Below are 71,941 nucleotides of genomic sequence, written 5' to 3'. Positions count from 1 at the left end.
TCTAGCTGCCCATTGAGAGCTGGAAGGGACTTTAAAGCACATCTCCAATCCCCTTATTTTTCCACTGGGGGTACTGAGACCCAGAGGGTAGTAAGTGGCCTTGGTTTCCTCCTCTGTAAAACTAGGGGGTTGGACTGTGTTTGATCCTGTAAAGCACCTTTAGTCCAAGCAGCAAACCCTGACAGGAGAGGCAGCCTGGGCTATGCATGCCCCAGGTGAGGAAGGTGCCTGGTCTCCCCAGGACCCTTGTCTTCCTCCACTGAGCCACCCTCAGTCATCAGATCCCACAATAGAGCACAAGCTCTCAGCCAGGCAGAGTTCATTAGGTATATTTTTAAAGGCTTTGAGGACACTTAGAAAAGAAAAAACTGAACATCAATATTGTCTGCACTTGGCTGGCCTTCATCTCAAGTGTCTCTCTGCACCGGGGCCCTGGGCCTCCCCCTGATGTGTTCCAGGGAAAGGCGACACAAGACAAAAAGGGAGCAGCCGAGCAGAGGAGGAAAGAGAGGAGGCTTCAGGCCTAAGAGCTGCTGTGGCCAACCCTGCCGCCCCTCCACTCTCATCTGACAATACAGGCTCCATCCACCAACTATAGCTTTTCTAGGTCCCCAGCAGCCACTGGCCTCTCTCTGGGGCTTTCCAGAGTGCAGCAGAAGAGGCTGGGCCATCAAGAGATTTCCAGGCCCCCTGTCACTCCACCCTTTCCAAATGAATATGGCCTACGATGACTAAATGGAGAGAGGCATGGCTGGCGGCCTGTGCCCCGGGCAGGCCTCATCTGGGATGCTGTGTTCAGTTCTGGGCTCTGAAGTTCTCAGAAGACATTGGCAAATAGATGAGCTTCCTGTGGACTAGTCAAGAGGCATTTATTAAGGGCCAATTTTATGCCAGATTGAAGATTCAAAGAAAGGCTGAAGTCAGTCTGTGCCCTCAGGGAGCTCCCAGTCTAATGGGGAGCAAGTAACTATGCTCAAAAAGGATACAGACAGAAGGGAGGGCAGCTGAGCTGGGAAAGGGCCCATTTCCTCTGAGGGATGCTGGGAAGAGAACTAGCCGTGATTGGCTGGGAGAAGAGAAGACCTGAGTGAGACAGGATAGGATGGCTGGCTTCAAGTGTCTGAAGATCCATCCTATGGAATAGATCAGCCTTGTTCTGCTTGGCCTGAGGGCAGAATGAGGAGCTGGGTTTCCCAATAAACTTCCCAATGATTGCTGCTCTCCCCAACTGGAATCAGCTTACCCAGGAGCCAGTGGGTTCTCTAGGGGTTTTCAGGCAGAGGTTGGATGCCTTCTGGGGACTCTTCCATATCTAGGATGCTAGAGTTCCAGGTCATGTCCTTAGACATCCTGTTACCATTTCTACTCCTGATATGTTGTGCCATAAGAATCGATGGGAGGCATCTCTTCCCTCAAAAGAGCAGCAGAAATTCTGTGGGAGCCATCAGTCACGCTCACAGTGTAGAGTTAACGTGGAGGGCCAAGCTGCCCTTGAAGGTTACTCTCTTGGAGCAACTGGACTCAGAGTCCATTGAAGCTGAAAGGCCTGAGATGATCGCTCAGAACTCTGTTTCCTAGTCAGCCTCCTGCTGGAGGTCAGAGGCTGAAGTCTGATTAGACCTAGTTCACAGAGGCAGCAGTGGCCCTCAAAGAAAGTTTCATGGCTAAGGTCATGTAGGTGGCGTGTTTTTATTAAATTGTATCGGTCCTTTTTTTTACATTACACATTTCTCCAGTATAGCCCTCCGTCTTCTCCCAAACAGTCATCCTTTATAACAACAACAACAAAAAAGGAGGAAAACATTCAGCAAAACTAACATATAAGGATCCTGCTATAACATGCAGTGTATAACACCCATAGTCTCCCATCTCTGCAAAGAAGATGCCTCCTCAAGTCTCTTCTTAAGGGCTAAGCTTGGTCATTATAATTTCCCAACATTCAGTGCCAACTGTTTTGGTTTTGTTCTTGCTATTTACATTGTATAGATTGTTTTTTGAGCTCTGTTTACATCATTTTGTGACATAGCAGTCTTTCCATGTTAACATCTAGTTATTAATAAAGATCTTGGATACTTCTTTGGGTCCACAACCTCAGTGACAAAGTTGTTCCCTGCAGGAACATCAGGTGCAGTTCTGGTCCCAGGCTTTCCTTAAATATTCCATAAAGAATCTATCCAAAAGACCAGAGGCTTTCCTCTGTTTCTTTAATGCTTCGTGATAACACCATCTATCCCACGTGTTTCCCCTCACTCTTTTTACAGCTTGGAGGCACAGTAGTTAAGCACTAGACTTGGAATCAGGAAAAAATTAGACCAAATCTAACCTCAAGACATCAGTTGTGTGGTCCAGGGTAGGTAATTTAACTTCCTGCAACCTCAGTTTTCTCATCTATAAAATGGAAGATAATAATAGCACTTATTTCCTAGGGCTGTTGTATCAAATTCTAACTGATTATTAACTATGATTTTATAGATGAGAAAGCTAAGGCAGAAAGAAGGGAACTGACTTGCTTATGGTCATATGGTTTCTTACCACACTATTGCTGGGCAACTGAGGACCCATAAAGAAAGTGAATGTTATGTTATATATTGTGTTATGTTATGTTATGTTATGATATGTATTACAAAGTCTCTGCCAGCTCTTAACCCAATGCTCCTTGCCCTCTGGTAGGCTGTTGCAGTAGGACTTCAGTAATTTATAATATCTTGTCTACTAAGTGTTTCTCATGTTGTCTACAAGAATTAAGAAAGTTGACTGTGAATTTCTCAAAAGGTATCAGTCAAGCCACTTGCAGAATGGAATCTTCCAGTTTGTTGATAGCTCGAAGACAGAGTCCAAGTGTTCATCCATATCACTAGGTCACATCTTGGACAAGATTTTATTCTCTGCATCTTGGAGGGTCTAAGAAATGTCAGGAAGAGAGTTCTTTACCTGCCCAGAGGGAGTATCACACTAGACATCAGGACACTGAGGCCACATAGGAGATTTAAAGTTTTAGGATAAAGTCAAGGACCCTTGAAGGGCATGAGCCCCTAAGACCATGAGATGTACCGAAGGGAATGTAATTGGGACAAAAAGATCCAGGCTGATTCCAGGATAAGGGAATGGGGAGAGAGACCCAGTCTCTACAGAGAAGGGGGATTTCTCACTTTAGTGTGGCAGAAAGCACTCAAGGCTCCCATCTAAATCCTTCAGCAATTTATCTATAATCTTCACAAGTCACTTCCCCTATGAGACATCCATTTGCTTATATGTAAAACAGAAAGGGTTAGAAGAGAGAGTCAGTGTCTCTAAGGTTCCTTTTAGCCCTGAAATTCTATATTCCAACTTTCCAGCTCTGATATTCTTTGTATACATCATCTGTCCTGATACAATGTATGTAGAACATAAATACACTCCTCGAGGGCATGGGCCATTTCACTTGCTGACACATAGGATGCACTAAAGCAATGGTTGCTTAGTTTACATTATTTTATGTCTAAGATCCCTCCCAGTCCTGACTTTCCCTGTGTTAAGGCTCCTCCCAACTCACAACATTCCACATTCTGAGGTTCCTCCTAGCTCTGATATTCCCTTTCTAAGGTTCTTCCCAGCTAGGATCTTCTCTATTTTGAAGGCCCTTCCCATCTCTGACATCCCATGTTCTCAGTTCCCTCCAAGCTCTGACATTCCGTTCTAAGACCCCTCCTAGCTCTGGCAAGTCATGTTCTTGCATTTGTCATCCCTGCTTAGACCCCTGCTGAGGTAGATTTGTAGTGGAGAGCTGGCTGAAAGGGAATCCCTCCTGCCCCTGAGAGGCTTTGGAGTCACACAGGGGAGAAGAATGAGTGATTTGCTATTGTCTCAATGGATGAGTGAATGTTGACAAGAGCCTTCATTTTTCCCAGTGATATGGGGACAAGGTTATAATGAGTAGTTGACTAATTTGTAGCAGTGGCAACAATGATGCCAATGACCACAATGATTTTAATATTCAGGTCCAGCTGTGATCTCATCTGACCTCGTCTCCCCATCTCATTCCTTCCTTCCAAAGCTCTGGCTCAGACTCAGACTTTTCTCCTCCTCCTCCTCACTTCTTGCTCTGAAGTTCCCTCCTGCTGATGCCTTTCCCTCCAAGGTTATCTTCCATCTTGTGTGACCTGGTTATTTACATGTTGTCTCTTCCAATGGACTGGGAACTCCTTGAGGGCAAGGATGGCTTTTGTCTTTCTTTGTCTTCCCAGGGCTCAGCACAGTGCCTGTCACCGAGTAGATGCTCGCTTACTCCATAGGGCCTGTTGACTGACAAGGTCAGTGAAGCTCAGAGAGAGGTGAGATATGAGTCACTCCTTTGACTTTGGCCCCTTACTGGCAGGACTGCTGTAAAGAATTCACATGGATTTCATTGGGCCTAATTTCTCTTCTCCATAAAATAAGGAGGTTGGAATAGCTGATGGCTGAGGTCCTTCCAGCTCTCCAACATCTGACTCGCCCTAAGTCACACAGCGAGTGTGGCTGACGCTGGATGGGAGCCTATTGTTTTCTGGCTTTTTGTCCAGTTTTCTTTTCACTGCTCTACATTGCCTCCCTGGTCATCCTGTCTGAGCCATCCCACAGGGAAAAACCCTCCCATCCATCCTCCCATCCAAGGAGAGAGGGCTTTCTATCCTTGCTGTGAGTTTCCCATCAGCCTCTGCTCTCATCCTCTCAGGCATTGGCCAGCTGGTAATTCCCGGAATGAGAAAGTGCAGAAGGGATCAAAGGCAGGCAGTGCTTGGGAAGGGCATGTCTTAAACCTCTCCAACTCTATGTAAGGGGATGCCAATAAATATTTAAAATTTTAAAAGATATTTTATCAATAAGTATTGAGCAGAAAGCTAGCCGATTAAAGCAGTAACAGAAAGATGGCCCTGAGAGTACTGGGCTGGGGCTGAAAAGGTGTCCTGGCACTGTGGGAAGCAGGGAGGGGTTCCAGAGAACCAAGCCGCCCGCTGAGGGGAAGAGAGCCTGTGGATACACTCCACTCCTAGCTGAAACAAAACAGATTGTTTACAATCGACTTCCAACTGAAGAAACAAAACTTTAGCTTGTTCTAACTCACTTCATTCCCTGGAGCTGGGCACAAGCCTTCCAAGGACAAAGGATTCTGTTCCACCCAGGCAACAGCAGGCAGTAGCTGCAAATGCCCTTGGGCCCCTGGGGAATAAGGGCTGGGCACTAGCTTCTTTCCCAGCGACCTCGTGGATATGCTGACTGCCCAGGCTCCCAGGAGCCTAGAGGGTGAGGGTGGAGAGGAGACATAATGTAGATAGCCAAGAAGGGACCGTGAGGCAGGGAGTTCAACAAGCATTCAACAGACAGGATAAAGGAAAGCTTAGAAGGGAAGGGGGGGGGGGGACTCCTGCAGAAGGTCGGATTCTGCTTGAGTATTTTTCTTTAAACCCTTTACTCTTCTTCCTTTAAACCCTTACCTTCCACCTGAGCACGGAAGGAAGGAAGGAAGGAAGGAAGGAAGGAAGGAAGGAAGGAAGGAAGGAAGGAAGGAAGGAAGGAAGGAAGAAGGGGTAATTCAGAGGGCGAGGTGGAGAAAGAGAGAAGAGGATTCTCTTATATTTAGGGCCCAAACACTTGACCCATTTCCCTTGGATGTTCCAGGTCTCCAGCCTGACTTGATCATTATCATGGTGATTGGGGGCTGGTGTAGACTTTAGGGAGACACTAGTCCAAACTTCTTATTTAAGATATGAGAAAACTGTGGTGGCCTAGAGAAGTTAAGTAATTTGCTCAAGGCCACACAGTAGCCCAAGTGGAATTCAAATCCAGGATTCATGGAAAGCCCTTTGGCTTTTCTTCACCACACCAAAACTCTGGGTTTCTTTCCTTCCTTTTCTGGATACAAAGAGGACATCTAGAGACTTGGAATTAAAAATGACTACTTTGAAGTATGTGGCAAGAATTTCACAAGCAGGAAACTCACCCCTATGTTGGCTCAGGACAAGATGTAGAAGCACCTGATCTTGGCACAGCCCTGGACAATCAGGAGATGGCAGAAGAAGGCCTGGGAGCCCTTCAGACTTCTTTTCCCCCAAGAGGCCCCAGCTCAAGGCTGGCTCTGGGCAAGTCTGCTCTGTGCATGCCTGGGCTTGATTTTAATAGATCTTGAACAGCCAGGCTACAAGGAAAGCTCTTAATGAGAAGCAGGCCTGTGAGTGGGGGGCAGCAAAGCCCCAGGAATGCCAGGGGTCTGCTCCCACCTCCTCCTGCCATTGAGCTTGGCTCTGATCCTGACACGGAACCATTGGAGGCCCCGCAGGGCAGGCTCCAGCCGCCCAGCCTCTCCCTCACGTTGGCAGGTGCAGAGGCATCCTTCTTCCCCTCCTTTTTGCACATTCTTGCACATAGGCTGGCCACAAGTTGGTCTAAAACATCTATGATGGGAATCTTGATTCATTACTGGAAGAAACTTTGGAAACCAGTGAGTCATCAAAGCCTAGAACATCTGAAAAATGGAAAAGACTTTAGGGAAAGAGTTTAGAACACAGAACCTAGTCTATTAGAGCTCAGAGGGCCCCGAGAAGAGGGAAAGATGGAGCTGGGAGGGACCTTTGAACAGAGCATCCTTAGTCAGATCAATAAACGTCCCTGAGGGCCTACCGTAACAAGGAAAGGTAGCAGCAGCAAATGATTGGCAGGACTTAGGATCTCATGAGCCTACTGGGCCAAGGCTCCGAGCGGCTGAGGAGGCTTTTTTAAAGGATGAAGGGTTTGGGAATAGAAGGAAGGCAAGGGTAACTGCTAACACGTATCCCAGATATTAAACCCTCTACTACGTATCCTAAATCTAAATAACTAAGTTTCTTCAAGGTAAGTCCAACAGGATAACGGAGTCTCACCCAAGAGTCTTTGAGGAGCCAGGAGGCCCAATTGATGTTCACAGATGCTCCCAGCAGTGGGAGGTCTTTCTCCAGCCAGGCTGTCTCTCACCGCAGCTGAAATCCTCAAAGGCGGTGTTGATGGATGATCAGGATCTTTGCAGCCACACACCAACTCCTTCTCCTGCTCCTCCAGAGTACGGCAGTTGGAAAACCCCTCCTCAGCTGCTTGGAGCCTGGACCAGGAGGCCATGAGATTCTAAGTCCTGCCAATCATGTGCAGCTGCTGCCTTTCCTTGTTACACTACTTAAGGCAAAGCCGTGAGATATAAAGGCAAGAGCCAGCCCTGCTCTCGCAGAGTTCACAGGCGAATGCAGGACCCATTATGCAATCATCTAGGCATGAACAGAATAGACAGGATTAAGTGGTCCGAGCTGAGTGAGCCTTGGGCTCCAGAATGTCAGGATCGGGACTCCCTGGTCACACAGGATACCCCAACCTCTGGGGCTTGCCATCCACTCAGGGACTTGGAATGCTGGAGTGGGGAAGCTCAGAGACTCAGGGAGGAAGTGACCGGATGGTCATCTACAAATCCACAAGGAGATTCCTCTCAAAGTGGAACTTGAAAAAAGTAAGCAAAGGTGTGGAGGTGGGAAGGTCAACAAAGCACTTTTGTTTGTACTTCTCGTCTCACATCAGAGTCTATTTCTGGCCAACGCCTTTGTCTTGTTCCCAGGTGAGAATGCCCTGTCACAAGTGCTGTGGACAAACCTTTTCTATCGTCTGCCTCTCTGCCTGCCTATCCAATACCATCTTGTGACTTCTTCTTTGTAAAGGGTAGCATATGTCTTGCCTTCTCGAGGGTAGGGGAAGGGGTGGGGGTGGGGGAGAATTCAGAACTGGAAATAAAAATAAAAAGGAATCCTATGAATTTTATTTTATGCATTTTCATGTTTTTAACATGAATCTTAGAAGGATTCTGTGGCTTGGCCAGCCTGCCTGCCCAAAGGGCCAGGACACAGACAAGGGAAAGAGCTCTTGGGCTGGAAGATGGCCCAGGGTCTGTCTACCTGTGAGGCTGATATCTCCCAAAGTCCCACTAGCAGGCAGAGGGTAGCCTAGCGTTGGACTCTAAAACTTGGGAGCTGTGACTTCTGTGGGTGACGTCAGCCCTACTCTGAGTCCCCGGATCTCCAACTGGAAAATGGTGAGTGTGACGTTCACATTCCACCACGCAGGAGGATCGTGGGAATCAGATGAGCCAGAGCTGGCCTGTCACACATGGCATTTGACCTCCCGGCGCTGAGCTTTCGTCCAGGCTGTCCCCTCCCTTGTCACCTCCCACCTTTCTGAATTCCTAGTTTTTCAAAGTTCAGACCCAGGACTCCCTTCAACATGGAGCCTTCCCTTCTTGATGCTCCACCAGCTGTCGATGTGTCCCATTCCCTAAAATCACCTTGAATTGTTTTATATCTGTGTATTGACATGTACATTTTCCCCACAAGCTCCCTGAAAAAAAGAATTATTATTTTGTTTTTTCTTTATGTCCTCAGCACCCAGTAGATGCTTAATCAATACTTCCTGATTAACTGAGGAGAGGCCTTTGTGACCGGGAAGCTCCCAAGGAACATGCTCTTAGTGTTTTCCATGGATAACTTTGATGGGTTGGGGGTAATCCCTCATAGAGATGCATGTGGGGTGCATGTCGTGTTTGGATGTCAACACAATACGCAGTGAGTTTTACCCATCATACAATGCAAAGGGAATAGAAGCTGCCATCTACTACATCCAGGCAAGTCAAGGAAGCCATCAAAGAAATGGCTGAACATGAAGAAGATGGGCTGCTCATAGCAGGAGGAAAAGGTAAAAATGGCTGCATGTTCCATTGGAATCATCATGATGTCAGGAGTCAGAGAAAGTCCCCTTAGGATGGACTTAGGGTGGGGCATGGACCATGGTGGCCCAGCATGGTGGGTGTGGCTGGATCCCAGGGCCTGAGATCTGTACTGTTGGAAAGAATGTCCACATCAAGGAGACTGTTGTTCTAGGCAGATGGCTCATAGGGTCATCTAGTCCAAGTCCCTTGGTTTATAGATAATGAAACAGAAGTGCAATGCTTTACCATCCTAGCCAAAGCAGGGTTTGAACCCAAGTCCTTTGACTCCAAATCCTAAGGAATTGGCTGGACTATTTTCTCCTTCTCTGAGAAGCTTTCTTACCTTCTTCCTTCCTGTTTCTCCCTTGAGAGCAGGCCTTGCAGTGGATTGAAAGGTCCTGATAGGAGGGACTGGCCCTCTGGTCCCCAGTATGCCCTGCTTGACCCGGGCCCCCTAACCCTACCTCTTCCCCTGCCTGGGTCCCCTCCCTAGGGCTCTGCAGTCTCAGCCACAGCTATCTAGTGGGTGAGGTGTTCAAGAAAAAATGAAGAAATACTTAAAAAAAAAACCCTTACCTTCTGTCTTAGAATCAATACTGTTCCAAGGCAGAAGAGTGGTAACGGCTAAGCAATGGGGGTCAAGTGATTTGCCCAGGGTCACACAGCTGGGAAGTGTTTGAGGCCAGATTTTGAACCCAGGACCTCCCATTTCTAGGCCTGGCTCTCAATCCACTGAGCCACCCAGCTGTCCCCCAGAATGAGGAAATTCTTTAAAAAAAAATTTTTTTTTAATTTGGTCAATTTCAAACATTATTCCTTGGTTACAAAAATAATTTTCTATTCCTTCCTCCCCTCCCCCTGCCCTTCTAATAGCCAACACACAATTTCATTGGATATTACATGTGTCCTTGATCAGAACCTAATTCCATGCTGTTGATGTTCCTTTAGAGTCTACATCCCCAGTCATTTCCCCTCGACCCATGTAATCAAGCAGTTGTTTTTCTTCTGTGTTTCTGCTCCCACAGTGTTTCCTCTGAATGTGGAGAGTGTTCTTTCTCATAGATCCCTCCAAGTTGTTCGGATCACTGCATTGCCACTAATGGAGAAGTCCATCACCTTCGATTGTACCACAATGTATCAGTCTCTGTGTACAATGATTTCCTGGTTCTGCTCCTCTCGCTCTGCATCACTTCCTGGAGGTTGTTCCAGTTCACATGGAATCCCTCCAGTTCATTATTCCTTTGAGAACAATAGTAACCAACATATACCTCAATGTGTTCAGCCATTCCCCAATTGAAGGGCATCCCCTCATTTTCCAGTTTTTGGCCACCACAAAGAGCGCAGCTATGAATATTCTTGTACAAGTCTTTTTCCTTATTATCTCTTTGGGGTACAAACCCAGCAGTGCTATGGCTGGATCAAATGCAGACAGTCTTTTATCACCCTTTGGGCATAGTTCCAAATTGCCCTCCAGATGAGTTCTGGGCAGGCCTCAGCGTTCAGGCAACAGAGGCCTGGGCCACCATGTTGGATGGCAGGCTGCTTCAGAAATAGCCTGGCTGTACCACAGGACTACCCCATCCCTCCTAGGAAATCCCAGAGAGAATAATGTCATATGTTTTAGAGATAAAGGAAAAAAGGAAGAACAGGGAGCCCTGGAAGATGGGAGGGGAAATCATCATCAAGACACTATTTGGTGTAAAATTCAGGGGAATTGCTCATTGGCTATGGGAGGGATGTGGGAGGGGGGGAGGAAAGAACACAAATCATGTAACCATGGAAAAATTCTCTTAATTAACCAATTAAATAAAATTTTAAAATAAATAAATAAAGACACTAAAAAAATTGCCCTCCAGAATGGTTGGATCAATAAAATGAGGAAATTCTTGAAAGATGCTACACATTGAAAATCCCTTTACTGTAGGTCCATTCCAATCCAGAATGATCTCTCTTCCTCTAGCCTTTCTGGAGTCCATTCAGGCCATCTAACACTTCCTAAGCCTGTGATGGTGAACCTATGACACATGTGTCAGCACTGACACGAGTAGCCATTTTCAGTGACATGCGCCTATGTGGCCGCATACAGAGAAGTATGGGGCCACATGCTGAGAAGGACATTTTTTTCTCGAAGTGACACCCCCCCCCCAAGTAGTGCTTGGTTTTATGGCAAATTTTGACACACCAAGCTCAAAAGGTTGGCCATCATTGCCCTAAGCTTCACTATAGTCTGCTGGAAGAGCATGAGTCTGAGAGTCAGGACGCTGATGTCTGCCTTTCATTTTTCCCATAAAAACACGCTCTTCAGCAGTAAAATGAGAGAATCAGACTAAGGGCCTCAAGGCCCTTTCCAGCTCCTCTGTATGACCCCAGGATTTGGATTCAATCCTGTTCCATTTTACTTACTACTAGTGTGACCTTAGGCAAGTCAATGGACTTCTGTGAACCTCAGTTTTCTAATCTGCAAAATGAAGGGGCCAGGCTAGATGGCTTCCAAGACCCTTCTGGCTCTGCCATTCTGCAGTCTTGATCTGGGATTTCCTTCCTCCCTTCCCTAGAACAAAGGAATCTTGAGGGAGATCAGAGAATCCCTTGAGGAAGGGAGCACCCTCCTTCCCCTCTCCTCTTATCTCCTCTTTCAAGTCGTCCTCCTGTGATCATTCCTCACACTCTTCTGTCTCTTGGCACTTTCTGAAGCATTTCTGTCTCCTTCCTTTCTGTCCAGCATGAAGCCCTCCCCTGGAACAGTGCAGACTTCCTCCCCCCCCCCCCCCCCATCCCTTAACAAGAGAGATGGAGACGGGTGGGGTGGGGATGGGGAGAGGGTGTCTGATCCTGGGAAATGCCTTGAGTGTCCTTAATGAAAGACAAAAGGCTCCATTTCAACCCTATGAAGCATTATTACAGCTCCTGCAGGGGGGACAGCTTTGAGTTCAGCATTGAAAACAGAAATACAGCTGGTTCATTTCAAACCAACATTTATTAAGGATCTACTGAGTACAGGGCCCTATGAAACTGGAGACACAAAGACAAAAATGCAATGCTCTCTATCCTCAAGGAACTTATAATCTAATGGGACACACAAAGGTAAGGAGGTGAGGCTGGAGAGGAGAGAGTTGCTTTTTTTTTTAAACCCTCACCTTCCATCTTAGAATCAATTCTGTGTATTGGTTCCAAGGCAGAAGAGTGGGAAGGGCTAGGCATGGGGGTCAAGGGACTTGCCCAGGGTCACACAGCTGGGAAGTCTCTGAGGCCAGATTTGAACCTATGACCTCTAATCCCTAGGTTTGGCTCTCTATCCACTGAGCTATCCAGATGCCCCACCTACTGCTTTTTCATGGGCTTCTCTCTCTACCCCAAGTCTCTCTCTTCTCCAGTCCTTTCTCTGTTCAGCTACCAGAGGGTTCATCTTAAAGCACATCTTCGTCATGCTCTCTACACTTCAAAGGCTCCCTATTACCTTCAGGATCAAAAAATAAACTTCTCTGTGGATGTATGACCTGGAATCTGCCTTTAGGGGCTCTGTAGCCTCCACCTCTTCAGAAGCCACAGAGATTAAAGACCCAGGAAAGAAAGCCTACCTTCACAGTCCTCAGTCCTGTCCAATGGGTCAACAGCAGACCTAGATAGGACTTCATCAGCAGAAATGGCATTAAAGATGAGACCTGACCATCTGCTTATCTGTTGCCTAAGGAGTAGGGCACCTTTCCCTTGACCACAGCTGGAACCTTCTCTATGCAGTGTCTCCCTGAGTAGCATGGGAGCTCCTGGAGAGCAGATACCGCCTGTTTGTATCCCTAGCCCTTAGCACTCACTAAACACTTAATGCTTTTTTCATTCATTCCTCTGACTACTTCTGCTTGGCCTCCAAGAACAGAATTATAACTAATGAGGGGAAGTTGTAGAAGGGCAATTTCAATTCAACAAGCGGAGGAAAAAAGACAATAAAGAAGGATGAGCAATGAATGCTGTCCCCAAGCGGACTGCTTTCTAAGGTCTGCCCTTCACTAGACAGGTGGGCTGATGTGATTGAGGGCATTCTCACTTGGGCAGAAGTGTGTCTTGGACCTCTTTGGGGTCCCTCCAACTGTCGGGGTCTTGAAACTGTGAAATGAGGCAGGAAATCCTGTCCGATTCATGCCTGTCTGTGGGAAACTTTTGCTTTAGAAGATGGAAAACCTTGAATGTTTTGAAGATGAAACATTCCTCCTTAGCCATCAATTCAGCTGGAGGGGATTGGGGCAGGGATGTGACCTGTGACTTTACCACTAGTCTTCAAAGCTAAAATTGCTGGAATGCTGGCATCTTAGAAATAGAAGGCATCTTCAATATCACACCCAACCTCTTACAGATTAGGAAGTCAAGGCTCAGAGAGGGAAGTACCACCCTTCCCCTCTCCTCCCCCCAAAGTGCCCTAGTATTTTTTTGGTATTCACTCTGTTTTTATCCAGGTTCTCTCATGTTAGAAAGGAAGCTCTGACAGGAAGGTATGCTTCATTTTTGTCCCTGTCCTTGGTGACTGAGCACAGAGCCCAATACACAGTAGGTACTTAATATGTGCTTGCTAAATGGCTGATTGATTATTGATAGATCTGCTGCCATTTCACATGTCAGTGGTATACCTGAACCCAAGTCTCACAACTCTGATCATACCCCTCAACTTCAGGGCTTCCCTCGTTTCCTGTTCATTTTACAGTTTGCTTTCAATGTATTTGTTTGTATGTTGTCTCCCCCATTAGGTTGTAAGCTCCTTGAGGGCAGGGACAGTCTCTCTTGCCTCTTTTTGTAGCCTGGTCTTTAGCACACTACCTGGCACACAGTAAGTGCTTAATGCTGACTGGCTGATTGGATCATCTAGTCCAACCCTTTGTTTGGTGCATTCTACAGTGCATCAGCCTGCCAGCCACACTCTTGCCAAATGTCCTCAGTCTGATGGGCACTCCCTACCCGGTAAGGTTGCACATTCCGTGATAGATAACAAGTTCTTCCTGATTTCCAGTTGAACTCAACGTCTCTTCACTCTCCCTATCTCAGTTTTGCCCTAAGGGGCCCAGCAAAACAAATGGAATTCTTTTTTCTCATAACTTTGGGACTTACTCTGAGAGTCCTTTCTGTATCTCAGATGCACATATATATAGATAGAGAGAGATGTATATTTGCATATGTGAGTCTTTGGCCCACCAGGATTTGAGTTCCTTGAGGGGAGGCGCTCTCAGGTACTTAGCACAGTTCCTAGAACATAGTAAGTGCTAAAAGTTTCTTTAATTGATCCCTTGAAGCCAACTAGCATGTTTTCCTCCAAGTTTCTTCTTCTCCTGGTTAAATATCTACATTTCCTAGAGAGAAAACTAATAAACTCTAAGTACAGATTGAAGCATATTTTTATAATTTTTAAATTTTTGCTTGTTTCTTTGTGTGTCTTCTTTTGCAACGTGGCTAATATGGAAATATGTTTTGCATGAATTAATATGTATAACTGATGCATTACTTGCCTCCTCAAGCAATGGGAAAGGGACAAGAGAAGGGGAAGAAGATGGAACTCAAAAAAAATTTTAATGAAGCATTAAAAATTTTTTTAATGTAAGTGGGGAGGAGTGGCTAGGCAGCTCAATGGATGGAGAGCCCAGGTTCAAATCTGGCCTCAGACTCTTCCTAACTGTGTGATCCTAGGTAAGTCACCTACGCTTCTTGACTTACTCCTTTTCTGCCTTGAAACCAATATACAGTATTGATTCTCAAATGGAAAGTGAAGGTTTAAAAAAATAAATGTAAGTAGGAAATATTTAACAGAATAAAAAAAATATATTTAAATCTCTATTTCCTTCTGCACTACCGTCTCCAGTTCCTTCCTCCCACTTACTGAGGCAGGTACACAGCTACAAAGATTTTCTTATTAGGCTAAAACAAAAAGGAAAAGTTGGCATGTAAAAATCAAAGATGGAGCTGGATTGGAAACTCATCCTTTTTGTCTTCAAATATTTTGCAAGAAAAAATGAATAAATCATTTCCTTCCCAGCAGCCTCTTTTCTGACACACGGCTTCTAAAATGGTCATCAGAAGCAGAGATCTTCAAATCGTTCACAAATGACGAGTCCAAAGGTTCCGAGGGAGTCCTTAAGAGGCTCTTCTTGGAGGGTCTTCTCTGAAAAACATCCCCAGTGCCCTCTCATCATCGTGCTCATCTGCCCCTTTCACCGGGAGGAGCCCCTGAGAGCTGAGAGCCCTCTGGGAGCTCTGGCATGCTAATCCTGAGGCACAGATGTGGGGGCTTTGCTTCCTTTCTCCGGAACAATACGATAGTGTTTCAGCGTTTCCCAAATTAGCTCAGTGTGCTCCTTGCCCAAGCCGTCCCAGATACAGTAACAAAGTGGCTTCTCATCTCGGGTGTTTGGAGAGTAAACATATACTCCTCCTGACAGATGGCAGCTAGTCATACAACACAGAGACAGCAACTGGTGCCCGCACATTCCCCAAAGAGCCCTGTGCGACAGCTAAGTCGGGGCAGCCTCTGCGGATGCTGATTCCAGCACAGCACGGGCAGTTTGGGCCGTTCCCTGACGGGCGCCGTCTAGTTCTGCTCTAGCAGAATGGCAGGCAGCTGGACCAACTGAAAGGTCAGCCAGAGTAAACAGTGAGGGAATTGTCACCAGAACCAGGGACTTCCCATTTTCGGCAATTGGCTGAATGCTACTCCTCAGAGGACGATGTCGGTAGAGCACTGACCTGGTCGTGGCTCTATCAGCTAACTGGCGCTTAGACAGTAAGGCCAGAATCATTGGAAACCCCGGGCTGAAATCTTGTATCTCTGTCTTCTGTTTTGGTTTTTAGCCACTAAGGCAGAAGAGCGGTAAGGGCTGGATAATGGGCGTTAAGTGACTCGTCTAGGGTCTCACAGCTAGCAAGTGTCTGTAATGCTGTTTTTGTTTGTGTGGTTAAAAACTGTATTCCACATCTCTTCTTTGGTGCCTATGTGTGTGTGTGAAATGCTACAATTCCAGAAGAGTGTGTTATCTGCCCTATTCTGTGTGGCTTCCTATTACTTCTAGGATCAAATGGAAACACCTTTGTTTGCCACTTCACGCCTTTTCAACCTGGCCTCTTCCAGCTTTGCCCACCTTCTTCTGCCCTTCCTGCTCAGCCACACTGAGGAACAGAATCTCTGGTCATCAGCCTCATTCTTTCTCCCAGAATCATCCAAGTCCATTGGCAAGACAATTAGCAATGGCCCAGGGATGCAGTGGCGACTTTGGGGTCCTCAATGTCTGACCAAGCTCTAAGCACTCCACAGTATCTACTGTAATTGCCATCATGGTCACTGGAACAAATTGTTCTTATCGCTCATTCCACAATGAGAAATCTTCATATGCTTAGGGTAGACATCCTCCAACCCACCAATGGGTTTGGTGTCTGTTGGTTGAGGTGGCGTGAGGCCACTGAGCATGCTACAGCTTCTTGGAACCACAGGCGAAAAGTGGACACTAAAGGTGGGTTATGAGTGACTTTAAATACCAAAGAATTTTAGAGCTGACTCTGAAATTATTAGGGAACAACAATTAGATTTTATTGAGTGTGTGTGTGTGTATGTGTGTATGTGAGAGACAGAGGTGGGGGGAAGAGAGAGAGAAAGGGGGAGAGAGAAAGGGGGGGAGAGAGAGATAAAGGGGGAGAGAGAAAGGGGGGGAGAGAGAGATAAAGAGGGAGAGAGAAAGGGGGGGGAGAGAGAGATAAAGGGGGAGAGAGAGAGAGAGAGGGAGAGAGGGAGAGACAGAGAGAGACAGAGAGACAGAGAGACCTTTGCTTTAGAAAAAAAAAATTACTTTGATCTAATCATTCTGGAACCATGCCTAAAGGGCTATACAGTTGAGCATATTCTTTGATCCTGTAGTATCACTATTGGGTCTCTAGCCCAAACAGATAATAAAAAGGGAAAGGTACAAAATACTACTGGTACAAAAATAGTTATAGAAACTCTTTTTACGGTGGCAAAGAATTGGAAATGAGGGGATGTCCCCCAATTGGTAAGTGGCTTGAGGAATTGTGGTATATGTTGGTGATGGAATACTATTGTGCTATAAGAAATGATCGGCAGGATTATTTCAGAAAACGCTGCAAAGTTCTGCATGAACTGATGTAGAACGAAATAAGCAGAACCAAGAGAATGTGGTACATAGTAACAACAATATTGTGGGTTGATCAACTGTGAAAACTTTGTTACTCTCAGTAATACAATGATCTGGGACCCTTCTGAAGGAGTTGTGCAATACAAGGAACATTGTCCACCACCAGAGAAAGCACTGTTGGAGTTGGGTGTGTGTGGATCAGAGCAGCTTGGTTGCGGCTTTATTTGGGGCCTTTGGTTTCGTTTGAGTGTTCCCTTACAACAATGACCATCGTGGAATTGGGTTTTGCATGGTAATACCTGTATGGCCAGGGAAAAAGAAAAAGAAAAAAGTCATTTTGGCAGCTGAGTTGAAGACAGACTGAAGAGGGAAAAGGCTCGAGGTAAAAGTCAGTCACAGTGCTGCCAACCACAGGTGATGGGAATATGAATGGAGAAAGAAGAATCTATAGAAGAGATGTTATGAAGGTAGAAATGACAAGATTTTGCAACAGTTTGGATATGTGGGACGAATGCAAGAGACAAGCCAAGGATGAGATGAAGAACGTGAACCTGAGTGACCAGAGTATGGTCATGCCCTGACCGTAAGAGTAGGAAAGTTTGAAGAGAAGATGGACACGTTGAGTTTGAGATGCCTACATGCCATCTAGGTTCAGATGTGCAAAAGGCAGTCCATGATAGGATGATTGGAGTTGAGGAGAGATCCTTGGACTGAATATAGAGACCAGGGAACCATTTCCATAGAGAAAAGCTTTGAACCCACTAGAATTGATGAATTTACTAACCCAGAAAGTATAGAGGAAAAAGAGAAGTGGGGTGAGGACAAAGTTAATGGTAAAGGTCCTTCAGAGATTGAAGAATGGTCAGACAGGTCAAGGGAGAACCACTGGGCTTCGAGGCCCCTTTCTACTCTAGTTTCTGCTGGCGGTAGCTTAATGTGAGCTCCCCAGAACAATTTCACTTATTCATCCTGATTTCGAATAGCTGAGAGCTGAAAGTTCATAGAATCAAGGCACTAATGATCAAGAAACACCAGCTCATTTATTCTAATCTGGTGCCTGTAAACCCAATTGGCCACACTCTACAACGCTATCAAGGTTAATTTCTACTTTAAATAATCCTTTTCTACATAAGATTGACCCCATTTGTTTTTCCTAACTGGATTATGGGAGTCTGGTTTCATGCTCTTATTATCAAAATAACATTTTGTTTCCCTAAAATCCTGTAACTTCAGAATGGGAAGGAACCTCAGGCAGCATCTGGTCTAATGAGAAAATGGAAAGAAGCTTGAAATCATAGGACCCAGGTTTGAATTCCATCTCTGTTTCTTATGACCTGCAAGACTTTCAGCAAATCAGTTCTCTTCATTGAGTCTCAGTTTGTTTTTTTCTCAGGAAAATGAAGGAGTTTGACTAGATGGTCCCAAAACTTTCTTCCAAGTCTAAGTCCTATGATTCCAAATAACAAGGCAGTGTCATATAATGAATAGGGGACTGAACTTGGGGTCAGCAAGACCTGATTTCAGATCCAGCCTCAGACACATATATATCTGCCTAGGGACATAGTATCCCTGGGCAAGTTGCTGAAGCTCTCTATGGCTCAGTTTTCTCATCTGTAAAATGGAATAATAATAACAACACTTCACAGAATTGTTATCAAATGAATTAAACTATGTAAATTCTTAGCAAACCTTAAAGGGTTATATAAATGCATATCATTATTATATTGTTAGCTCTCTGACCTGGAGTAAGTCACCTGACCTCTCTGTGGTTTCCTCTTCTGTAAAATGAAAGATTTGGACCCAATGGCCTCTAAGGTCCTTGAAGGACCCTATAAATCTGCATATGAACCATAGATTCCTTCTATGGCATCACCAAGTGGTCATTCATCTTCCACTTGAATTCTTCAAGGCATGGGGAGTTCACTGCTTTACCCAAAAAAGTGTCCTTATTGAATGTGCCTGTTAACAAAATCCCAATATTCTCTCTTTTTAAAGAACAGAGTGGAGTCCATCTGGTGGGGAATGTATTGATCTGGTTTGATATTCTAAATCAATCTGGAATGCCCTCATAGTCTACCCAGCTTATGATTCTGTCTCTGACAAGGACACCTGGATGTTGTTCTACTTCATGTTATCAAATTCAAATTAATGTCATTATCACCATTCTTTTTTCTTATTATGTTTTTATTACCAATCACCTATGGAAATAGTTTTAACATTTGTTTTCTGACATTTTGCAATTCTCTCCCTTCCTCTCCTCCTCCCTGGGGTGGCAAGTGATCTGATATAGGTATCCATGTGCTATAATGCAACACATATTTCCATATTCATTATGTTGAGAAAGAAAACGCATATCATGCATACAAGAAGAAACTTGTCAAGGAAATAAAGTGGAAAATGGCATGTTTTATCTGCCGTCAGACTCCATCGGGTCCTTCTAAGGCTGTGGATAACATTTTTCACCATGAATCCCTTAAAAATGTCTTGGATCCTTGCATTAGTGATATTAGTTAGGTTTCTACAGCTGATTAGCATATAATATTGCTATAACTGTATAGCTGTTATTCTGGTTCTGTTCACTTCACTTTGCATCAGTTTATGCAAGTCTTTCCAGGTTTTTCTTAGCTCTTCCTGCTCATCATTTCTTTTCTTTTTTTAATTGAAATTTATTTATTTAATTCATTAAGAATATGTCTCCATGGTTACAAGATTCATATTCTTTCCCTCCTCTCCTCCCACCCCCCTCCCATAGCCGATGTGCAATTCCACTGGGTTTTACATGTGTCATTAATCAAGACCCATTTCCATATCATTAGTATTTGCATTAGGGTGATCACTTAGAGTCCACATCCCCAATCAGATCCCCATCAACCCATGTGATCGAGCAGTTGTTTTTCTTCTGCATTTCTGCTCCCACAGTTCTTTCTCTGGATGTGGATAGTGTTCTTTCACATAAGTCCCTCAGAACTGTCCTGGATCACTGCATTGCTACTAGTAGAGAAGTCCATTACATTGGATTGTACCACAGTGTATCCGTCTCTGTGTACAAGGTTCTCCTGGTTCTGCTCCTCTCACTCTGCATCACTTCCTGGAGGTTGTTCCAGTCCCCATGGAATTCCTCCAGTTGATTATTCCTTTGAGCACAATAGTATTCCATCACTAACAGATACCACAATTTGTTCAGCCATTCCGCAACAGAAGGGCATCCCCTCATTCCTGTTTATTTCTTATAGCACAGTAGTATTCCATTCCCATCATAGAGGGATTCATTCAGCCATGCCCCCACTGATGGCATTATTTCCATTATTAACAACTTTGTTAATGGCCAATTCAATTGAACCAACATTTTTGCTCTTGATCCATTGACGTACCTCCAGGTATCACCTGGCTTGGCGCTACCCCTGGATTTTCTAAGGCAATGGGGTCCAGTGAAACCAGGCTGGCTTTGAGTATAGCCAGTCCTGATGATGGTCTCTGTCTGTGGTTTGTGAGGTGCCCTAGCTTAGTGAAGGGACACAGTGCCCAGACATGGGGTGGCCACCAGAAAAGATGATTTCCAGATACAGCAATCAGAAGATGTTGAAAAAGTTCTGGAGGTTGGTGGACAGATCCAGGCTCCTGGACTTCCTGACTGCCTCCTAATAAGGAGAGCTATCCCAAAGTAGTCTGTGACTCATGTCCACACTAGGGGTCTTCAAGTGGAGGACAGGTGAATCATTGGCAAGGAAGTTGAAAAAGCAGTTCTACTTGAAGTGCAGGATGGATTTCTGAGTCTCCTTCATTTCTGGCTCAGGCCCTCTTCACCTCTCACCTGGTCTCTTGCATTCTCCTGCTCATAAGACTCCTCTTTCTATTCTTTCCTCCATTCTCCACTCAGCTGCCAAACAGAGCTTCCCCAACCTCAGATTTGACCAGCCACTCCTCTGCTCAATAAGCTTTAATGATTCCCTATTGCCTCTAGTATAAAATGTAAAATCCTTTATTGGGGCATTTGAAGCCCTCCACAGTCTGGCTACACAGACTTCATCTCTCCAAGTGGTTTACATATTCCTGAGCCTGCCACATGCCCTGGGCTCCAGCCAAACTGGCTTGCTTGATGTTCCCCATATATTACATTCCATCTCCTACCTCTATGCCTTTGCCCCAGTATCCTCCAGGCTTTGAATGACCTCCCTCTTCTTCTCTTCCTCTTGGACTTCTGACCCCCCTAGAAGATTCAGATCAAGCACCAGATCCTGCAGGAGGTCTTTTCTACAGCAGATTGCCTGCCCTTCCCCATGACTCAGCATTCATTTTTTTCTGACTGGCACTATAGATCTGTGATCTTGTTTTTTTCCCCCAGTAGACAAGAAACTCTTTGAGGGGAAGTTTTGTTGCTCCGGTGCCTAAGAGGGTCCAAATTCGTGTTTAATCATTAATAAGTGTTAGTTGATTAATTGAACAATCTTCTTAAAGAGGGAAGTGAATGCAGACAATTGTGTGTGTGAATTAATTTACAATTACATATCACTTTAAGGTTTTTAAAGTGTTTTCATACACATATTTTTCAGCTCAGTGGTTCCCCTAGGAGGGAATTAGGGCAGGGATTCACTTTCACGTAGCAGGATCTATTCTGGATTCATTATCAGAAGCCTCAAGTTGGAATTTCTGCTCTGCTTTTACTAGCTATGTGATCTTGGGAACGTCCTTTCCTCTCTCTGGGCCTCCATTTCCCCTTCTGTAAAATAAACGGCTTGAACCAGACAATCTAGACAGAGCAGGTGGCATTATAGAGAAGAATATTGGACCTGACCCTAGGAAGACTTGTGTTCTAATCTAGTTATATGATTTGCTAGATTCTTCTGGTAATTTCTGGAGGACAGGGACTGTTGGTAATGTTGCTACCGTGCAACATTGCCCTAGTTACCCTAACTTTCCCTAAGTAAGCCATTTTGGTTGAACCATGATTCTTTTCTTTTTTTTTAACCCTCATCCATCTTGGAATCAATACTGTGTATTGGTTCCAAGGCAGAAGAGTGGTAAGGGCTAGGCAATGGGGGTTAAGTGACTTGCCCAGGGTCACACAGCTAGGAAGTGCCATGAACCGGGATTCTAATTAAGCTTTTCAGGAGCCCATTTCTATTTTTCTCTGTTGGTACCTCTAGCGAGAGTCGATTCTCTGTCCTTATGGACTGCTGGGTTAAGTCTCCTCCCCTTCTCCCCCTCCCCCTTCTTCCCATCTCTTCTCCCTTTCCTCTCCTCTCCTCTCCTTCCCTTTGTTGCCAGGCTCCACAGGCAGAGAAATCCCCTTCATCATTGAATAACTGTCCACCATTTTCCCTGTCCCACCTCCAAAGAGATTTCTTACTCAAGGTGGTTTCTGACAAATGTGAAGAGCAGGTTCCCATTATTAGGTGTCCTGGGGAGGCTGGCTGATGACCACGTGGCAGAGGTGTTAGAGCCAGGATTCACGCTTTGGCTGAGGGTCCTGCTAGACAATCTTTGAGATACCCTAAGAGTTGGGGGCTGGATGCCCCTAATTTCTGAGGCTGAAAGTTTTCTTTGAACTGTTACTGTGTTACTGTGCCGTCTTTGGATTCTCTGCTTATTAGAAGGTGGTTTCTAAAGGGAAGCAGGGATCTTTAGGAGTCACCACAGCTGCAGAAGGACTCAGTCATGCCAAGCTAGCCTCAAGGCCTTTTTGGCTTCTTTTACAAAACAAGATGGCTAGATGTAGTTATGGAACAGACACGATACACCTAGAATTCAGCATTCAGCAATGCATTTAACAACACTTTCCTGAGAGCATTCTGAACAAGATGGAGAAATGATAGAAAAATTAGATTGACTCATAACTGAGAACTAGACCCCAGGCCTCTGGAGTCAGAAGACTTGGGTTCAAATGCTGCCTTGGACACTCACTCCCTTCAGTAAGTTACTTAAAATGAGACGGTTGGACAAGGTGGTCTTGGACATCCCTTCCTTCCCTCTCAGTCTCTCCCTATTCTCTCTGCATCCACAGGTCAGCACCTTCTGACCTTTCAGCCTCTAATTACATGAATAAATGGGCACTTGGAGGGAGTGCCCCAGGAATCTCTCCCAGGACTCTGTAATTCAACATTTTGATCAGTCTCTTAAATGGCAGGCTCACCACATATAAAGATGATAAAATCTTGGAGAGGTAGCCAAAAGTTAGGCCGCCATTGTTAAGATGCAAAAAAAATCCATACTACAATGCTGGGCTGAATCAAATAAGGACACGTGCAAAATCTTCCACCCGGGCTCCCAAAAAACCAAGTGTATATGTACAGGAAGGAGGATGTCTAGCTACAGGGCCTGAAAGAGCTCCAGGGATGCTAGTGGACCCCAAGCTCCAGGAGTCCACAGAGTGATGCAGCAGACATTCTTTGGGATGGGAAGGGACTGGGAAAACATGTATTAAGGACTTTCTGTGTGTCTGCCACTATGTTGAGTTCTGGAGATCCAAGTCTAAGTGAGCAAGATAGACCCCGCCTGTTAGGAGTTTCTGTTCTCATGGGGGAAGCCACGTCCAGGTGAAGGCTGGTGGAGAAGGGTGACTACTGTTCTCAGAGCTAAAGCAGGAAAGGCGGGAGAGAGCTGAGAAGGGGCCTCGGCACAGAAAGAAGATGGCTGAGGAGTGGCAGGCAGGAAAGAAGCCCAAGGGCCTGGTAGCGCCAGGCTGAAGATAGAGGAGCATCCACCTGTCCCTGCTGAACAGGGAGCCAGCCCGGCATCCCAGAGCCTAGTAGGGTGGAGTGCCAGGCACACCAATCTGTGTTGGCTCACTGACTCACTCTCTACTAGCCATGCCATCACATCTGGGGTCTGTGATCCAGCAGTTCTGGGCGCCATGTTTTAAGACCTTGAAAAACTGGAGGCTATTCAGAGAGGAATGATGGAAAGAGGATGCTTAGCCTGGGAAAGAGAAGCTTTCGGAGGGGTTCCGTGCAAGTATCTAAAGTATCTCTGCGTGGCCCCTGAGGACAGAAATGGGAGCAATGAATGCAAGCTGGAGATGGGGGGCAGCAAGAAGTGCCCAGGCCCTCCACACGGGAATTCTGTGCCTTGCTACGGGAGCCTGAGCAAGCCCCAATCTCTGTGCCAGGCCGGGTCTCTTCATCTTTATATTCCTAGTCCAGCGCCTTTCACGTGCGTGAGACTAACTGGAGGAAAGAGACAATTTCTCGGTTTAGGAAACTCGATGCAAAGGATGCTTCCTTCTCTCCCCAGGTGACTCTACCAGGCTGGGCATCTGAATAGCTGCCGAGGCACCTGGGAGCCTTTCCCCTCAATTAGCTATTCCATTTCTCTGCTCTATTTACCGGGGAGAGCTGGGCAGGTCAGTGGTTCACCCCAAAGCACCCCTCCCCCATCGGAAATGCCCAGGGGGTGAGCCCGTGCCCGGAGGAGGTCCCCAGGTCTCTTCTGGGTTGTCCCTTGGTGGAGGTTTAGTGAAACCAAGGGAAGGCGGAACGGAAAGAAGGGGCGCCGTTTCCCTTGGAAGCCTGGGTGAGCAGTTCTGCCCCCCGCTAGTGCTGGGCCAGGGAGACTCCGAGGATTCCAGCTGTCCTTTGGGAGCCTCGGGAACGCCGCGGCTATGTTTGGTTCCCCTCTTGCCGTAATGGGGCGGGCGGGCAGGACAGCTGAGCCGGGGCAGCTGTCGTCAATAACTCTCCTGGGTGCCCGCCTCCCACCCAGAGCAGGAGGCCAGGCTTCCAGGCCGCTCTCCCTCGCACTGCCCGTTGGACTACGGCGCTAGCGCAGTGGAGCTGGGGGGGGGGGGGGGCTGGTGCTCCTGGGTTGCCCATCCTGCTGAGCGGGCTGGGGGGGGGGGGGAATGAGGTCAGTGGCAGCTCCATTGGTGGCCACGCCCTCTCAGGGGGGCTCTCCCTAGCCCTCTCCGCTTTCCCGGGTCGGAGGCGTCGGTGGCTCCAAACCCGAGTGGGCCTCCGTTCACAAAGCGGCCCCGATACAATCTCCTAATTGTGCCTTTGTGCCGTATGAAAAGTGCCCCGAGCCAACGGGGTTCGGAAAATTGGTTTTCCCCTTCCTTGGACGGCGGCAGGCTGGGCGGCAGGTAATTAATTCAGCACGCAGTGAAAGCGCCGCCGCCGCCGCGGGCCCAAGCCGGAGCTGGGCGGCTGCAGCCTCTGCAAAGAGCTGCTGGCTGAGAATGTGATTATCGCCAACGCCAGAGCCTGCGGCGGCCGTCGCCGAAGAAGAAAGGCGCGCACATCCGGTTATTGTCAGAAACCCTCATTTAGCCCTCGGTGCTCTTCTCAGCCACTGGTGCGGAAACCACAATTAAGGAGCCGGAAGTGGCACCTCGGGAGAAAGGGCCTCGCCTGGCCAGGCTCTGCCGCCTCCCGGGGGTGGGCTCCTCCTGCACGTTAGCGGGGCGGGGCGGGCCACGAAGGGGGCTAGACACCATCCTGGGGATGCCTCAGTTTCTTAAGGAGGCTTCCAGGAACCCCGGGAACATCGCTGGCTAAGAAGAAGGGCTAAATCTTTCTGGAGAGCTGCCGGCAGGGCAATGCACTTTGCGGGGAGAGTGGGACCCCAAATGCCCGGACTCTTATCGGTCTAAGTGCCTTGTTTCCTTTGGTTTTCACAACTGTCACGATTTTAAAGATGGGAGAACCAAGGTTGACAGTAAAATGACTTGCCTAGGGTCACCCAGCTAGTAAGTCAGGTAGAATCTAGTTAGAATCCACTCTTCCTGACTCCAAGTTCGGCGCTCTATCCGGTAGTTGTTGGAAGCACGTCAAAGACGTCAAGAACGTCAGAATCCTAGAACTATGGATGGGTGGGTGTAGCTACCCTCCGCCCCTGCGGATTGCTGCTCCCTCCACACCTTCATCCAAATGAATTCAGTCATTATTTAAATATTATTAAGTGCCTCCAATGCACCGGAGCCCCTGCGCAGGACGGGGAATAAATAATATATATTTCAAATCAACAATAATAATAAATATCTTTTACTTACCAAAAAATAAAAAATACAGGAGAGTAGCCCCAGCCCTCAAGAATCTTCCGTCGTCTTACTTGGAGATTCTTAGCTATATCTTTCGAGAAACCCTCCCAGACAGGGTGCATTGGGGTGGGGTGGGGGGAGCCTCCCCCTTCTCCTTTTTACATTTCTGGGTGACCAGAAGCCCTGGACCCGCCGTCTATCATTCCTAGCTTTCTTTAGGCACCACATTGTCAAGTTGTACGGGTCTTCAGCAATGTCTTTCTTGCCACTTCTCATGAGCAAATGATTGCTAGAAACCCTGCCGACTCCCTCCGCCCACCTTGGGTCACCTGCAATCCTGGTCTTTCTGACGTCCCAGGTTCAGTGATTCACAGCCCCAAGGTGCCAGCCCTCCAGGAGCATCCCATTCACCCAAGAAGCTGAGTCCCAGGCTAAGGCAGGCTGAGGGTCTCAAACCATTGGCGTGTTGGGGGACCAGACTGGAACAGGTGGCTGGATGACAATAATTCTTCCCAGTAGCCACTGAAAGCAGCTGAAGCAGGTTCTGTGGCGAGCTTGGAGGCCATGATCACCGGCCCCAGGGCCCAGAATATGTTAAACAGCTTTGCTGGGGTCACACCTAGAGGAAGTAGAAGACTCTTGACTGAATTACTTCTGCCATGGCAAGGAGCCTTTTCCATTAGAAAATGTCGTTGGCCCTCTCTGGGACTCAATTCTCTCACCCGTGAATTGTGTATTTCAAGGCCTCATCAGCCTCCAGAGGAGGTTGGATGAGAGGGAGGATCTCTAAGGATCTTTCTAACCCTGTTCTGTGTTCCCAGGCCCTTTTCTACCCTGACCTTCTCTGTTCTAAGGTCCATACCAGGTCTGACCTTCCCAGTTCTAAGGCCTCTCCCAGCTCTGGCATTCCATATTCTAACTTTCCATGTTGTAATATTATCAGTTACTAAACATTTATTGAGAGCCTACTATTCGCCAGGCACTGACCTAACTGTCCTCCCTAAGAGCTGAGGATTCAAAGAGACAAAAGAGGGTACACAAGGACAAAAGAGACAAAAGTCTTCCTGCCCACCAGAAGATTACAATCTAATGGGATTGTCACCACTCAGAACATTCTGTATTCTAAGTTCTAATGTCCTTCCCCACTCTCGTGTTCCAAGGCTCTTCCCAGCTCTTCCCTAGGTCCCTGCCACTGAGATGCACAAGCAAGCTTGTTATCTGTTGAAGGCTTAATTAATTGTTGATAAAGTCTAAATGGGGAGACAGGCTTCCTCCAACTGACAAGTCTGCAGGTAATTTGACGTTTGTTCCTCTTGGCTCCCAAAGGCTTTCCCTCGGGGAAAGAAGAGGGAGGGAAGAAGAGGGGGCTGTTGATCACATGCCTGCTGCCCAGGGAGCCATTACCTCCTGACCCTTGAGTTTCTTCCCATGGGTTGCCCCAGTTTTCTGTATTTCCCTCTCCCTGGTTCAGGCCCATTCACTCTGTGTCGTTGAAGGCTACAGGGACTGCTGTTTGTTCAGACCGTCATCTTGGATTCAGAGGAAACTATGGTACCTGGCAGTCCTGACTGGCTGTAGGAAAGGGCTTACCTCATGGTTGTCCCTTGCCCCAGGACCTGCCCACATGAGAAAGAGTGGCGATTAAGCGTTAAACCTTTTTAAACCAATATTTCTCTCCACTGGTACTACACAGCCAGACTAGGCTTCCCAGAGCTAGCCCTGATCCCTTTACCTCTCTGCTCAAAGCCATCAATGATGCCCTACTACAGCCCTAACATTCCTCCTCCCAGCTCCAGCATTCTTGGAATTCAGTCTACTCCCTCACACAACCCTCTGGGACACTGATCTCGCCTTGCCTATCATATCCCAATCAGAGAACCTCCAGAGGGGATGGTCAGCCTTTTCTTTGGTTTGGGGGTTTGGCCCTCGTTCTATTGATTAATGCCACTCACATATTTTGACAAATGGTTTAGAAGTGAAGGAACTAGCCAGGCAAAGTGATACTTGAGAGAAGGTGAAGCCACTCCACAGCTCAAGAAAGGACATTTCCCAAGGGTAGCATCTGGACCAAAGCCACTAGGATGAGACGGGTCTCCTCTGCCCAGCTTTGCTTCAGAAAATGGGCAGGATGCCACTGCTCCGGGTGAGAATGAGGTACAAAGGGAGGGCAGTGAGTCAGCCCTGAGGTTCTGACAAGCATCCTTATAGGTGCCCTCTTACCTCCTGAGGAGGCTGATGCCCCGGGTTGTGTCATGCACATACAACCAGCACTGTACCAAAGATGGGATAGTCCCAGCTAAAACCCAACCTTCCCATCCCCCCAATTCTAGTGCCTTTCCTTTGCTGAACCCCCACTGGACCATGTCTGTATCTTGTTTGTTGATTATTCCCAAGCGTTGTTTGCATGGTGTCTCCTCTTTAGCTCTTTGGAGGCAGGGGCTATCTTTGGCCTTTCTTTGCACAGTGCCTGGGGAATAGTAGGCACTTACTACCATCAATGCTTGTGAGACTGAGCCTCACTCTTTGGCTGTGGCTATAGACAGGAAGGAAGGGATATGACAGATCTCCCAACAGCAGAACTGAGAAGACTAAGCAGATGATTGCTATTGGGATGTGGGGTGGGCAGGGAACAAGAAGGAGAATTTGAGGAGGATTCCAGGGTGGAAAGTCTGGGACCTAGAAGTTGATGGTGTCCTTTGAATCAATATGGGTGTTTGTGGGTGAAGCGGGGAAGATAGTAAATGTATTTTTTCAAATTCATAGATATTTCATTTGCCCAATAGCACATAACAATTTTCAACGTTTTCCAAAATTATAAGATGCAAACTGTCTCTCCTTCCCTTTTCTCTCCCCTCTCAGAGATTTGATCTGGGTTATACGTGTATTATTGGCAAAACATACTTCTATATTAATCACTGTTGTAGAGGAATACTCATATAACCCCCCCCCCCAGTAAAAACGTAAATAAGCTAATGTGGAAAATAGTCCGTTTTTATCTGTATTTGACTCCAGCAGTTCTTTCTCTGGAGGTAGATAGCATTCTGGGTCCTAAGTCCTTTAGAATTGTGCCAGATCTGAGTAGCTAAATCTTTCACAACTGATTATACCACAATGTTGCTGTTACTGGGTACAATGTTTTCCTGGTTCTGCTTATGTCTCTTTGCATCGGTGCCTGTAGATCTTTCCAGCTTTTTCTGAAATCATCCTATATTACAGCACGATAGTATTCCATTTCCAACATAGATCATGGTTCATTAAACCATTCCCTAATCGATGGTCAGTCATCCCCTCAATTTCCAATTCTTTGCCACCACAAAAAGAGATGCGATCAATATTTTTTCACAAGTAGGTCCTTTCCCCCTTTTAAAGAAATCTCTTTGGGATTGTAAGAGAGGAGAGCAAATTCATGATGCTGGGACCATCTTGAGTGGGGGAAGGGCAGGAAGGAGAGAGAATTCTGGAGAAGGAACAGAGGAACTGGGAAGACCCAAACAGTTGAACTCACTTTTCTTTGGGAAGCCCACCAGGGAGGTTGATCTGAGCGAACCTCTGAGCCTGGAGCAGCCTGTGCAGCCTGACCTCAGTATCCAAGGGGAAGGCAAACCAGAGTGAATAGGACTTTGCCAGAAAGCTATTCACCACAAGAAGATTTCCTCTCAATCCCTCTAGACAGCCTTGAATTTTATATCATAGCTAGGATAACTAGGAGTCAGGACAACTCTCACAATTGATCCTGCAGGATTTGGGGGAGAAGGGGTTCAATTGTTATATTTAGGGTCTTCCTATTTCCCACCTTCCCATTACATCATCCTGCAACTCACTTGCCCTACCTTTCATGTGTTCCTTTAGAATAAATAGCTGTTTGCTAGATCAAGTGCCTGCTGCGTAGTATCCAAGAAGGGAGGCTTGGAGTTGGGGGCGGGGGGGAGTTATACTCCTCTCTTCAGAGAAGGGAGAAGCTATATGTCCTGTTCTTTATTTCAACCAAGTCTCTGAGGGAACAGTAACCTGTGATTCTGAAGGCAACCAGAGGGGTTTACCAGGGAAAGAGCGAAGAAAATCTATCTATCCCCTCTCTCCACCTCTTGGCTCCATTCTATCTCTACCACACTCTGGTCCTGCATTCAGTGGTAGGATACTCCATTCCTCTCCCTCCATTACAGGATGCAGACCCAGTAATGGTATTATAGGATCAAAGGGTTTGCTCAATTTTATGGCCCTTTGGACATAATTCCAAATTGTTCTCCAGAATGGTTGGATCAGTTCACAACTTCACCAACAATGCATTAGTATCCCAATTTTCCCACAGGTTGTCCAGTCACTTTCCTTATTGCCATACTGGCTGAAATCTGATATGTGTGAGGTGGTACTTCAAAGTAGTTTTAATTTGCATGTTTTGAATCAAGAGTAATTTTGAACATTTTTTCCATTTGATTATGGATAGTTTTTATTTCTCCATTTGAAGACTGCTTGTTCATATCTTTTGACCATTTGTGTTTTGGGGAATGGCTTGAATTATTATAAATTTGATTTAGTTCACTATAATTTTGAGAAATTAACCCTTTATCTAAGAAAGTTACCATAATATTCCTACACACACACACAGTTTGTTGTTTCCATTTTCATCTTACTTATAATGACTTTGCTTATTTATTCAAAGCTTTTTAAATTTAATATAAATAAAATTATTCATCTTATAATGCTTTCTATCTCTTCTTTGCTTATAAATTCTTCCCTTCTCCATAGATCTGACAGAAAAACCATTCTGTGTTCCCTTAATTTATTTTTTAAAATGTCCTTATATATTTAGACCCTTTATATCTAAATCATATACCCATTTCAATCTTATCTTGGTATTTAGGGTGTGAGTTATTGGTCTATACCTGATATCTGTCATACTGTAGCTCAGTTTTCCCTGCAGTTTTTATCAGATAGTGAGTTCCTATCCCAAAAGCTGAGGTCTTTGGGTTTACCAAATACTAGGTGGCTAAGATCATTTACAACTGTAAAGATTAAATTAGTTTCTCTACTAAAAGTATTATATTTTATGAGGTTTATTAAAGATTATTAGAAATCAAGGAAATAAGAAAATGCAAAATGAGAAAAACACATGCCTAGGGCTGATTAGCCCATTCACAATTTACTTACATGCTGAAGCATGTGCTTAGAAGCGGAGGAAGAGACTGCTTAGGAGTCAGAGAGTCCTTTAAATACTAAATTGTGTTCTTGCACTCGGGTAAGGACTCAGGTGAGATTATAGGGAATTCTGGGAATTGAAGTCCAGAGTTCAAATCTCCATTTTACACGACCCTGTATAATGTGTATTTCTCTCTGCAAACCTCCCCCCTTTCCTAAGAACAGTACCTAACCTATTCCATTGACCACCATTCTATTTATTTTTTAAAGTTTATTCAACTAAGAATATTTTTCCATGGTTACATGAACCATGTTCTTTCCCTCCCCTCTTCCCACCCCTCTCTTGTAGCCAATGTATAATTCTACTGGGTTTTACATGTGTCATTGATCAAGACCTATTTACATATTATTAGTATTTGTACTAGGGTGATCACTTAGAGTCCACATCCCCAATCAGATCCCCATCGACCCATGGGATCAAGCAGTTGTTTTTCTTCTGCTCCCACAGTTCTTTCTCTGGATGTGGATTCTTTCGCATAAGTCCCTCAGAATTGTCTTGGATCATTGCATTGCTACTAGTAGTCCATTATATTGGATTGTGCCACAGTGTATCCATCTCTGTGTACAATGTTCTCCTGGTTCTGCTCCTCTCACTCTGCATCTATTCCTGGAGGTCATTCTAGTTCACATGGAATTCCTCCAGTTCATTATTCCTGTGAGCACAATAGTATTCCATCGCCAACAGATACCACAGGGGGGCAGCTGGGTAGATCAGTGGATTGAGAGCCAGGCATAGAGATGGGAGGTCCTAGGTTCAAATTTGGCCTCAGACACTTCCTAGCTGTGACCCTGGGCAAGTCACTTAACCCTCATTGCCTAGCCCTTACCACTCTTCTGCCTTGGAACCAATACACAGTATTGATTCCAAAATGGAAGGTAAGGGTTTTAAAAAATAACCTAACAGATACCACAACTTGTTCAACCATTCAGGTTTCCCCTCATTTTCCAATTTTTTGCCACCACAAAGAGTGAAGCTATAAATATTTTTGTGCAAGTCTTTTTCCTCATGATTTCTTTGGAGTATAAACCCAACAGTGGTATGGATGGGTCAAAGAACCACCATTCTATTTCTTAGAAAGCACCAGACTGTTTTGATGATAATTGCTTTATAGTACAGTTTGAGATCTGGTGCCGATAGGCCACCAGTAAGTTTATTTTTGGAAGATGCCTACAAGATACCCAAAGAAGGAACTTCAATCAGCAGGTGATAATATCGGACACTATTCAGTCCTAGGGAGAAAGGACATTAAGAACTCAAGGAAGGTTTTTTGAACAGAGGAGAACTTTGATTAGACTTGTCTTCAAGTCTGAATCTGACAGTGTGTACAAGTTAGATTAGAGGAGGAGAGATGAGGCAGTGAGACACATTAGGAAGCTCTTGCAATAGTCCAGGCAAAAGGTGATGAGAGAGGGCCAGACCTAGGGCTAGTGGAAAGGAAGGGAAGGGTAAGAGAGATGCTGACAACTGGCTGCATGTGTAGGGTAAGAGAGAGAGAGAGAGAGAGAGAGAGAGAGAGAGAGAGAGAGAGAGAGAGAGAGAGAGAGAGAGAGAGAAAGAGAGAGAGGTGATGACTATGACTGAAGTTTTAACTTTGAGTCCCTAGGAGGAGAGGGGTATCCTCAATAAAAATAGAGCATAATATGGGTGGGGATGGGTGGAGGTCTACTCCTGTGCCTATGGAAGGGTTAGAGAGATTCTAATCCTGCCAGAAATGAATGTGATTAACAAGAGTCCTCATTAGACTCAGCTTCTCATTTACAAGTCTCTCAGGACTTCAGAATGAAGTCAGACCTGATGAGTCAGAAGGAGAGAGAATTTGATTCTTTGTCAGAATTCTGACTCAAGCTGCCTCTCTCCAAGCTCAGGAACCCAGGTAGAAATGGACATTGTTTTCATCTGAGTGTTCAGATCATTCCAGATAGCCAGGGGATTGGTGATAGAGAGAAGGAGGTTTGGATTTTCTGACAGAACTTTTCTATTTTTGTCTGGATGTGATGAAGAGAGGGAGTTAGGTGTAATCCAAATAGCACATATTGAAGCCATAAGAAAGAAGGAAGGAGGAATGGAGGAAGACAAAGCAAAGGAAGGCAAAAGAAGGGAAGAAAAGGGAAGACAAAGGAAGAGGGGAGCCTTCCATCTGATATTAGTCTTTGACCCTGGGCAAGGCATTTCTCCTCTGAACCTCAGTTTTTTTATCTATAAAATGGGACTAATAATTCTATCATTTGGCAGGGACATTATCAGCCTATCAACTACAATTATTATTTATCTTCTATGTGCTATACCCTGTGGGATATAAAAATTAAAAGAAGGAATATTTGCCCTCAAGAAGCTTATATTCTATTAGAGGAGACAGCATGGACATATATAGGTGTGCACAAAGGAAATTCACAATGACAGGATAGCATTATCAGTTGGACTTGTTCAACCTCATGAAATGGATCCGTTGCTCACATTCACATCTACAGTTAATAAAGTGCTTTCACAATTGCCATCTCATCCCTTCCTTACCATAAACCCATATGGTAGTCACTTCCATTTTACAGAGAAGGAAACTCAGACTCAAAGAGGGGAGGTGACTTACTCAAGGTCACAGAGCAGGTTAGTGGTCGGGCTAGGCTGTGTATTCAAGTTGTGTGCCAACAAGTTCAGTACTGTTGGTGCCTGTGGCTACTGGGTGGCTCAGTTGATCAAAAGCCCATAAAAAAGAGGTCAAGGGCACAGGCTTGGCCCTCAGATGGAACTCTATCCCTTGCTCCTCCTTTTGCCTGTCTCTCTCCAAGGTGTTCCCTGCAGGACTGAGTAAGGAATTGTGAATGTTACACAATCAGTCCCTGCTCCAGGGAAGCCTTAACCCCAGTGACCCTACGGAATAACTACGGGGCTGAGAGTTAGGTAGCTAAGACGATGCCCTGAGCCTCACTAACAGAAGATGCTGATTCTGACACCGACCCATAAATATTCAAAAATGCTTTTTCTTAATTTGGAAATTTTTAGTTAATTAATTTAGAATACTTTTCCATGGTTACATGATTCATATTCTTTTCCTCCCCTCCTGTAGCCAATGAGCAGCTCCACTGGGTTTGACATGGATCGTTGATCCAGACCTATTTCCATATTATTGAGATTTGCATTAGGGTGATTGTCTAGAGTCAGTAGACATCCCCAACCCTATCCCCGTCCACCCATGTGATGGAGCAGCTGTTTAAGAGTGCTTTTAATAGATGTCACCGAGCTGGATCCTCATGATCTCCAGGATACATGACCTGGGGGGTGGGTCCCCCCCCCAGATTTAAATGCACAAATCTCATTCCTTGAGACAGAATTCACTGCTTTCTGTCAGCCTGCAAAAGATGGGCTGACATCCCAATACTTACTCACCTGCAAAAAGCCATCATTTTGTAATAGTCTGTAGAATATTAGACAGAAAAAAAGGAGAAGAGAGGCTTATCCCAGGGCTGTTTCTTTCTGATGTCCATTGACAAGAAGAGCAAGGACTATTAAGGAGAACTACTCATAATTGTTTCCCCACCATCCCCTGCGATAGAGAGCTTGGTATTTCCCATTCTCCCTAAGAACAAGAGAGATACAAAGCAAGATAATGGTATCTGCTACCACCTTTTTTCCTTCCTTCCTTCCCTTCCCTTCCTCCTCCTCTCTTTCCTTCCTTCCTCCCTTCCTTTCTTCTCTTTCCTCCCCCAGTCTTTCCTTCTTTCATTCTTTTCCTTCCCTCCTATCTTTCTTTGTCCCTTCTTCCCTCCCCCCTTCCTTTCTTCCTTCTCTTCCATGCTTCCATTCTTTTTTATTCTTCCTTCCATCTCTCCTCACTTCTCTTCCTTTCTTCCCTGGCTAAATTCTATCCTCATTTTGCTCCCTTGCTCTGACTATTTCCTAGATTCTAGGATCCTGTTTCTCATTTCCTTTTTCCTTTTCTCATTCTCTTTGTATATTTCTCACATATTACTAATGACTCTAGGTAGAGCGCAATCTTCAGTAATTGGGCTTGCTCAGGTCATCAGGAGCCTCAGCTGGGGAAGAGCCTGACTCTAAAAATAAGCATGTTCAAGTCACTGGGGGAGTTGCCTGGAGCCCTGAGGAGATCTAAGCCTCACTTGGCACAGGCCAGAGTTCTATTAAACCACACACCCCCAGGCAGGAATTTGGTGAGGCCAGGGCAACAGGTGGCTTCCTGGAATAGATCATCTAGTCATTCCTGCCATGAGACACATACATATGCACAGATACCTTCCCCTTTTGGGATGGTCCTGGAACAGGGGCAAGGAGAACTGCTCTCTAGCAAAAAAGCCAATTCTCCCCCAAGCCCATTTCTCACCTGTGCTTCCTTGATATCACTTGGGGGACCCGAGGAAGTCTTTTTTATATTTATAATATTCTTCCATGGTTACATGATTGATGATCTCCCTCCCCCTCCCCACCCTACTTTTTCCTCCCCCCTCCTGAAGCTGGCAAGCAGTTCCACTGGGTTTTAGATGTATTTCCATATTGTTGATATTTGCACTAGGATGTTCATTTAGAGTCTCCATCCCCAGCCATGTCCCCATCGACCCATGTGATCAAGCAGTTGGTTTTCTTCTGCGTTTCTGCTCCCACAGTTCTTTCTCTGGATGTGCATAGTGTATCTCATAGATCCCTCTGGATGGTCCTGGCTCATTGCATTTCTGCTAGTAGAGAAGTCCATTACATTTGATTGTGCCACAGTGAATCCATCTCTGTGTACAGTGTTCTCCTGGTTCTGCTGTTCTCACTCTGCATCAATTCCTATTCACATGGAATCAGGAAGACTTTAAAAAAAACCCCTCACCTTCCATCTAGGCAGAAGAGTGCTAAGGGTTAAGACATTAAGGGCTAAGTAGCTTGCCCAATATCACCCCAGAAAGTCTTGATGAGTCACTGGGGAAGCCTGTTGTTCTCCATTCCCATGACATTGCCAATGGCAAAAGAAATTAATTTTTTCTCTGCAAGAGTAGAAAACCCAGGGAGTGTTGATCAACTCAAATCCAATCAATTTAGCAAGCATCTATTAAGCACCTCCTGTATATAAAGCCCCATGCTAGAATTGGAGCTGGGAGACTTATCTCTGCAACTTACTGGTTGTGGAACCCTGTGTAAGGTCCTAACTCTCTATAGATCCATTTCCTCCTTTGGAAAATGAGGGGAGAATGAAGTAAAATCAGAGGAGCAGCTTCTAGCTATGCCATTCTGCTTTGGTGCAGGAGTGCCAGAGAGGGGCTCAGACTTGAAAGCAATCAGGGGTGGTCACTTTTGTGTCTTCTATTTGTTTGTTAAGTCTCTCAGAATGTGGCCTTGATGACTTTCTAGTTGTTCCCTCTGTGCCCAGAGCAACGAACACTTACTTCAAAGAGATCCGAACTGGCAAAAACATTGAGACAGAGTTGAGGAGGAGCTTTGAGGTTTGGAGCAATTTTCTTCAAATAACCTTAAGAGAGAGCCTGGTATCAAGGTGAGGGCTCTGAACTTGGAAGCAGCAGCTCTGAGATCAAGTCCTGACCCTTTCAGGCACTAACTACATGACCTTGGGGGAGTCACTCCATATTTTTTGGCCTCAGTCTTCTTCTAATAATCTTTGCATACCTGGTCTCTCATGGATTTCTTATGAGTGGGGGCTTTATATACCCCAAGGCTCAATAGAAATAAGAGTTATACATGGAAATACAGTTCTAGGTTAGGTCCCAGAAGGACCTACATTTTACTTATTTATTTCTTAGAGTTTTATTGATTTTTTTACACTAGAGTTATGTCCTGTTATATACCACTCTGCATTGAACCCTCCCTTGTAATAAAGAAAAACAGTACAGCAAAACCTATCTCTTTATTCTGCTTACATTTATAGCTATATCTGTTCTGTTTGAATTTAAGCTCCCCAATAGCAGGAATCGTTTCCTTCTTTGTTTTTATATCCCTAGAATCCCCAGTAGAAGTACTGGAAGACAGTAGGTGCTTAATAAATGCACTGTTGTTTGATTGCTTGATAACTGGCTGGATACAGTGATTGTCCATGCTATGTCCTCTGCAAAAACTTGCAAAACTCTGCAAACTCTGGAACTCTGCAAAAACTGTAAACTAGGAAGTGTTTTGTAAATGGTAAACCCTAGTTAAAAACCATGATGCACTTTGTAACTTTAGAGGGCTTCATAAACTGGGAAGTGCTCCCACCATGACTATTTTACTGTACCATATATAGCTTTACTGCCACTTGGGAAACCCTGAAGGGTTAGTTCTTTTCCCAGGGGAAAAGCCCAGCAAAACTCCAGCCTGGTGGTCCCTGGGTGGACGATGCTTTGGGCAGCCAGCCATTGATGAGGGCTAGTAGATCTCTGCTGATAGTGCCCCAAAGTACTTCCTAAGCTACCACATCTTGCTTCAGGGAGGTAGTAAAGAAATGGTTTCCACTCCCTGGCCCCTAAGACAAAGCCCAAAGGAATTATAGATAGAACAGAAGTCAGAAATTATTTAGTCCAAACCTCTCATTGTAGAGAAGAGGAAACTCAGACTCCGAGAGGTTAATTGACTTTTTGGAGGTCACACAAGGAGCAGAGAAGCAAGATCTAAACCAGAATCCCTCACTCTAATTCTGACATGAACTCAAAAGCATCTCAGAGACTATCCCATCCACTCTCTCTCTCTCTCTCTCTCTCTCTCTCTCTCTCTCTCTCTCTCTCTCTCTCTCTCTCTCTCTCTCTCTCTCTCTCTCTCTCTCTCTCTCTCTTTTTCTCTCTCTCTCTCAGTGCAAGACTCCCCTCTACAATATCTCCAGAAGGTCATTCAACCATTACTCAAATACCTGCAGTGGCAGGGGACAGGTTGGGGAGCTCACTACCTCATCAGACATGGAAGACCTCGTTAGTAATTATAAAGTATTTCTTTATCGTAATCTTAAATCTATCTCTCTGTACCTCCAACAGAAGTTCTGTCCTCCAAGTCCAAGCAAAACAAGGCTAATTCTTCTTCCCAGTGACAACCCCTCAGACACTTGAATTCTGAAGCAAGAAATAAGGTAGAAACATCTGAGGGTTTGTCCTTGAGTGCTGACAGTACTTCCAGTCTTTCAGAGACATAAAAACAACAGAGGTTAACATCTCCTTGGCTAGAATAATTGGTAAAAATAGGAAACAAGCAGTAGTGTTACAGCAAACTTGCTACAGAGGGGAAAGTCCCTAGAGATGGTGAGATCTTGCAGTCTGCTCTTGGCACATAAAATTGTGCTGATTATGTTAAGCCCTGGAATGTTATGGAGGTTCCTCAATGTGTCCCATAGCTACTCAGAAGAGTACAACAGACTATCCACACAGGAAATATTAAGTGGATGACAAACACCTTTCACAAAGACAGGTGAGGGACAACTCATTAAGCTGCTCCATCACTACATGAACCTTGGATGGATACTGCACATGGAAAACATGTGGGGTCAAGAATTGAACAGGAGGAGGGCAGCTTGGATTGCCTCTGGGAAATGGGACAATGTTTTCAATGAATCCAAACTGCACACACAGCAGCAGCAACAACCTCATCAACATCTTTTTTAAAAACTTCATTTAATTAGTCAATTTAGAACACTATTCCTTGGTTATAAGATTCATGTTCTTTCCCTCCCCTCCCTCAATCCCTCCCGTAGCTAACACACAATCCCACTGGGTTTTATATGTATCCTTGATCAGAACCCATTTCCATATATATATATATATATTTTTTTTTTTAATAAAAACTCTTACCTTCCGTCTTGGAGTCAATATTGTATATTGGCTCCAAGGCAGAAGAGTGGTAAGGGCTAGGCAATGGGGGTCAAGTGACTTGCCCAGGGTCACACAGCTAGGAAGTGGCTGAGGCCAGATTTGAACCTAGGACCTCCCGTCTCTAGGCATGGTTCTCAATCCACTGAGACACCCAGCTGCCCCCCTCATTTCCATATTATTGATAATTGCACCAGAGTGATCACTTAGAGTCAACATCCCCAATCATTTCCCCATCAACCCTAAATCTAGTCTAGTCTAAATCTATTCTGCCAGGCTGCTGTCCAGCTTTCCTAGTAGTTTTTGTCAAATAGGGAGTCTTTCCCCTTTGAGTTTATTGAAAATTACATAACGGTTTGCTTTTATATAGCCTGTTCCACTAACTGACCACTCTTTTTTTAACAATACTAAAATGACTTAATAATTATTGCTTCATAGAGAGTTTGAGGGTCAGTTAAGTGATGCCATGGTTAGAGCTCTAGGTTTAGAATCAAGAAGACCTGAGTTCAAATGTGATATCAGACATTTATTAGCTGTGTGATCCTGGGTAAGTCACTTATCCCTGTTTACCTCAAAACAAAAAGAACAACAACAACAAAGAGAGTTTGAGGTCTGGCCCTTCCTTTCCACTTTTTTTTGAGGTTCCTGATGTGGCTTACTACCAAATGATGGTCTTCACACAATAAAGAGTGTAAGAAATATCATTGAATATGTATATGAACCGAAAAGATGATAATAATATTTTGTTGTTTGTGATTGTTCAATTGTTTTAGTTCTATCTGACTCTTTGTGACCCCATTTGAGGTTTTCTTGGCAAAGATGCCAGAATGATTTGCCATTTTCATCTCCAGCTTATTTTATAGATGAGAAAACTGAGGCAAATAGGGTGAAGTTACTTGCCCAGGGTCACATAGCTAGTGAGTGTCTGAGGCTAGATTTGAACTCAGGTCTTCCTGACTTCAGACTCAGACATCTATCCATTGTGCCATCTAGCTACCACAATAATAATAACAAAAGAGTTAGCATTTATATAGTGCTTTCAGGTTTACAAGACACTTTACACACATTCTCTCATTTTATACTCACAACCAACATAAGAAGTAGGGGCCATTATTATACCCATTTTGTAAAGAGGAAACTGAGGCAGACTTGCCAGATATATACCATTTTAAGTATCTGAGGCTGGTTTTGAATGCTGTCTTCTTGACTCTGGCCAGTATTCTATTCACTGTGCCAGACCCCCCAGGTATTAGTTATAGCAGAAGGGCAGCAGCCTTATAAAGTGGCTGCTGCAAAGACCCAGAAGACAGCCTCCAGGCGGTGGGGTGGGGGGTAGGGGCTCTATGGAAGACTTCTGGGAAGATCTGGCCCCGAATCATGAAGGATTAGAAGGCATGGGGAGCCTTGCTCCTGTCCCAGCAAACCCACTGAAGTGGCCATGGGGCTGACCTAGTGGCTATGGGGTGACTCATGAGCACAGCATCTCTGAAATGGTGCCCGTGAATCAGAGCAAGGGCCTGGGTTGGTGGTATTTTTCCCTCCAATGCATTAAACATGACATTATGTATGTATCAAAAATGTTTGTTATGTACAGCCATTTTTTAGGATAAAAATAGACCAAATTTCCTCTCTTTTGCTCCAAAATGTCTCCAAATTCCCTTTGCAGCCTCGGAATCATCTAAGAAGTATGTGCAGCTCTCTCAGGGAATTTAAAAAGTGTTCTGTGACCAGGTTCCTTTGGCAGGTGTGAACCTGCATAGGATAAAATCTAAGCTTCAGATGCTGGCATTCAAGCCCCAGCTGGGCTTGACATTCTGGCTCCAACTGCCTGTGAGGCTTTATTAACCACGGCTCGTATACACTGGTCCAGCTGGGTTCTCCACCCTATCAGGCATGATCCCCATTTTTCTTCCTCCACAATTTCCAGTCCTCCCCATCAACAACTTGCCCATCTTGCAAGGCACACCTCAGATATCCACTCCTGCAGGTAACCTCTGATAGCCTGTCCTTCTCTACCCCCAAGCTGGAAGTGATCCCTCCCTCCTCCATATCCCTTTTCAGAGACATTGTAGTGTCATAGAGTGAGCATTGATTAGACTTGGAGTCAGGAAGACTTGGGTTCAGATCCCATCCTAGATATTTACTATGTGAGCCTGGACCAGTCACTTAACCACTCTCTGCCTCAGTTTCCTCATCTGTAAAATGAAGAGGTTGGACTCAATGGACTCTGAAGTCTCTTCCAACTAAAACCCAAAGATCTTCAAACTTTTCTTATATCCCTCTTCAAATTCTTGCCTTATTCTTTGAATCCTCTGAATTAGCCTTGTCTCCTCATTAAGACGTTCAGTCCTGTGAAGACAGTGGTTACATCTTCCCTTTTTCTTGTATCTCGCTGAATTAATCAATTAATAAGTGAGTCAGTGAGTCAGTGGATGAATCCATCAATGTAAGTCATTCTCCTCTTAGCACTTTAATCTGTGCCTGCTATAAGTCTTAAACTTGCATTGTATGAGAGAGGGTAGGGACACAGGCAGGTAGAGAATTCAGTGGCCAGTGGAGAGCAGCCCTAGAGGCTCTCTGTGGTATGCTTGGAGCTGTCCCGTGCTGACCACCCGCTGACGACTGTTCCTTTGGGCTGCCCAGGGACCTGGTTGCTGGGCTGCCTTCAAGTCCCCTTCCAAGTTCCTTGGGGCAGAGACCATTTGGCTGTTTCCTTCTTGCCCTTGAGAATAGGGGCTCCTCCATGGAGAACCCTGGTTCTTAATGGTTGATCACTCCAGTGCCTAGCACAGTGCCTGGCAAATAATAGGTGTTTAATGACCACTGGTTGGGATTAGATGAGGCTGTGTCTGATTCAGCAGTGATGCTGGACAAATCCCTGACCTTCTTCTCTTCGGTAGGAGAGGGGCTTGGTCTAAGTGACATCTCTGGCATTTCTCCTCCTGCGGCTAGGATTCAATGATCCTTTCCCCTCTCTAGGACTCAGTTTTCCTATCTGGGATCTGGGATCCTAGATTATTATCCAAGACCATAGATTATGAGCTCAAAAGGAAGTTAGAGGCCATCTCTAGTTCAACCTCCTCTTTTTGCAGATAAGGAAATTGAGTCCAGTAGAGAGGGATGACGTTTGCCTTGAGCACAGGCCCTCTAACTAACTAGGAAAGCCATGTGGTGCGGTGGATAGAGTGCTGGGTCTGAAGCTGGGAAGACTCAAATCTTACCTCAGACACTTGCCAGGCAAGTTACTTCCCCCCATTTGCCTCCATTTCCTCATCTGTAAAATGAGCTGGAGAAGGCAATGGCCAACTTCTCCACTATCTTTGCCAAGAAAACCCCATCGAGGGTCATGAAGAGTCAGCTGGGACTGAAATGACTGAACAACAACCTCTTGCCGAAATCCTTTGATCTTGTCACTGTCCCATCTGTAAATGAGGAGGCTGAACTGGTCTCTAAGGTTCTTTCTAAGAGTTGAAGGTGGTAAATTAGGAACTCTCTGAAGGTCCCATCAACTGAGTCCCTTCGGATTCTCAGATTCCCTTTCCTAACTTGGCTTTACATAGTGGTGATTAGGAAAGGGGGCTCTCGGGGGTCCACTCTCTCCCTGCTGCCCTTGGATGGACAGGCTAGTCGGGCCCTTGGATAGATGGGCCCAGGCTGGCTCTCCCAGCCACTCATCCCCACCCTGGGAGCCCACTAAGTCAGAGCCTCGAATTAGGAATTCCAGGAGGACTGGGCTCTCCATCTTTGAATGGTAATTGCACTGGCCTTTAATAATTCATCTCAGCCCACACAGCCCTGCACAGGGATCGAGGCGGGTGAGAATTACTGTAAGTGCAGCAAAGGAGGGGGAGAACAGTCTGGTGCGATTTAAAGGTCAGCCCCAAACACTCCGTTCACAGTAATTTGCAAAATAAAGACTACTTCACTCTCATGCCCGGAAGCTCAGTCCCCAAGAGGTGAGTTCTTTTTCCAATTTAAATATCCTGGTTCTCGCTGGGTGTTCTCCCCCACCCACCCCGCTCCCCAGGCTGCACAGAGGGCTTTCCCACTTGGAGTCATTGCTGAAGGAGTGTGGCTGGGGCAAAAGCCCCCCATCCAAGGCAGAGGGACCGAGGCAAGGAAGGGCCTCAGCTTCTGTCCTGCCATCCTCACAGGTCAATGGTGACACCCAATGTTATATATACATATATGAGAGAGAGAGGGAGAGAGAGAGATGTAGGGGGGGAGAGAGGGAGAGGGAGAGAGAGGGAGAAAGAGACACACACAGAGAGACACAGAGCAATAGAGACAGAGATAGACAGAGAGACACAGAGAGAGACAGAGACACAGAGAGACACAGAGAGACAGAGAGACCCAGAGATACAGAGAGATAGAGACAGAGAGACAGACAGAGAGACACAGAGAGACAGACACAGAGAGACCCAGAGAGATAGACAGAGACAGACACAGAGAGATAGACAGAGAGACACACAGAGAGATAGACAGAGAGAGACACAGAGAGATAGACAGAGAGAGACACAGAGAGACAGAGAGACACAGAGAGACAGAGAGACCCAGAGATACAGAGAGATAGAGACAGAGAGACAGACAGAGAGACACAGAGAGACAGACACAGAGAGACCCAGAGAGATAGACAGAAACAGACAGAGACAGACACACACTGAGAGAGACAGAGACACAGAGTCACAGAGAGACAGATAGAGAGATTAGGAAACCCTAAATGCCACATATATGCTAGGACGATTCTTTTGTACAGAGAGTTGCATGTGGATATATTATTTGCTGGAGAGAATGTAAACTCCCAAAGGGAAGGTAAATTCAGTTTTATCTTGTATTGGCAACCGATATTCAGAAGACATTTAATAAAGTTTGTGGATGGATTTGTATTCTCAGCACTACCATGTAGTAAGCATGTAATGATTGATTATAGAATGTAAGGTCCTTGGGGGTGGTCTACAGTCCCTAGCATAGTGCCTGGCACACAACGGGCACCTGATCAGTTTTTTTACATTGATTGTAGGTTCCTTGAGGACAAGGTTTTTTGTCATTTACTCTGTTTTTCTTGTATACATTTCAAAAACCCACCACCTTCTCTGTGACACGGTGGCTAGAGGGCTGACCTGGCAAACGCTAATCTAGCTTGAGGCCTCCCACTGGTTCTCTAGAGCCTGGTTTTCTATACAACGAAGGGGATAGAATCAAGGCTCTCTACAATCTCTCCCAGCTCTAACATGACATGTAATTCAGATCTCGGAGAGCCCGGCTTCCTTTAAAAGTCACTTTCAAGGTTTATTATCCTTCTAAAGTCAGTTTCTCCCTTCTTAATGATCATCCACCTCCTCCAGGCTTCTGCCAATTATTGGCCTTAGAAGAAAAGAGAAAACTCTCGTGCATCAATAAAGGATGGATGGTAGACAATTAATGCTTGTTTGAACTCCTCTCAAATAACTTCGGGCTCCGGGGCCATCAGGGTTGCCACTTTAGACTCCCTGGAACTTTGCCATTTTCTCACATGGATGAAATCAAGGACTCTAGAAGCACGGTGGGAGGGGAAAGTGGACTCACTTCCACAAAGCAAATCATATGAGCCACCAGCTGGGGGGTGTAGACTCTCTTAAGAACTGGGAGATTGTATTTCAACAAGGCCACTTCCCCTGATGCCCACCACCTCCCAGAGTAACTATCACTAGGCCCTACTCTGCCCCTTCCATTCTCTATTTTCTCTACACTAACTGGGCCATTCTCTCTGACTATTTTCATCTAGCATTCTCCCACTTCTTTGTCTTTATGCTTCCACTCTCTCTCTGACAATACAATCGACTTCTACAAAGCTCTATTCTGACGCTTTCTTGGGGCACAATAACATTAGCCACCCTTTATCTAGGACTTTGGTTTTATATATGTTATTTGATCTTCACGACTACCCAGTGAGGGCAGTATTTTCATTATTATTCCCACTTTTTGGATTAAGAAACTGAGGCTGAGAAGTCAAGTGAAATGAGACAATGCATGTTATCCCTTGGGGCCTGATTTCATGAGTGGTGAATCTCTGATCCCCATTCATAAAAAGGCTCAGCCATGCTCATCAAACTCCCACCTCAATTCATTCTCTGAACCGCCTGCATAGATATCTTCCTTTTAGCCCTGCTTTCCAGAGGCCATTTATGTCTTGTATTCCCTATTAGGAAATTAGCTTCTTAAAAGGAGGGGCTGTCTTGTTTGTATTCCTAGTACTTAGCACAATACCTGGCAAACGGTAGGCATTCAACAAATGTTCTATCTGTCTGTCTATCCATCTATCTATCTACCAATCTATCTATACCTATGCCTTTCCCCATATCTATCCATCCATCTATCCATCTATCTATGGATCAATCTATCTATCTGTCCATAAAATAGTCTCTCCATCTCTAGCTATCCACCATGTAATGTCTAAGTGACTTATAGGTTCATAGATTTAGAGCTAGAAGTTTCCAAATGTAGAGACCAATTATAGGCCAAATTAGAAATTAACCCTCTCACTTGAAAGATGAAGAAACTGAGTCACTAAGTATTAAGCAACTTGCCCAGTATCAGAAAGCTAGTAAGTTCCTGAATCATTTCCCTAATTAACAAATGGTCAAAGGATATGAACAAGCAGTTTTCAGATGAAATCAAAGCTATCAATAATCATATGAAAAAATATTCAAAATCACTTTTGATTAGAGAAATGCAAATTAAAACTACTCTGAGGTACCACCTCACACCTATCAGATTGGCCAATATGACAGAAAAGGAAAGTGATAAATATCGATGGGATGTATGTGTGTGGCAAAATTGGGACACTATTGTATTGTTGGTGGAGTTGTGAACTGATCCAATCATTCTGGAGGAAAATTTTTAATTTTTTTTATCTAATTAATGAATTTAGACTATTTTCCCATGGTTACATGATTCATGTTCTTTCCCTCCTCCCCTCATCTCACCCCCTTCCCATAGCCAACTTGCAATTCCACTGGGTTTTACATGTGTCATTGATCAAGACCTATTTATATATTATTGTTATTTGTACTAGGGTGATCATTTAGAGCCTATATCCCCAATCATGTCCCCATGGACCCATATGATCAAGCAGTTGTTTTTCTTCTGTTTTTCTGCTCCTACAGTTCTTTCTATGGATGTGGTTAGCATTATTTCTCATGAGTCCCTTGGGATTGTCCTGGATCATTGCCTTGCTGCTAGTAGAGAAGTCCATTACATTTGATTATACCACAGTGTATCAGTCTCTCCTGGTTCTGCTCCTTTCACTCTGCATCACTTCCTGGAGGTTGTTACAGTCTCCATGGAATTCCTCCACTTTATTATTCCTTTTTGCACAATAGTATTCCATCACCAACATATACCACAATTTGTTCAGCCATTCCCCAATTGATGGGCATCCCCTCGTTTTCCAATTTTTGGCCACCACAAAGAGAGCAGCTATGAATATTCTTGTACAAGTCTTTTCCCTTATTATCTCTTTGGGGTACAAACCCAGCAGTGCTATGGCTGGATCAAAGGGCAGACAGTCTTTTAGCGCCCTTTGGGCATATGAACTCATGTCTTTCTGACTCCAAGTCTAGGGCTCTTTCCATTTCTCCATCTTACTGCCAGGTAGAGATGATTCTAGGTTCCTGAAAGCTACATCTGTCCATAGAGAACAAGTTCTGGGGAGTTTCTATCATGCTAGAAAGACTTTGAAAGACAATGTTGGAAACAAACTAAATCTGCCTTTGGAAGACCAGCCTGACTAAGCATGAAGCAACTTGACTTAGGAAGTCAGATGCTTGTTGTCACTCTTTGGCCATAACAGTCTGAGAAACAAATAAAATTGCAAAATTCCACTCAGTACTATGAAACCCACAGCAGTGGCAGTGGCAGAGGGTGCTAAGAAGCACAGAATTTTTTAATTATCTATAAGCTTCAACTTGACTGTTGGCAAAGGAAAAGTGAGATCCTTTTTCCATGACCAACAACTTATTGCTGAATCTGACATATTGCTGAAGGAGCTGAGTCATCCAATCTTGACCTCACTATAAACAAAACCAGAAGACAGAAGGAAGTTGGAGTTCTCTGAGAGGATGGCTCAGAGATCTTTCTTGGCCAGGCAAAGAAAGGATTTGGCAGAGCTAATTTTAACACTGACCCAAAGGAACTAAGAAACACTGCTTGTTAGGATACTGGGCCATCTCACATTGCCTCGCTCAAAGTAAATATTTGCAAAAAGAGCACCATGAAAATAATCACATTCTCTGCACCAACATCTTTTGTAGTGGATAAAAAGGTAAGTAAATTCTACAAAGAATTTAGTAAGATATTCTCAATTAAATCAACATACTTTGCCATAGTGCAAAAGTGAAAAGTCATAAGATGAGGATGGCAAAAAATATAGTAGAGAAGGTGATGACTTGTTATTGTTTAGTCATGTCTGACCCCATTTGGGGTTTTCTTGGCAAAGATACTGGAGTTGTTTACAATTTCCTTCTTTAACTAATTTTACAGTTGAGAAAACCAAGGTAAAGTGGCTTGCCCAGGGTCACATAGCTAGGAAGTACCAGAGACAAGATTTGAATCCAGGAAGATGAGCCTTCCTGACTTTGGACTGTATAGGCATGAACACTTTCTTTGGGGAAAAAATATCAGAATATTCAGAGCATGTCAAGCACCAAATATAATCTCTCTCTCTCTCTCTCTCTCTCTCTCTCTCTCTCTCTCTCTCTCTCTCTCTGTCTGTCTGTCTCTCTGTCTCTCTCTGTCTCTGTCTCTGTCTCTGTCTCTGTCTCTCTCTCTCTCTTACACACACATACACACATATGTATGCATAAGAATTCAATTATTTTTTAAGGGTAAAGCTGGGAAATGGGATTTCATGAGTGTAAGGAAAGCCCTATGTGTAAACTCCCTCTACTAGTGCAGGTCAGGACCTCTCCTACAATTTATGGTCTTAGAAAGTTGCCCAGAACTCAAGAACTTAATGATTTGCTCAGGTCAAAGAATTAGAAAGGATTTGAATGCAGGTCTTCCTAGATTTGAGGTTGAATCTCAATTGACAGTGTTACACTGCCTCTCCTGTAATTATATATTTTTTTAATTAATTAAGAATATTTTTCCATGGTTATATGATTCATATTCTTTCCCACCCCTCTTTCCTTCCCCCTCCCTAAGCTGATGAGCAAATAAATCCACTGGGTTATACATGTATCATTGTTCAAAACCTCATTTCCATATTATTAACATTTGCAATAGAGTGATCATTTAAAGTCAAAATCCCTATCATATGCCGATTGAATCATGTGATTGATCATATGTTTTTCTTCTGTGTTTCTACTCCCACAGTTCTTTCTCTGAATGTGGATAGTGTTCTTTCTTATAAGTCCCTCAGAATTGTCCTGGATCATTGCATTTCTGCTGGAAGAGAAGTCCATTACATTTGATTGTGCCATAATGTATTTGTCTCTGTATACAATGTTCTCCTGGTTCTGCTCCTTTCACTCTGCATCGATTCCTGGAGGTCGTCCCAGTTCACATGGAATTCCTCCAGTTCATCGATTCCTTTCAGCACACCATCAGATACTACAATTTGTTCCTATAATTATGTTTTAGCAGACAACCAATCACTTATTACTCATGTGGAAATCATTGATAAATCAACTACCTGGATTAGTCAAATCACTTTCTTGTTAGACCAGAGAGAGATCAAAATTAGTATGGAGCTATATAAAAAAATAGAAAAAAGAAATGTCAGATAATGAAAGTAATTTCAACCTGATCTAATTCATAAACAAGCTATTGATGATGGAAAATGGGGCATGGATGGAAGGAAGGACATGGACACAGATTAGAATAACTTCTTATGGAAATTTAGCTGATGTAAATCCTTCATCATTCATCATTATGAAGAGACCCAAAGAACCCAAGATGCCTTGGTTAGCAAAATTTGACTTACTTTTGAAGTGGAAATAGATGGAGGCCAAAAGTCCCACAAGTTTAGATGATATTGGTGAAACGTGGAGAAAACTCTGAGCAGCAACTAAGCATAAAGCAGAGAGAAGAGTAAAATTTGACAAAAGTTTGGAGAGAGACCCAGTGAAGCTGAGGCATTTAAAGGCATTTAAATATTTAACTGGAAGATAAGAAGTAGAACAGGAAAAGAATCCCAGGTTTTTAGACAAGCTCTTCAGCATTAAGGAAAGTGGAGGTGCCATATTTATACTCAAATGTCACAGAGCTAGATATGGTTAGAAGAAAGGAAGAACTGTGAATTAGACAGAAGTAAGATGAAGAAAGCAGCTCCATGAGACCAATGCCAAGGAGAAGGTCTGTGCTAGGGGAGACACAGGGCAGAGGGCATTGAGAAGCCAATAATGAGGTATCTGAAGGAGGGACAGCTATTAAAGACTTGAGGGGGGAAATGTATCCAAACTTATTCTTAGAAAAAGGATATATATAATTATATGGTCAGCCTATCGAGTTTATCCATCAGTATACACATACATATGTATACATATACATGGTAGACCCTGCAAAAGAACAACAAACTGAGCCCAGAATTAAACACAAGGATCACAGAGGGATGGATTGCCTTCATGAAATGACAAACCTCCTTTAATCATCTAAAACTTCTCCCTAAAACAAAGTCTTATCTCCATGCCTGGCTCCCTCTCTCTCTCTCTAACATTTGACCAGTGGTGTTGTAGGGCTGAAAGTTATAGAACATTATGCTTTCCAAGGAATAAACAATGAGTATCATTCAGGGGCAATGAATAGGTCAATAGTGACTGGGAACATATGACAAGGAAGGAATTAGAGAAATGGATGAACAAGAAGAAGGTAGATTCGTCACATGATGAGAGGGATAGATAACCCATGTCTGTTCTTTATATATTTGTGATATCAAGAGAAATCAGAATGGCCCCTGGCGTTTTGGATGCAACTTCTGTGACAAATGAATGATTGGATATGATACAGAGTGGATGGGCATTGAGTGGACCCAACAGTGGATGGATGGGCTTTGGCCTAGATGAATTCTGTGGTCACTCCTAGGGGCTAGATGATGAGGATCAGTACCTTTCTCCATGGGTTGTACCTTTGCTCATGCCGAGAACATGGAAAGAGAAGGCAACCAACCCCCTCTAAGAGCAGTGACCTTTAGCTGAGTTTTCTTGTCCCTTGCTCTGAGGTCTTTGTCTTAAATAACTACTGTTCCACTTTGATTCTTTCCTGAGGCACAGAGGACCTTGTTTTATGATGAGGTTCTTCCTTCTGTCAATCTGACAGAAGTTCTCTCAGAAGTAGCTGGAACTGCCTGGGACATGCTGATCACCCCATTTGATTTCATTGCCATCGCTATTACTGCTCAGGTAATTGGAGTTGAAAGACTTTTTTAAAAAACAATATCTTAAATGCATATGCAATTTAATTGAATCCCCTTCTCTGGCATCTTCCTCCAGGGCATGTAAAATTCTGGGTGCACTGAAAACCCTCTGCTTAATGCAGAATCTCATTCCCAGACTTTCTGAGGTTGTAGACTAGGCAGTTTACTTGTTAGAGAAAATAAGAAAGGTCTTGGAAACTGAGCCTAATCCTCTCATCACAGAGGAGAAAACAGTTCAGAGAGGGGAAAGGGACCTATCCAGGTTGTACATTGAGAGACAGAGAGACAGAGAGGAAATAGTGAAGAGTATGACAGTGGTACCAGATGCGCACTCCCATCTCCCTGCATTGTCCTTTTGGAGTCAATATTTAAGACCTTCCTTCAGTGTAGCTAATAATGTTTGGCTGCCCTAACATTTACCATTTGGTGATTGAAAATCTCCCCCAACTCTGACATTCCCTGTTCTAAGGTACCTCTCAGTATTTTGAACCTAGTAGTGATCCTTGGTCCTTGGTGAGCAAGATAAAGTGTATTTCCTATTGACAGGCGGGGGGTGAGTTCAGTCATCTTCACAGAGCAGGGAACTCCCTTCCATTCCTTCTCACATCAATTCCCTTTTCCTTCCTCCCCTTCTACCCTGAGTTCTGTAGCCTTGATTGGTGTCACTCCCCTCTCAGCCCTCTCCCCAGAGACAGCATCATCTTTAATTCTCTCCATCAAAATGCAGATGTGAGCCGTTGATTTGATTAATGCAAATTTTCCTCATTTCTCTTGTCAAAAGAGAATAAGGAGCTGGAGAATAATTATAATCAGGCCTGGAAAAAGTCTGATGGCGTTAACGAAAAGCATTAGCCTTCACTCATGGCAGGGAATTCAAGCAAAAAGACAGTGAATGGATTTGTGTATTTGCCTTTTGAACATGGTTTTTAATCACAAACACTTTTGAATAAGAGAGTCTAGCTTGTTAAGAAATGGTTTCCATCAGTATGGCTTGGTCCTTCCCTGAAATAATTTGAATCCAATTGTCTTTAAAGGCCAAATGCTGTAGAGGTCGTATGCTCACAGTGTCCTCGGCCCCCATGGACTCCTGGAATCCTCCCAAGTCTTTGAGAGGAGACAGAACAACTTTGAGAGGATCAATCGAATGGGCAAAGTGAATATTGCTATGATGGCTGGTCAGAGAAAGGAAGCCGAGAAGATATAGATGCTGGGAGAATGTGATAGCTGAATAGCTACAGGGCTGTCATGGAGAAGAGATTAGCCATTTTCTCTTGGCCCTAGTGAACAGAGCCAATGGCAATGGAGCAACATTTCAGAGAGGCAAATTCCCACACAATGGCAGGGAGCTGCTCAAAGGTAGAATGGGCTGCCTTGGGATGACATGATCCTGTGCTTTGGAGATCTTCCAGCAGAGACCAGATGAAACTTTCCTTAGGATAGTGTAGAAAGGACTTCTGCTCCAGTCTAGATCAAGTCAGAGAATTCCTGAGGTCCCTTCCAACTCATAATTCTAATATTTCACTTTTACAGTTGAGGAGACAATCTGGAAAGCGATACGTGCCACCAACAGTGTGCATAAAGGATGGGTTCCTGTGGCCACCAACCATCTGAACAAGGTCACTGTGGGTCTGTGTTCTTTGCATACTGTTGGTTACAGTCCATGTTCTTTAGCCTCTCTCTAACCACCACTCACATTGGAAGGTTTGGCCCCACAGCAAGAGTTCCAGGGGTAGACTTACAGGATTGGGGTAGCTTATCTTTATGTGATAGTTCACAAGCCCCCACTGGTGGGCTCTCCCCCGTCCCTAATAATAGGTGATATCAATTAGCCACGCACGCTTAGCTGACACAGAATGGGGTATAAATAGTCCAAGTGGTCCAAAACATTTCCCTCTCCCACTAGTATATGCGAAGCTTAGGGAGGGAGTGGGCTCCAACCTAAGAGCACATGGGGCCAAACGATACCCCACAGCTTCCAGAAGTCCCCTTAATGGGATCTTCAAGATGCTCCCCTTAGATTTGGTGCAGTTATTCTGCTGGAGAATCTGCCTTTTAGTTTGTCCTTAGCTTAAGGTTTTCAAAGTCATCTAAATTGATCAAGGACTTTCTACACTTTTTCTAAAGTCTATGCTTAGTTGATTGATGTGTCCAAATGTCTAAGCTTGTGTATTCTCATCTGAAAAAGATGCATCTTGTTGAGGGTAGGAGTGATTGGCTAGAGTGTCTCCCTTCTCCCTCCTCCTTATGGAACTACTTTCATGGCATGTGTTTTCAAAGAGGCAGTGCTATGTGAGTACTGTTTGGTAAGTATCTGTCATATTCGAACAAAATGTGTCAACAATAAGGCTAATATATGTTACCGAAATTTGTCAGAAAACCCAGAGAAACAAACAAAAAGGAATTTTCTTAAAGCCATCCAGTTAGTACGTTTATAGAGCCATAATTTGAGTCTATGTCTTCCAACATGGCTCCAGCACTCTTCCCACTATGTCACCTTTCAAAAGCCAGGGACACACTCACAAATCTTGGTTGCCATTGTACCAGTTCTGTTCAGGGGACAGAAGAGGAGGCTAGGTGAGAAAGAAAGAGAAACAAATCGCCATAGCGTGCCGGGCTACAGATGTGCTTCAGTGCTATGAACATGATTTCTCTCTTCTAGATTTTTCCACATCAGTTAGATCAATTCATTGATTAGATGAAGGTGTGCACGTTGGACAGCTTCATGAAACAGAACCAGGATCTGTCTCATACAAAAGACAGAGAATTCTGAGTTGTCTAGAAGATGGACAGTACAAGGCAGGAGAGAACCTACTTACAAAGGCTTTTGATGCTAAACTTCCCTGAAGTTTTGAAATGTCAGATCTAGAGAATAAGCTAGATAAGCTGTCAACTCTGAAAAGAGTCACAGTGCCTCATATTTAGATGGCACTTTCAATTGTTGGGGGGCAACTTTTTTCATAACAATGATGGGTGAGTCTGTGATGAAGAGGAGAGTGGAATTCCCATTTTATAAATAAAGAGACTGGGACTGGGGTTCTTTTTATTGAAAATTTTTAGTTAATTAATTAATTTAGACTATTTTTCCATAGTTATATGATTCATGTTCATTCCCTCCCCTCCTTCAATGCCCTCATTTTATACATGAAAAAGTTGATGCCTCGAGAAGTTAAGAGCCTTTCTCAAGATCCCACAATTAGAAAGTAATGGAACCATCACTGAAGGAAGGCCAGGTCTCAGGAATCTGAGTTCAGGATCTTTTGGCTTCACCGTATTTTCTCTTTAATAATTGGAAGAAGATAGCTCCAAGGAATAAGGAAAGAATCCCAAGAATAGAAGTAGACACAGAGTCAAAAAGGAATTAGCAGACCAACTAACTTGATACTGAAGAGCTCAAGCTCTGGATTTCCAGGTTAGTAACATGAAAAAGAGTTCCATCCATCTATTCCATCATGCTCAGTGAGCATGAAAGTGAAGTCCAAAAGACGTGACAATTCTGAGGGGTCGAGATGGGTTTTGTAGGGCAGACAGCAGTAGGGAAATGCTTCAGATGTTCTCAGGCTGCTGTGACTGTCCCATCTTTACAGTGTCAGTGAAAGGGATCAGAGGTGTCAGACATACTGCCAACTATGGCCAGAACCAGATTAAAACTTAACTGGGGAACATTTAATAAAATAAATCAAAATCCAATGAAACACGGATGATGTTGATATCTGCTTATATAAGGGTTAGTGGCCCCATTTCTATTTGACTTTGACACCCCAGGGTGTCTCTGGGTGGTCTTGGAAGGTCCTTGAAGTCCTGAAACTATGACATGATTGTCCTTTTGAAACCAAGATCAGCCTTTGCAGGGCTGGTCTATAAATGAGTCTCGGCAAGGACTGACACTGGACTACAGTGCAACCATCTCAGCCTTACACATTTTATATAATACATGTGGTCACTTCATTATTCACCCTAATTGGGACCTAGATGTACATAGCTCCATGCCCAGCTAAAGGCTGGCACGGTAAGAGTTATTATCTGGCAGAAGTGACTTAGACAGGCAAAGACCTGGGTGGAGGACCACCAGGGTTTATCACATGCCCAACTTGAAAGAAAGAAAGAAAGAAAGAAAGAAAGAAAGAAAGAAAGAAAGAAAGAAAGAAAGAAAGAAAGAAAGAAAGAAAGAAAGAGAGAGAGAGAAAGAGAGAAAGAAAGAAAGAAAGAAAGAAAGAAGGAAGGAAAGAAAGAAAGAAAGAAAGAAAGAAAGAAAGAAAGAAAGAAAGAAAGAAAGAAAGAAAGAAAGAAAGAAAGAAAGAAAGAAAGAAAGAAAGAAAGAAGGAAAGAAAGAAAGAAAGAGAAAGAAAGAGACAGAAAGAAAGAAAGAAAGAAAGAAAGAAAGAAAGAAAGAAAGAGACAGAAAGAAAGAAAGAAAGAAAGAAAGAAAGAAAGAAAGAAAGAAAGAAAGAAAGAAAGAAAGAAAGAAAGAAAGAAAGAAAGAAAGAAAGAAAGAAAGAAAGAAAGAAAGAAAGCCCAAATTTTACACTCACCCAGAAGTACTGGATTCAGCTACAGAATGAATGAAATAAGGGCTGTTTTCCCCCTGAGGGCTTCATGATCCCTGAAAGACAAAAATAAAAGAGGAAAAACCCACTAAGTACACAGAAAGTGGTTATCACCCATTTCACCCGTTACACCTGCTGTTTGTGAAGCCAGAAACATTTAGAGAAAGCAGTTTCCCTCTGCAAGAAAGCTTGCTAAAACCAGGCTTCAGGGTCATCTCGGGATTAGAGACTCCCAAGAAGGTGTGGCTGGGCTCCTGAATTTAGGTTCCAAAAGCCGGGTTCTGCTGTGGCAGTCAAAAAAGGCAATGTGAATGAGGCCAAATGGCTAGACCAGGGGGCTGACAGGGAAGCAGCTGCTGCCCTCAGGATGCTTACAGAGGGCTCTTCTCTCCAACTGAGCCGGCTCAGGTCCCTGAAGCCTTCTCTAAGGTCTAAGGAGACAGGACCTCCCAAGGAGTGCATGAGGAGGAGGGTGTCAGTCCTGGCACAAGCTCATCAGGGCCCCACTGAGGACACCTGTGAGAGAAGAGAGCCTTGAGGAGACGAGGCACTGCTGGGCAAAGGCTATTTCCATTGATGCCCTGGGAGGCTGGGCTGAATGAAATAAAAGGAGTTAATTGAATCTAATTGAGGAGGAAGAAGGACTATTCTCTTGTTTAAACTACAAGATTAGGATTAGGAGGGGAGAGATGTGGAGAGAAGGGGAGAGTCAGAGAAGAGACAGAGTCTGGATTCAAATCCCACCTTGGTCACTAACTCAAGGTGGAATTGGGTCCAAGTAGTTCCTGTTTCTTGTCTCTCCAAATCGAAATCCCAAGAGCCTGTTCGAAATGGAAGAGAACACACTAGATTGGAGACTTGGGTTCGGATCCTGGCTTGAAGCTCATTGGGGCTGTGGCACAGAAGGGCAGCCCCCTCCCACTCTCTGAGCCTCCATTTCCTCATCCCCTAAATGAAGACCCTGGGGTCCCTCCCTCCGGGGACTTCAGGCAGCAAAGTGCTCTGCAGACCTCCCAGCATTGGGAGGAAGATGATTTGCTGTTATTACAATCACAATGAGAAGAGAAAATGAGATTGGGCACGTCATGAAAGGCTTGCTACAAAGGACAGACAAAACAGTCTCTAAATGAATGGCATCAACAAGAAGGAGAGCAAAAACAAATGATCTGATCTAGTATTTCTATTTCCTAATGAGAGAGACTTGTTCTTGGGGCTCACGCATGAGAAAGAACATTAAAGAACCGGACTGGGCTTGAGCTAGCACAGTCAGGATGTGCCTCGTCTTCTGGGTTGGATTTTGTGGTTTGTAGGTAGCTGTTTACTTATCATGACTCATCATTACAGATGGCTGTCCTTCCCTCATAATTCAGGGTCATAAGTCTTTAGTCCCTACTCTGGGCCAGGCTCTGGGTAAGGTCAGAAAAGAAAGAGGCACAGGAGCACAGAGCTAGAAGGAACCTCAGAATACCCTGAGAATCAGGAAACTGAGGCCCAAAGGTAAAGTTACTTGCCCAAGGTCACACAGGCACTGAATGGCATAGACAGGATTTGAACCCTGGACTACTGACTACAAAACCAATATTCTTTTTATTACACCTTCGAATGGGAGGAGATTGAAGTTGGCCAGCGGAATATACAGATAAATATATGACAATTTAAGGAAGGAGAAGGCACAACAAAGGGAGAGAGTTTGGAGAGAATTTTTTAAAAGCTTCCTTTAAGAAGTGGTTTTGAAGTTGAGTGTTGAAGGACCCTGAGGATCCTAGGAGTGGGTGGTGAGGAGGTAGAGAATCTTTGCCATCCTATGCCAAGGTTGGAGGCAACTCATGGAGAGCCAAGAGCAGGGAGTCATGAATGAGGTCAGTTGAGCTGGCATGTGGGATGGAGAGACAGCATCCTATATAGATGGAGTGGAAGGAGGAAAGGGTGAGGAAGACACTAGATCTTGGACAAGGTGCATTCCCCAGTACTGGCACGTTTTGGCAAGAATAGACGGGAGCTCTTCCACCTAAGTATTAAGAAGAGCCAGATGGTGGGTTGGTCATTGGTATATCCTTGCAGAAACTGGAAAGAATCCCAGGAGTTGGGATTGTTGGCCTCCAAGGATCCTTCCAGCTCTAGAACTAGGATCCTCTGACTCTATGACCAGTGTTCAAATAATGGGCACCTCATTACTTGGGACTTGTGGAGCCCTGGACAAATCCCTCCCTTCTTCTCAACCTCAGTTTCTTCCTCCGTTCATTGAAGGCATTAGCATAGTTCATCTCTAGACCCCATTAAGCTTGAACCTCTTCCCCATCATTTTCAGGGATCCCCTGAGGGGCTGAGCTGGCCTTCAAAATGAAATAAATTCATTTATTTGAATCTAGTTGAAGAGAAGAAGGAAGAAACATTCCTTGGATTAAACTGCTATAGGATTAAGTTTAGGAGGGAATGAAGGTAGGGGGAGACAGAGAGGAAAAGGGAACAGGAAAGGAGGAGGGAAGAGAGGGGAAAAGGGGAGGGAGAGGGAGAAAAGCAGAGAGAGAAAGAGAGAAGGAAGAAGAGAAAAGTGAAGAGAAGTGGAGGGAGAAGGAGAAGGAGAGAGAAGGGGACCAAGTAGCAAGGGAAGAGAAGGTGGAGGGGTGCTGTGTCCCTCCCCTGGAATTCTTTCTTTTACCTGGTTTTTAAAAAATCCTTTCTTTCGGTCTTAGTAACAACCCTAAGACAGAAGGGTAAGGGCTAGGCCACACATCTAGGAAGTATCTGAGGTCACATTTGAATCCAGGACCTCCTGACACCAGACCTGGTGTGCCACCTAGCTGACCACTTTACTTTACTTGTTCAGGCTTATAATTGGACAAGACCCTGCCTCTCCCCAACTCCCTTGCAGATCAAAGAAATTCATTTAGAACACGCTGAGAAGGTCCTCATTTCTCTTCACCAGCACAAGTTTCTTATGGACTACCCATAAACGCAGAAGATGAACTGTGACAGCTTCCCCACAAAATAAACTGCTTTAAAATGCTCACAAAGAGCCCTCAACTCTTTTCCTTACTGGGATGATCTTGCCTCTGTGCCTCGGTTTCACTGTCATTCTTTCATGAAGTCATTCATTCATTTATTCATAAAGCATTTATTAAGTACCTTCTATGACAGCTAGGTGGCACAGTGGGCAGAGTGCTAAGCCCAGAGTTCAAATCCAGCCTCAGATTTCTGGGTGCATTTCTCTGAGTGTCATTTAACCCTGTTTGCCCCAGTTTCCTCATCTACAAAATGAAGTGGAGAACAAAATGGCAAATCACTGTAGTATCTTTGCCAAGAAAACCCCGGCGAGGTAAAAAAATTGCTGAATGTGATTGTAACGCCTGAACAAGTGTCAGCCACTGGGCTAGACTGAGAACAGCAAGAAACACAAAAGAAGCCCCTATCAGTCACTCAACAAGTGTGTGAGGTCTCCACCATGGGCCAGGCACTGTGCTTGGCACTGGAGGTACAGAGACGAAAAGGGAATGGCCCCTGCCCTCAAAGGGAGAGACGACAGGCAGCCGGAACTGAATGTAAAACATACCCCAAGTGGATCCCGGACTCCTGGGGGAGGGAAGGGAGGATTTTAGGGTTCAGGCAGCTAGGGATTTGGAGAGCAGAGCCTTGTAGGCATGGGGCACCGCCAGGGCCAAGGCACCACGGGGAAGCTGGACGCTGGGAGAACCTCTGGAGCCCGGCGGGTTGGCCTGGCCTGGGTTTCTCCTGGGTCTGCCTCGCCTGGCCTCTCTTCCCCATCCAGAGGCAGTGCTAGGACTGGGGGCCATCCTGAGCTCAGGCTCCATCCATATCCTTTAGGTAAAGAGCATGATGGGGAGGTAATTAGATGCTGTGCTTGGCTTTAAAAAGCCCTAATGGATTTTTTCCACTCCATCAATCTGGTCCCCAGGCCAGGGATGGCCATCGGGATCCAGAACCAAGAAGAAAGCCGCTGGGCTTCATCCCACCTCCCCCAGATCCGTGCAGCTGCAGGCGTCCCTACCCGGGAGGGAGAATGTCTAGGCAATTTGGACCGAGTGTTGAGAGGAGCCATGTCCTCCCTCCCCCCCGGAGCTGCTGCCCCAGCTCAGGACCAGGCTCCGAGCCATCGAAACAGCCTGTCTGGAAGCCAGAGCAGCTTCTCACCTCCCATTTCCCATAGAGCCTCGGGGCTTACAAACTGCTTTGCTCACAGCAACCCCTGGACCGAGGGGGGGGAGAGGGAGGGAGAGAAGGAGGGAGGGAGGGAGGGAGGGAGGGAGGGAGGGAGGGAGGGAGGGAAGGAGGTGCCCATTATTCTTATCCCCAACTTCCAGACCAGTAAAGGGGACATTCCGAGATGGGAAATGACTTGTCTGAGACCACACATCTTGCAAGAGGCTGAGCCAGGAAGCCAACTCCCATCCCCTGGCTCTATGGCATTACAAGGGATTCCTACATTGGAGTGTTTGATCCAAGAATCGGAATAATTAGAATCTCAGCAGGAAGGCAGACGGGAGCTGGAAGGACCTCTGAAGTCATCCAGGCCAGCCTGCTTACCTTCAAGACATATCTCTGGGGAGCTGCTGGTTCTGGGCTTCTGAGATGGCAAGGCACCTGTTAGTTTTAAAGCCAGTGTAATTTTGTTTGCAGCTCAGCACCCCCCCCCCCCGCCATCCAGAAAGGAAACTCGCCCCAAATATGTATAGTCACACAGAACAAATGCCCATGTTAGCCAAGCCCAAAAATAAAAAAGAAAGAGAAAAGAAGGGGGAAAGAAGGAAGGAAGGGGAGGGAGGGAGAGGGAAGGGGGAGGGAGAAGGAATACAGAAGGAGGAAGAGGGAAGGGGGAGGAAGAAAGAATAAAGAGAGGGAAGGGGGAGGGGAGGGAGAGGGAATAGAGAGGGAGGGAAGGGCAGGGGAGGGAGAGGGAATAGAGAGGGAGGGAAGGGTAGAGGAGGGAGAGGGAATAGAGAGGGAGGGAAGGGCAGGGGAGGGAGAGGGAATAGAGAGGGAGGGAAGGGTAGAGGAGGGAGAGGGAATAGAGAGGGAGGGAAGGGCAGGGGAGGGAGAGGGAATAGAGAGGGAGGGAAGGGCAGGGGAGGGAGAGGGAATAGAGAGGAAGGGAAGGGCAGGGGAGGGAGAGGGAATAGAGAGGGAGGGAAGGGCAGGGGAGGGAGAGGGAATAGAGAGGGAGGGAAGGGCAGGGGAGGGAGAGGGAATAGAGAGGGAGGGAAGGGCAGGGGAGGGAGAGGGAATAGAGAGGGAGGGAAGGGCAGGGGAGGGAGAGGGAATAGAGAGGGAGGGAAGGGCAGGGGAGGGAGAGGGAATAGAGAGGGAGGGAAGGGCAGGGGAGGGAGAGGGAATAGAGAGGGAGGGAAGGGTAGAGGAGGGAGAGGGAATAGAGAGGGAGGGAAGGGCAGGGGAGGGAGAGGGAATAGAGAGGGAGGGAAGGGTAGAGGAGGGAGAGGGAATAGAGAGGGAGGGAAGGGCAGGGGAGGGAGAGGGAATAGAGAGGGAGGGAAGGGCAGGGGAGGGAGAGGGAATAGAGAGGAAGGGAAGGGCAGGGGAGGGAGAGGGAATAGAGAGGGAGGGAAGGGCAGGGGAGGGAGAGGGAATAGAGAGGGAGGGAAGGGCAGGGGAGGGAGAGGGAATAGAGAGGGAGGGAAGGGTAGAGGAGGGAGAGGGAATAGAGAGGGAGGGAAGGGCAGGGGAGGGAGAGGGAATAGAGAGGGAGGGAAGGGCAGGGGAGGGAGAGGGAATAGAGAGGAAGGGAAGGGCAGGGGAGGGAGAGGGAATAGAGAGGGAGGGAAGGGCAGGGGAGGGAGAGGGAATAGAGAGGGAGGGAAGGGCAGGGGAGGGAGAGGGAATAGAGAGGGAGGGAAGGGCAGGGGAGGGAGAGGGAATAGAGAGGGAGGGAAGGGCAGGGGAGGGAGAGGGAATAGAGAGGAAGGGAAGGGCAGGGGAGGGAGAGGGAATAGAGAGGAAGGGAAGGGCAGGGGAGGGAGAGGGAGAGGAGTTTCCCCATCTATAAGTCTAGTTAGCTTCCAAGGCTATTTCAGATCTAGACTCAGGATCTTCGGTTAGTACACCCCACCTTCATGAATCAGTCTTGTCCCACTTAGCCTCAGAGGTCAGAACGAGGGGCAGAGAGGCAGATCTAGAATCCAGGTGACAATAGACTTCTTGACAAACTGAGCTGACCCCAAAGGGGGAATGGACTCTACCCTCCAGAAGCAGCTGTAAACAAAGCCGGGAAGACAAGTCTGGGGAGATGCTCTTGAGGGGATGCTTGATCGGGTGGTCTCTGAGGTCCCTTCTCGGTTCCATGATTCCCAGTCTTCCTGCTGTGGGAAGCAGCTAGCTATAGGGGAAAGAATCCTTGATGAGTCTGGAAAACTGGCCTCAGCAGGCTCTGCAATTGACTGCACAAACCAGAAGGGTGGCCTATTTCACGGAGATAATTTTTAGTTTGCATCTAACAGTGAGTGGGGAGCTGGGACTAAGTACTTAGAGCTGATTCATCCCCCGGTCCTTCAAGGTGGCATTATTTAAACTGCAGCCTCTCTCTGCCATGAAATCTCTCATTTCCTTCCCAGGCCATTCCCTCGGGAGCTAGAGGCAGCATCAGAGCTCTGTGATCCAACCATGACCAGCATGCCCAAAGTCACTGAGGACCCAGTGAGATAATAGTGGTAAATAGTGCCTGACACATTGTGGGCACCAAATAAATGTTTACTCTCTGGGTGGAGGTCCCACCTCTGACATGGCTTAGTGGTGTGAGCCCAGATAAGTCATTTAGTCTCCTAATGCTTCAGGAAACTCTTGAGAAGGTGCCTCTCTGTATTGTAGAGATGTGTTCCTGCCCTGGGAATTTCCTAAATTCGTGAGATTCTAAGCCCAATCTCATCCCACTGACATCTCTGCCAGGACCCCCCTCCTAATCTGGAGGTGACCCCGTGTTCCTGAAAAGTCTGGTAAGTTCTAGCAATTGATCAACAAACATTGGTTAAGTACCTACTGGAGTGCCCAAAAATGGGCTCCACATTGGAGACACAAAGATAAGACACCAATCTAGAAGTTCTGGGAATGGACCCAGAAACCCATTCTAGACCTGGCAAGCTCAGTTGAGAGAAACTCAGCCTCATCCCAGGTTCTGGCCTCCCTTCTCACCCTAATTTGATTCAGTAGACATTTATTAGGCACTTACTATGTTCCAGACACTGAGCTATCTGCTGGAGGGACAAAGACAAAATTGAAATAGTCCCTTCCCTCAAAGAGCTTATAGTCCCATGGGGACAATCAGTGTTTGCATAAGAAAGTAAATCCAAGTAATAATCAACGTAAATACTGAATCATTGAGAAGGAATACTAAGAGCTGATAAGCCTGGTGGAGGATGGAGGGCTAGAGCTGAACTTTCAATGGAGCTAGACAGTCTGAGAGGCAAAGGGGAGGAAAGAGCAAATGGTAGGTGTGGTGAACAACCAACGCAATGGAGAGGAGAAGAGGGTAAAAATCAGTTTGAAGAGGTGAATTGTAGTCAAATCATAGGGGTATATAGGTCATGATTTGAATGTGCCTGAATATACAGACATATTCTATTCATGCTTCTAAGTCAAAATGGAAAAGGCTTTAAATGCCAAGGAACTTTGTATTTGATTCTAGAGGCAATAGTGAGCCAGTGATGATTCTTGAGCAGGTGAGTATATGGTCAAGCATTTAAGAAATATCTATTTAGAAGCTTTTCCCCTAGGTTGTCCTCCATGAATGCCTGGCACACTCTCCCTCTACCTCAGCTTATGTCCCTTCCTACCATGGGCCTCTACTGATTCCCCTAATTATTAGTGCTCTCTATCTACCCTTCTCCCTCTCCAAAATACTTAATTTGTATTGATTTTGTATTTACTTACTAGCATGTGGGCATGTTGTTTACTGCAGTAGAATATAAGCTTCCTGAAGGCAAAGCAACATTTCGTATAGATCTACTCTGTGCTCTGGGCAAAGTGGTGAGGGTACAAAAAGAGGCAAAAGACAACCCCTACCTTCTGGGAGTTCACTATCTAATGGGGGAAACACCATGCAAACAACTGCACGTTAGTGGGCTAAAGACAGGATAAGTAAGAGAAAATCACCAGACATAAGAGGGAGCAGGAACGACTTCCTGGAAAAGGAGGGATGTGAGATCAGACATGCTTCCATATCTGTGACTCCAATGACTTGCAAAGTGCTTGGAACAACCAGGGAGTAGGGGAATTTGTGATCTCCTTGTGATAGCGAACTCCCCAATGAGGAAACTCCCTCTACCAATGCAGATGCGCCACTGTCTGGGAAATGAAAGCCTCAGAGCTGTCTGAGGTCCCCTGAACTTAAGTGGTTTGTCTGAGTCACTCAACCAAGATGTGTTAGAGGTGAAACCTGAACCCAGCTCCTCCTAATGTCAAGATTCTGTATCCACTAGGACTCACTGTGTCATCTGATACACTGAGTCAATGCTCATTGAACTGAATCTCACCTAACCTTCTGATTTTAAAGCTTAGGAGACTGAAGCAATGGGTTAAATGAGTTGTCTAAGGTGACTCGAGAGTGAGTGAGGCCAGAGCAGAGACAAGATCTCAAGCTTCCTGCCTATAAGAGTAAGGTTCTTTCCCCTTCATCTATCTAATGAGTAGTTCTCATTCTCTCCAGATGGGCAGCCCCTGCAGAGTTCTCCTGATGGACATTCTGAGCCTTATAACTTGCATCACATTCTACAGTTCTCCAAGATCTCTCCAATTCCCCATTATTTGGCTCTAAGGAAGTCGGGACTGTGTGTGTGTATGTGTGTCTGTGTGTGAGAGACAGACAGACAGACAGACGGACACAGAGAAAGAGATCCAGAGAGACAGAGAGAGCATTCACACACTTCTCACTTGTTGGATCCCACCATCAGATGTTCAGGGAAGAAGGTAGGTAGGATTCTCCTCAATTTAGGGAAGAGAGAGCTGAGATCCCGAGACACTAATGACTTGGCCAAGATCACCAATTGGGAGGTTAGGTCTTTGTGCCTTAAGTCTATCTGCAGAACTTTGTGTCCCCCCATCCCCCAAGCTGTTGTACTTCTCTTCCAGGCACTGACAGAATCTTCCCAAATGCCAGATGCTGAAGAATACAGAGGAAACTGTTTCCAAAAGCCAAATACCACATCAAGTGCCCTGGAAGCTCTGTTAAGCATTAGTTTGAGGCCAGGAGAGAGGAGGCCTGGAACCCTGAGGGTACCAGAGGGCACCAGCCTGGCAAGCTCCCCTAGTGTGAGGCCCCCAGTGACCTCAACCTTCCCCTGCTGGCCTGGTCTGGTGGAACTCTCATTCTCCCCGGACAACAGCTCATTCCTAGGGCATGAAACATTCCTTCACCGGCAACAACCAAAGGTCCTTTTCTCCATCAAACAGCTGGAAGAATGCTTGTGGCTCTGCTGCTGTAAGGAGTGTCACTTCTGAGTTGGGGAAAGTTAAAATGTCCCAGCCTCTGCCACCCAACTGGGTTATACAGTGCAGTATCATGGCAGGAAGAGGCCTGGCAGGGTACCAAAGTCCAACAGGCCCCTGGGTAAGAGGAGGCCCAGAAGACACTTGGAGTCAGGAGGGCCTGGATTTGAGACCTACAAGCTAGATGATCCGAGGCAAGTCACTTGACCTCTCTATTTCACCTACTGCCCTCTAAGGTGCCTTCTAGATCTAAGTCCTCAATCATGTGATTCTTTAAGAATCCCTTCTCCATGGCCCTGGAACCAGTAGCTATGGAGGTGGTGTTTAGTAATCTCTGGTGCCTCTATGGACGTCCCTTTTTAAATGTCATCTTAGATGGGGCTAATGGTCTGCAGGGTGGTTTCTAGACCCTGGAGGGAGCAGAAAAAGAACTAATAGTCAGTCATGGCAGGGAGATGGTAGAATAGGAAGAGAAAGGTTAGAGAAAGGCAGATGGTTGCAATCCAAGTTGGATTGGACCTCAGAGGAGATCCAGACTAACCAGACTCAGTTATCTCCTGAACACTGTCAAGCCCTGACAGGGGGCCTCCAGCTGGACTGGAGTGTGTCCAGTGTCAAGGAGTTCCCTATCCTTGGATATGCAAGCTAGTTTTACATGCCCTCTTCCCCACCCCCACCCCAACGCACATCACATGGGTACCACTTTCCCCAACAATCTCCTTACAAGTCTTGTGGCTCTTTATTCTGTCCCTCTTGACTTCCTTATAGCGTCGACCCTCGGGATACTCCCAGCCCCCCCATTCTCCTTTTTGATATATTCTGTTTTGCCAGTTTCCATGCCCCCAAACTCAAGGGGTTCTTTTCCCTTCTTCTCAGAATGTGTCCCTTCTCTGCCTCCCTAAGTATCTCCTCCTCTGCCCCAAATAAACTAATCTTCCCTCCAATCTCTACCCTTCTCTCAGCTTCCCTAATTCTATGGAATCCATCCTCTCAGCCACCGAAGGCTTGCAGTCATCTTTGTCTCTTCCCTGTGCCTCACCCTCCAAATCCAGTTGACTGCCACATCCAGTTCTGGTAGCTCCAAGTCTCCTATCCATTTCCACCACTTTGGTTCAAACCCTTATTTAATAGCTGAGGCAGCTTGTCAACAGGGTCTCCCCCCTCCAGGATCCTGTGCCCTTTACTTTCCAGGACATTTTTCTAAAGCCCTGATCTGATTGTCCTCTGCTCAAAATCTTCTATAGCTACCTCTTGCCAGCTGAATATGGGGAGCCAATTGTCTGGGGTTTCAATGTCCCCCTCCATCTAGCTCTTCTCTGTTTAGCATTATCTCCTAATACTCCCCTTCGTGGAAAACTGTACCAGACTATGCTCTATCATCCCTTATCCAGGTCCTACACTCTCCTAGAATGGGTGCTTTCGTGCCCCTCATCTTATTTGTTGAAGTCTCTTTTCTCTTTCAGCTCAGAAGCCAACTCTCTTAGGAAGCCACCAATCCTGCCCAGGTGAAAGAGATTTCTCCAGAACCCTTTGCCTGGGTCTTTATTATTCTCTCACAACTTTTTTGGAGCAGAATCACAAAATGTAGAGTCCAGCTACAAGTCCCTTCATTCTTCAGGGGAGGTGAATGAATGACAAAAAAATCCCAAGACCACAGATCTAGAATGCGAAGGGGCCTTAGGGATCATGTGATTCAACCAACTAATTTCATGGAGAAGGAAAGTGAGGCCCAAGGACATTAAGTGATTTCTTCAGGGCCACACAGATAAGAAGTGTCTAAGGTGAGACTTGAACTCAGACCTTCCTCACTCTAAGTCCAAAATTCTATTCACTATGTTGCATTGCTGGGTGGTTATTCAACCTTTTTTCAGTTGTGTCTGACTCTTCATAACCTCACTTGGGCTTTTACTGGCAAAGATACTGGCATAGCTTGCCATGCTTTCTCCGGCTCATTTTACAGACGAGGAAGCTGTCACATTGCCACTTGGTAGCTCCAGCCTATGAGGGTAGGTCCCGGCCCCCAATCCTGCAGCCTTTCTCCTCGATTGTTTCTGTATCTCATTATTTCCTGGCCTGGGTCTCCATTTCTGTATCTGACTCTTTTTCTGTGTCTGTGTCTGTCTCTCACTTTCTCCTGCCTCCTCGCCCTCGTTTTCTCTGTATGAATCCATGGCAAATAGATAGCAGCACATCCTCCTGGTTGCATTCCTATTCACAGCCAGGCCTTGATGACAAAGCAAACCTGCTTCCTGGATAAGAATTGATTTCAGCCAGAGTGCGATTCATCTCCTCCTCGCCTGGCTTGAAACGCCCGGGGAGCCTTCACTTAGGTGGGAGCCCGAGTGTCTCATTTGTCCCGAATATTTCAGAAGAGACAATGATCCCTTGGATGCCGGGCAGCATCTCTGCCCCACTGGCTGGGCCATTGATGTAGCTCCCTGTGTGTTCCTGTCCTCCACCCAGGCAGGCAAGCCTCAGGTCTCCGATCCAGGATCAATGGTGGTTCTCTAACCTAGAGAGAGAGAAGGGGAAACGAGGAAAACTCTAACATGAGCAGGGGAGGCATTTTCTCCCAGAAAACCAGAAAGTTAGAGCATGGAATGTCCGAGCTAAAACCAGAGCTGGGAGGGAGCCTAGAACAGGGGGTGTCAGAGCTGGGAGGAGCTTCAGGGAGCATCTTGTCCAACCTTATAACATTGTAGAGGGGGAGTAAATAAAGCAGAGAGGATGATAGGAAAATGACAAGTGAATGGGACAGCAAGCAGAAGCCGGAACATGGTCCCTACCTTTGTTGGGGAGGATGAAGCATTAGGTCCATAAAAGAGTTCTCAGTGGTCTTGCAGGAGAACTTTTCGGTAAAACCCTGAATCTGGACAGGTTGCCCTTGTCAGGAATGACAGACTCCAATAGCTAGCTTAAAAACAAAAGCGATTTCTTCATTTCAATGGAAGCCAAATGGCTAAATCAAATGGGATGACTGAGGGAAGGCGAGTGAGTGGAAGGCTGCCTCCTAAAGGAGATGTCTTCTAGGCTTTTTATACCTTTGCAGCAAGAGGGCCTACATGACTAGAGGTAGGATGATGAACCTGAGATAGGTCATGTGGTTATGTCCTATGCCTCAAAGTCAAAAGGGGGTGAACTGTCCAGTTTAGAGGATAATCAGATATCTGGGATATAAAATAAACGCTTATCAGGAACCATCTAGGAGATGCCTATCTGTACTTACAAAGAATGAGGGGTGATGTCAGAGGGGATTTTCCTCTTAGCTCAAAGTCACCCTCTCTTAGCACTGCAGGAATATGAGAAAAAATGAGTCCCTTGTACAAGAATATTCATAGCTGTGCTCTTTGTGGTGGCAAAACATTGGAAAATGAGGGGATGCCCTTTGATTGGGGAATGGCTGAACAGATTGTGGTATATGTTGATGATGGAATAGTATTGTGCTCAAAAGAATAATAAAGTGGAGGGATTCCATGTGAAGCGGGACGACCTCCAGGAAGTGATGCAGAGTGAGAGGAGCAGAACCAGGAGAACATTGTACACAGAGATGGATACACTGTGGCACAATCCAATGTAATGGACTACTAGTAGCAATGCAATGACCCAGGACAATTCTGAGGGACTTATGAGAAAGAACACTATCAACATTCAGAGAAAGAACTGTAGGAGCAGAAACACAGAAAAACAACTGCTTGATCACATGGTTCAGTGGGGATATGATTGGAGATGTAGACTAAATGATCACTCTAATGCAAACATCAACAACATGGAAATAGGTTCTGATCAAGGACACATGCAAAACCCAGTGAAATTGTGCATCAGCTACGGGAAGGGGTGGGGGGAGAGGAAGGAGGGAAAGAATAGGATTCTTGTAACCAAGGAATAATGTTCTAAATTGACTAAATAAAATTTAAAATATATATATTAAGAAAAAAAAAAGAAAAAATGAGTCTTATGTACTCTCTGACTTGGGACACAGTTTGGGGGTGTCTAGGGGAAACCTATTCTCCCATATCAGTCTCTTCATCTCCTAGGCTTTGAAGCTGCTTCTTTGAAGGACTCAGACATTTCCCCAGAAGATCCAAACCAGCCAGTGAGGCTAAAAGCAACACCCCCAGAAAGGAGAGGAGAGGAGAGAATGCACCTCTCCCACTCCCTTCATTTAGAGAAGTTGGGGCATGATGAGCTCCCTCAGGAGATCATTCTCCATTTGCTTTATAGAATGAATATATCCTTGATTCCCTTCTCTCCCCCCGCCTTTCCCCCAGAATCTAAGCTCCTAAGTGTCCATCTAAGTGTCTTTGGATCCACAGGGCCCAGCATACAAGAAGTGTTGCCCTTTATTGACTTATTGACTTGTCTAGGGCTATGGAGTGAGACTCATGGATTCTTATGAATTATATATAGGACTGAGAGCTGTCAGTGTCCTTGACATTAAGTCCAACTCTTCCCGCTCATTTTAAATACAGGGAAACTGAGGCTCCACTAGAGAGACATTTCACATAATTGCTCTATTTGAAAATAGAAATGTCGCCATCATTGACAGCTGGATGAGGGACCCTTTGGGCCTCATGTTTAAAATAAAAGGTTGACTCTAAGGTCCTTCCCAGTTCCAGAGGAGTCCCTTTGAAAGCAGAGAGAAAGAAGGGGTTGCATTTTGTGAGCCGAGCAACCAGGGAACAAAGGATTGGGAGACAAAGGGGCTTTTCTTGGATGTTTCTCATTCCTCTTAGAGCTGATCCCTTCCATGACCCTTCCCACTCCATCCTAAAGACCCTGGATTTAATTTGGAATAAGACAAAAGATTCAAAGGCATGAAGTCCCAACTGATTCAGAAAAGAAACTGCCTTCTGGAAAGAGACAGGACGAATCTCTCAGAGAAAGGAGACAAAGCCAGTCTTCTTTGAATGTCTTTGAATGTCAAAGAGACTCTGAGCTAGTGAGGCAGCTTGATTGATGGGCCTGGGGATCTAAAGGGAATTTCTGAAACCTAACGCTGGACTGCATGACCTCTGAGAACCTGCCCAAATGGGAGAGTCTGGAAATCATTTCTAAGATCTTCAGAACAATGGAAGATGCCAAGGGATGAGGCCTCTGCTGCCAGATAAAAATGAGAATTTATTTGAGTAAAAAAAGAAGTGCTTTCTGCAGGGTGCTCAAGAAAGAACACCACTGGCCAAAGGACCAGGTAGTCGAGAGAATTGGAGTTGGGTGTGTGAGGTTGTGTGAGGGTGGGGGATGTGTTCTGAGCCTCCATGGCCTTAGAGCTTGGTAGAGTGCGAAGTGATGGGTCAGGATATGGAGACAAGAGACTTTGAATCTCTCACTGATCTCATCTCTGAAATGGGAACAAGAAGAGGTTGCTGTAGGTAAAGTGCAATAGAAATTGAGGTTACTGTTATTGTCTTTATTATTAATCATTGAAATGGACATAGTATAGCTTGAATATCTATCTGACCTAATAGGAGTATTTCAAGGAAGGTGATTTAGTAAACCCCAAAATACTAGAAAATCTGAGGGGTGACCCCTGCCAGGAAAAGAGCCCTGGACTAAGTATCAAGAGACCTGGGTTCTATCTAGTTCTGTCTCTGATCCTAAGTCTGAATGACCTTGAATCAAAGCCTTCTCCTCTTTGAGACTTTTTTTTTTTCCAAAAATTTCCCAGGCAGCTGGCACCAAAGCGCCCAAAGCACTTCTTCTGGAGTCAGGGAGGCTTGAGATCAAAGCAATCTCAGATGTGTGAACCTGGGCAAGTCACTTAACATCTATCTATCTCAGCTTCCTCCACTAAAATATGGAACTAATAATCAAAATCTGCCTCTTGGGGATGTTATGAGGATCAAATGAGATACTATTTGAACAGTGTGTGGCATAAAAGAAGTACTTAATAAATGTTTGTTCCCTTCCCTCCCAACTATAAAAATGAAAAGCTTAGACTAGATTATTTCTAAAGCCCCTTCCACCGCTGCCATTCCCTGTTCTAAGGCCCTTCTCAGTTCTGCCGTCCGCTGTTCTAAAGTCCTTCCCAATTTTGGCATTCCCTGTTCTAGGAGTTAATATTCTAAAGTCTCCTCCATTTCAGCCTCTCTCCATCTTTATTTCTATTTGTAGCACGTGGAAGTAAGTCACTGCCAGACACGTAAAGGAAGCTGGGAGCCTTGCTCAGCTTTGCCATAGCCTGGAGCCTGAGGAACTGGAAGCGGAATTCCCTGAACTCCCTGCAGATCTGCCCAATTATGTTCCAGGAGTTTCCACCAGCCATTCACGCTCCCCGTCCCCATCTCAGGGTCCTGGGGGAATCCTTCTGATGGCGCCAGGTTTCTTCCCCCCAAACACCCACACCCTGCTTCCCTGCAGCCTAGCAGGGTGGCTGGAGCATTCCTGATCCAGAGGCACATTCCTGAGATGCTGTCCCTCCATGACATTATGCCTTGGATAGATGCCCTCTGGTCAACCCAAACGCTTTGAAGCTCTGTGGTTTGCTAGGTCACAGATGTCTCCAATGGAGACTTCTCTGAGCCAGGGAAGGAAGTCATGGATGGGGAAGGAAGCTGATGCCTTGACTCCTGAGGCTGTCATCACTAGGGACTGGCCAACTGGGAAGTGTTGTTGAGGAAACATGGATTCATGGGATCAGAGGGAGGGAAGGCACCTTAGAGATCACGCATTACCAGTCCCTCATTTACAGAGGTTGAAGAACCGGAGAGGGCCAGGTTCTTGCCCAGGGTTAGGCAATTGTAGACAAGATCAAAGTCAAGATGAGAACCCAACTCCTCTGACTTCAAGCATTTATTAAGTGATCACTATGCACCAGGCACTGAGCTAAATACTGAGGATGTAGCTAGCTATCAGCCAAAGGAGATTCAGCCCTCAGGGGACTTACATCTAATGGAAGAAGGTGCCACATGAAGGAGGGCAGAAAGGAGGGATGAAGGGATAAGGTCCTCGTGCAGCAAAGCCTAGAGAGTTAGGAAGTAGGGTGAGGGAAGGAGTGATGGAATGACCTGAATACTTCTCCAAAATGGAAATTCTGGGAGGAAGTCACCAATGGGAGGAGAGTCCTTCTGGGCTGCAAGGAGAGATCTTCCAGGATGAAAAGGGATCCAAGAACTCTCAACTTTCAGTCAGTCAGTCAACCAACAAAAAAGGACTGGTTAGGTGTCTACTATCTAGCAAGTGGGCAGCATTAAGAACTGGGGATGCTACAGTTTACTGAATCCTAAATGGCTTCTGAAATAGGCTTCCCAATAGGCAGGGATGAAGAGGGAGCACATTCCCGGTGTGGGGAACAGCCTTCTCACCTACAAATCTGCATAATGTAAGAAGAGGGATTTGCCTGGAGCCTGGGCCAAGAGTGGAACCCTACCAAGGACACTGCTACAGCAAGTTAGAACAGAGACAAGCCCCCATGTCCATCTATAACACCCATGCTGAGCATCTGTACTAGCTGTCCTCCACTGAGACAGGTCAGGAGAGGGAGGGGAATTAGGGTTGGGTGGAGTATAGCCAAGCATTCCTGGGAAAACCTGAAGGGGAAAACATGCGGTGTGTTGAAAGCGTTGCTACTGAAATAAGTATCTTTGATTCATTGGGCAGCTCTGTTTCATTAAAAAAAGAACCTAACAACAACACATCCTACTTTCCTCTTAGAATCAATATATTGTGCATCGGTTCCAAGGCAGAAAAGCAGTAAGAGCTAGTTGGTAGGGGTTAAGTAGCTTGCCCCAGGTCACACAGCTAAGAAATGTCTAAGGCCAGATTTGAACCCTGCAC

General features: G+C 45.4%; 1 long non-coding RNA gene across 2 annotated transcripts; it reads left to right on the top strand.

Moving 5' to 3' along the window:
* Window positions 1–26,933: 26,933 nt before the first annotated feature.
* Window positions 26,934–57,735, top strand: LOC107650032 (uncharacterized). 2 transcript variants are annotated; one of them, XR_008911951.1, is made up of 3 exons: window positions 26,934–27,111; window positions 50,029–50,163; window positions 57,549–57,735. It is a non-coding gene; the product is annotated as an uncharacterized LOC107650032 (long non-coding RNA). The 2 variants fall into 2 exon arrangements; XR_001624637.2 differs by having other exon boundaries at window positions 26,947–27,111; window positions 50,035–50,163.
* The last annotated feature ends 14,206 nt before the right edge of the window (window positions 57,736–71,941 follow it).

Source organism: Monodelphis domestica, chromosome 5 (genome assembly GCF_027887165.1).
Source record: "Monodelphis domestica isolate mMonDom1 chromosome 5, mMonDom1.pri, whole genome shotgun sequence".
Classification (NCBI taxonomy): Eukaryota; Metazoa; Chordata; class Mammalia; order Didelphimorphia; family Didelphidae; genus Monodelphis; species Monodelphis domestica.
The sequence above is the reverse complement of the archived record's forward strand: the minus strand, read 5'-3'. Positions and strand labels throughout refer to the sequence as shown.